This window comes from Ornithorhynchus anatinus, chromosome 10 (assembly GCF_004115215.2).
Source record: "Ornithorhynchus anatinus isolate Pmale09 chromosome 10, mOrnAna1.pri.v4, whole genome shotgun sequence".
Taxonomy (NCBI): Eukaryota; Metazoa; Chordata; class Mammalia; order Monotremata; family Ornithorhynchidae; genus Ornithorhynchus; species Ornithorhynchus anatinus.
Window position 1 is genome coordinate 29413854 of NC_041737.1, and position 72089 is coordinate 29485942.

The 72089-nt window shown below is 42.1% G+C and overlaps 1 non-coding gene across 1 annotated transcript; it reads right to left on the minus strand.

Moving 5' to 3' along the window:
- Positions 1-30377: 30377 nt before the first annotated feature.
- LOC114814817 lies at positions 30378-30479 on the minus strand. Its single transcript, XR_003762614.1, has one exon. It is a non-coding gene; the product is annotated as a U6 spliceosomal RNA (small nuclear RNA).
- Between the last annotated feature and the right edge of the window lie 41610 nt (positions 30480-72089).

Below are 72089 nucleotides of genomic sequence, written 5' to 3' on the forward strand. Positions count from 1 at the left end.
GGAAATATGATCTAAGTATGTCTAATTTATTAACACTGACCTGTGATCACTTTATTGCTTTGATGAACTTTGTGATAACTCCAGAGGGAAAGAAAACTCTGTCTCCACCAATTTGCTTTAAACTTGTATTATCTTTGATTATGATTGCTTGAGAGAGATCCTCAAAAGCAGGTCCATTAGAAATCGGTCAAATGAGTAGACAGAAATTGTGTGGGCTATTGGACAGAGCATGGGCCTGTAAATCAGAAGGACCTGGGTTCTAATTCCTGCTTGGGGAAGTCACTTTACTTCTCTGTGCCTCGGTTACCTCATTTGTAAATGGGGATTAGTAAGCCCCATGTGGGACAGGGACTGTATCCAATTTGATTAGTTTGAATATACTCAAGTACAGCGTCTGGCTCATAGTAGGCACTTAATAAATGCCATAAAACACATAGGGCCACAGGCTGGACCAGTGAGGTGGCATCCAGCTGGGGGGAACTGGTCTAGGGAAATTGAGAGATAGGAAAGCTACAGGGGCTGACTGGACATACTTCAAGTGGATTCAGATGAGTAATTCCTGTTGGTTCTTGGCCCTAGGGAGCAGGCTGGCCTAGTAGATAGAGCACAGGGCTGGGAGTCAAAAGGACCTGGATTCTAATCCTAGCTCCACCACTTTTGCTGTGTGACCTTGGGCAAATAATTTTACTTCTCTGTGCCTCAGTTACCTCATTTTAAAAATAGGGATTAGGACTATGAGTCCCATGTGGGACAGGGATTGTGTCTAACCTGATTAGCATGTATCTACTCCAGTGCTCAGGACAGTACTTGGCATATAGTAAGCACTTAAATACTATTTTAAAAAAATGAGGCTGTGGCAAGGGCAGGGGAGTGAGGGTATCAGGAGAATCATGTAGAAGGGCCCAGAACAGATGGAAAGAGAAAAATGTTCACAACAATTCATTTTGTCCACAGCAGGGTAAGTGCCCTTTCTAGGGCTAGATGATATCTAAGACTGGAAAAAGAAACTTGGCATGATGGATGCAAGTTGTGGAACTTCTACCCACAGAGGCTGAGAGGAAGCAGGAGTGGAGCAAACAATACTGTTGGTTCTACTTTCACATCTCTAAAATCAGCATTTCCTTTCCTTCCAAACTGCTACTTTGTTGATCCGAACACTTATCCAATCCGGCTTGACTACTGAATCAGCCTCCTTGCTTACCTCACTGCATTCTGTCTCACCCAACTCCAGTCCATACTTCACTCTGCTGCCCAGATCATTTTTCTACCAAAAAGTCTATATTTCCCCACTCCTCAAGAACCTCCAGTGGTTTCCCATCCACCTCCACATCAAACAGAAACTCTTTATCTTCAGCTTTAAAGCACTGTCACCTTGCCCCCATCCTACTTTACCTCACAGATTTCCCACTACAGCTCAGCCTTACTTTACTCCTCTAGCTCCAACCTGATCACTCTACCTTGATCTTGTCTATCTAGCTGCTGATCCTCACCCACATCCTGTCTCTGACCTAGAATTCCCTCCCCCTTCATATCTGACAGACCATCATTCTCCCCACTTTCAAATCCTTATTCAAATCACATCTCCTCCAAGAAGCATTCCCTAAGCCCTCATTTCCCCTACCCCCCTCCCTTCTGCATCATCCTTGCCCTTGGATTCACACCCCTTGCCTCAACCTCACAGACTTATGCATGTATTCATACATGTACATAGTCATATATGTATGTGTTCATATTTTAATGTCTGTCTCCCCTTCTAGACAATAAGGTCTTTGTGGATAGGGAACCTGTCTACCAACTCTTCCGTATTGTACTCTCCCTAGTGCTTAGTACAGTGCTCTACCCACCTTTCCAGTTCACCCAGGGTGACTTTGTGTGTCCATACAGTCATGAAGGGGATTCCTGTTCCCTTTTTTCCTGGCCTCCTTCCTTTCCTCCTACCAGGGAAGAAAGTAATTGTCTCAGACTCCTCCTCCAAGAAGCCTTCCCTGACTAAGCCCTCCTGTTCTCTTTTCCCATTCCCTTCTGCATCACCCTGACTTGCTCCCTTTATTCATCCCCCCTCTCAGCCCCACAGCACTTTGGTACATATCTGTAATTTAATTTATTTATATTAATGTCTTATGTCCCCCTCTAGACTGTAAGCTTATTGTTGGCAGGGAATGTATCTGTTTATTGTTATACTGTACTCTCCCAAGCACTTAGTACAGTGCTCTGTACACAATAAGCACTCAATAAATATGCCTGACTGACTGACTAGTCCTTCTGCACATGATGATGATGATGATGATTTATTAAGTGCTTACTATGTGCCAAGCACTGTTCTAAGCACTGGGGTAAATACAAGGTAATCAAATTGTCCCACGTGGGGTTCCCAGTCTCAATCCCCATTTTACAGATGAGGCAACTGAGGCACAGGGAAGTTAAGGGACTTGCTCAAGGTCACACAGTTGACAAGTGGCAGAGTCAGGATTAGAACCCCGGACCTCTGATTCTCAAGCCGATGCTCTTGCCACTAGGCCATGGTGCTCCTCTTACACATCCTTGGGGTTCAGCAGGACAAATATTTATTAATCAGATTCTTGAGAATGACAGGGTTTTCTTTTATGCAAGCAGCATCCTTGTCCCATTGACAAAATAGAGTCCTTTCAAGAATTCTTGGATTTCCACATCTTGCCCTAAATGTATAGTTCATGGTTTTAGATCCTAGACAATTATTTAAAGAGCTTTTCCTGTGAATGCAAAGAAAGGGAATTTTCAAATCCCTGTAAATGAGGGAGGGGGAAAACTACAGTGACAGCTAACTATATGTGTATGATTTTAGCAGACTGTAAGCTCCTAGAGGGCAGCCACCCCATCTTTTGCTTCTGGGGCTCTCTCTTCAAAAGTAGTACTGGCAGAAGTAGCATGGATTGAGTGCCCAATTAGTAAAGGTCACTGTACTAGGCAGCTGGGAAGTGTAGAATTAAGAAGTGACACATTCCCTGCCCAAAAGGAGCTTTCCCTTTAAGGGAACAGACAAAAATAAAAATATTTACAACTAGAGAACTCAAAAGTAACTAAGAAAAGTAAACACCTAGACATGAGTGCTAAGGAGATGTAAACAGGTTCCTAAGTGTGCTTAGTGCACTAAAGCGCTCTGCACATATAAGGAAGGAACTCAATTAATAAGCTGATTGATTGCGGGGAACCCTTACATTAAGAGAAAGGAGAAGAGGGGATAAGGTTTCCAAAGTGACCCCTTTCCTTGCTTCTGACACCCCCAAATCAACAAGCTCCTCTACAGGCCAATGGGAAGGTAAATTCTTAGCTCCGCCTCCCCCACCCACCTGGTTTGCCCTGAACTCCCAGCCGGGCAGAGACTCATTTATTGCCATTCTGGAATTTTGTGGGGGTAGAAAAAAGCATTTCAGTCATTCCCATTAACAGCAACAATAGAGCAGCAGTTGCGAATGAAGTCATAGCTTTTGGATTAGTAGCAAAGACCCCCACAGCTCAGATTTCTCTGGGAAACTCTCCCTCTCGTCACATTCTCACTAACTCAGTTCGGTGACAATAAGGTGACTACTGAGAGTCTCTTATGATTTGCACCAAGTGACTCATGGGGCCATGCAACAAGTCAGTCTGGGAACGGCGTCAGTTGAGGAGTTGGTCTGGGAGCACACGCGTGTCTAATCACCATACAAAAGTGCCCTGAGATTACTCAGGAGGAGCCTCCTTGGAGGTGAAAAATTAAAAGCTCCCTGATCTTGATTTTTCAGTGTGGATACTGACCGTAACAGCAGAGTCCCAAAATCATTCTGACTGCAGGATATATTTATATACTTATAATATATATTATATATTTATATAGGACACATCAGAAGAGTGACCACAGAGATAACTGGTCACTTAAGTCCAGAACATTCTTGTTTCTGGATCTTTCGAAGTCAATTCTTTGTAGTGTTTTGAGGCAGAATTGAGGGTTAGATTGTTCACCCATTAGCAGGGAACATGAATGAGGAAGAGAGGTTTACACCCAGGCTCACACTTTTTTCACTTTTCCCAAGCTAACCTTCTCCCTGTGCCGGACTCTCAGCTCTCCCAACTCTGCTCCTTTCCATTAACCTTTCCCCTGCCTGGAACTCCCTCCACACCTCAAATCTGCCAATTTACTGCTCACCCCATCTTCAAAATTCTCCTGAAATTCCACTTCTTTAGAAGGTTTTGTCTCAATCTGTGTCCACTGACCTAGGTCATGCTGCCTCTAGCACTTGTGTATATATCAATTTACATATATACTGCTATTCATGCATTTAGTTATTCATTTTTCCATACTCTTGCCAGTACCAGTTATTCCTGCTTTTTCTTCTGCTCTCACTGTATTTGTACAATCTGTCCACCTGTGTCTCCCCATTAGATTGTCAACTTTTGCAAGGCTAAAAACATGTCTTTTGTTCTTATGGCACTCTCCCGCGTTCTGAGTTTAGTGTTCTCCATAGAGTAGGCAGTCGATATAATGAATAAATTTTAATTATGCCCTTTATTAAGTGCTTACCATGTGCTAAGTACTGGGGTAAATATGAGATCAGATGCAGTCCTTGACCTATGCAAAGCTTAGAGCCTGACATCCCCATTTTATAGATGAGCAAACTGGGGCTTAGAGAGGATAAGTGACTTATACTAAGTGTTAGAGTAGATACAGCATATCCAGTTTGGACACAGTCCCTATCCCACATAGCATTCGCAGTCAAAGGCGGTGGGAGGAAAGGTATTGAATAATAATAATAATAATGATAATGATGGCATTTGTTAAGCACTTGCTATGTGCAAAGCACTGTTCTAAGAGCTGGGGGAGGGGGGAGAAATACAAGATGATCAGGTTGTCCCACATGGGTCTCACAGTCTTAATCCCCATTTGACAGATGAGGTAACTAAGGCACAGAGAAGTGAAGTGACTTGTCCAAAGTCACACAGCTGACAAGTGGCAGAGTCGGAATTAGATCCCATGACCTCTGACTCCCAAGCCCAGGCTCTTTCCACTGAGCCACACTCTTCTCTAATTTCCATTTTAAAGATGGAGAAACTGAGGCACAGAGAGGTCAGGGTCAGAGCTTAGTCCTCTGACTTCCACGAACTTCCTCTCTCCACTCGTCCATGCTGCCTGCTTGTCTTTTTTAATTTAAACAATGCAAAACACAAAGGTAATCCCCACTAAACTGTTCACTGACTTGAAACTGAATAATGCTTTTTTGAACACTTGCTAATATACTATATTTTAGTTTTCCACCAAAGTGCTTGTTCTCTGTCATTTTTCACTTTGCAAACATAGCCATCCTCCCTCCTCATCTCCTCTGCACTTTCCCACTCTTCCCATCCACTTCTCCCCTTCACTTCCCTTCCATTTTCCCTTCTCCCCTCACTCCTCTTCCCTTACTCTCCCTTCCCCCTCTTTTCCACTCTTTACCCTTCTCCCATCTTTTCCCCATTCCCTCATTGTACCTTCTGTTCCTTTTCTCTTTCCCTTCCCTTGGTCTTCTTTCCCTTTTCCTTCCCTTGTCCCTTCTCCCCTTATCTTCCCTTCCCTTTTCCTCTCCCCTCATTTGTTCTATTTCCACTAGCAGGAAAAGTCGTTGCTATGAGGTAACTATGAAGCACAATAACATCACCTCACTGAGCCTTTAGCAGCATGACCTAATGACATCACATGCCACATTGGGGACATAATTATCTAACTCTTTGGATGCCAACTGCTGAAAGGTCCCATCACTTATAGGCCTATCAGGAGGCAGACACTCTAAATCCATACCTTTCTCAACCAAACCCACTGATTGTGGCCCAATCAGGGGTGATTTTGATTACAAATGCTGTTCCTCATTGATGCCATTTTTCTAATCAATAAAAAATAGAGCAAAAAATGTTTCCACCAATGAATAATTTGTGTGATTAGGAAAATTTGGCCTATACAGGCAAGCTGGAAAAAGTCCCCGTCAAGAATGAAGACATTTCTCTTTAGGAGAGGTATAGTGTGTGACTATCGGATTATATCTAATGATCCTATTGTCTCTTAACCAGTGATGTCTGAACAATTCTCAATTGAATGGCAAGTGGCTAGAAAAGTTCCCACGGTGGAGAAGCAGCATGGTCCTGTGGAGTGAGCATGGGCCTGGGAGTCAGAAGGACCTGGGTTCTCTGTGCCTTGGTTACCTCATTTGTAAAATGGGGATAAAGGTGGTTAGCCCCTCACGGTTACAGGGACTGTGTCCAACCTGATTTGTCTGTATCTACCCCAGTGCTTAGAATAGTGTCTGAGGATTAGATACCCATTCTCCCTCTTAGAATGTGAATCCTATATAGGGATTCTACCCCATGTGCTACGTCCTTAACAAATAACATTATTATTATTATTGAAACACACAAGAATGGTCATGGCTCCTCTTTGGATTGTCCAGAAGGATAACTGGAAGCATAACTTTGAAAATATCCCAAATGTTCTCTGCCTATCTTGATGGTTCTAAAGTGCCTTTTTTATCGGTGCATGTTTCCTAGCTATTTATAGATTTAACACAATAAGGTGGATTGCACTGGTGATAGTTGCCATAGCTCCTATTACAAGACTATAGAATGAGAAGAAGGGTGTATTATATTCAAAGATTTCAAACATCCTTGAGTTTTCAATTTTACCTGCTCAAACTGTATGTTTTCCTGCTTGAGACTTCGGACTTTTGGCACAACCTGAGGTTTTTTTTTAAAATATTTGTTTATATTTAATGTTTTCTATCTGATTTTTCATTGTATTTCTGAGTAGGACAGGCAAAATAGCCAGAAAAATCAACAGGAAAAATGCAATATGATCCATCTGCAGATACCACCTTATTCTTGCATTCGTGAATCACTTTCTTGTCACTACTACTAGAAGGGAGAAAACAACTCTAACTTTTGGATTTGCATAAGTCTTTTATACTCAGATACCCCCAGCAAACATACAAATATATTCCAAGTCAGGAATATGCTAAAAAAATCCCATAATAGCACACATACATGTATATACACACACAGACACACACACAGTTGTATAGATGATACATAATTAGATGATAGGTAGTGTACTTTCCACTAGAAAAAAATCTCAACTAATGTTGGTATTTGTTAAGCGCTTACTATGTGCCGAGCACTGTTCTAAGCGCTGGGGTAGACATAGGGGAATCAGGTTGTCCCACGTGGGTCTCACAGTCTTAATCCCCATTTTACAGATGAGGGAACTGAGGCACAGAGAAGTTAAGTGACTTGCCCACAGTCACACAGCCGACAAGTGGCAGAGCTGGGATTCGAACTCATGAGCCCTGACTCCAAAGCCCGTGCTCTTTCCACTGAGCCACGCTGCTTCTCCAACGAAGAAATTCACCCATGATCATGTCTGTGTGACAGAAGAGACCAAGAAGGAACTCACAACCTGCTCCATATTATACTCTTAAACTCTTAAACTGGCTGTGCCTCATAGTGCCCTATTTGAAACTTACAACACCTGACTCTGTTTTTGCTTTTCCTTCCTTGTCTCTAGATCTCTACAAAGCTTCTGCTCAAAAAGGGCCACCCCTTTCTTGATTGCTGTGTGCCATGCCTGTAGTTTCATGGCAACTGACTCCCAGATTTCAGCAGGGATGCGGTATTGTCTGAGACTTTGGTTACTGTGTCTTTCAAATGTTTTCTCTGCCCTATTCCTTGTTCATAGTAACTAAACATGGGTTGTTCTGGCTTCTGGGTTGCTCTGGAGCTGAGCCCTAAATGCTGCTTCCTCTTGTATCCCTCATCTTTCCTGTCTTTTGAAAGATTATTAGGTTTACCAGAAAAAGAAAAATTAATTGCCACAATAAGAGATGAAGGTAAAATAAAGACCCACTCCAAAATACTCTACTGATAAATGGTATTTATTGAGTGCTTCCTGCATGCAAAGCACTGTACTAAGCAACTTGGAAGAGTACAACACAGTTTAATTCTAGTACTAACTCCTTCTCCTGCTCCATCTTGTAAGTATCCGGAGTGGAGGAAGCATGTCTTATAATCTATTGTGGTCTCCTAAGCTTTGCATGCAGTAGCTACACAGGAATGCTTCTGATTTGATTGATTGCTTAAAAATATAAAAGTATGCTCTCAGTATTTAACCATATTAAAAACTAAGTCTAAAACTGTGACTAGATTTAAACTAGCAAATAATATATTTGAGGCTAAAAAAACTTGTCTACTTGGATAATTAACACCAAAATATATATTTGTTTTGGCCTGATTAATCCATATAATAGGCTACAGCAGCACATTCAGACTAGTTTTCCTAATGGCCCCAGATCATTTACCTACTTAGTTCATTGTTGTTTCAATTGGTAAAATGAGGTTTCCTGCAGTATTACTACATGCTATTAATTAATTAATGATATTTACTGAGCACTGACTGTTTTCAGAGCACTGTACTAAGTGCTTGGGAGAGTACAATACATCAGAGTTGGCAGACATGTTCCCTGACCACAAGAAGCTTTAAGTTTAGAGGGTGAGACATTAATATGAATATAAAAATTACTGATTGTAATTTAAGTGCTTTGGGGCTGAGGGTTGGGTAAATATCAAGTGTTTTAAGGGTACAGTTAGAAGAACACAAGTGAGATAGAAAGGAGAGGGAGTAAAGGAAAGGACTAAACTGAGAAGACCTTTAGATGAGATGTGATTTTACTACACAGGATTTCTCTGAGGTTCAGCGAGGGAAATATTTGCAAAGTATTTTGGATTCTTTTGGCTTCTAAGTAGAATCAATAAATGAAACTGGAAATTGGCTTTAGAACATCCCTGCCTTTAAGGCCAGAAAGCTAGGTTTAGCAAATGTCATTCTATTTCTGCTCTTGATATAAATTATAATCTTCCCTCAGTCCCCAGTATTCCTGGAAGTGTTTCTGCACACTTTGTTGGGGTTTTTTTTCCAATTGGTTTATATTTGTCTTGGGCTGTTGTGTTTGCTGGACCACAGATGACTTGAAGACTGTGATCTGTCTTTGGCAGAATTGGTATTCTTGGCTGACATCAGTGTTAGCTATTTCTTTGTAGCATTATGACCTATAAAGATTTAGTAAGTAAAATAATAATGTTGGCATTTGTTAAGCGCTTACTGTGTGCAGAGCACTGTTCTAAGCGCTGGGGTAGATAAAGGGTAATCAGGTTGCCCCACATGAGGCTCACAGTCGTAATCCCCATTTTACAGATGAGGTAACTGAGGCACAGAGAAGTGAAGTGGCCTGCCCGCAGTCACACAGCTGACAAGCAGCAGATCCGGGATTTGAACCCATGACCTCTGACTCCCAAGCCCATGCTCTTTCCACTGAGCCACGCCGCTTCTCTGGAGACTCTCAATAATTTCAAAATAGCCAATTGAAATTAAATCTTAATGAGTCTTAAGGTGGGGGAAGGAATATGCTTCAGGTTTTCATCTCTAAAAACAGTCCAGCAAACAGACCCTGCCTTACATGGTTTAGCAAGCTTGGGCTCCTTAAGTGTGCTCTAGATTACTCAGCAAGGAACTTGAGTAAAGGACTCTTCATTTTGACCTTACTCTGGATGGATTCTATGGGTCTTTCAAAAAAAGGACTGGGAGAATGAACTCCAAGAGCATTCCCCAGCCCTTTGTAAATAGCAGCACTGCTGCTTACTGGATAGAGGTCAGACATGGGAGTCAGAGGATCTCGGTTCTAACCCTGACACTGCCATTTGTCTGCTGGATGACCTGAGGCAAGTCCCTTAATTTCTCTGTGCTTTAGTTCCCTCATCTATAAAATGGGGATTAGGACTCTGAGCCCCACGTGGGACATGGACTATGTCCACCCTGATTAGCTTGTATCTACCCTAGGACTAAAGACAGTGCCTAGCATATGGTAAGTGCTTAATAAATACCATTATAAAATGGCTGATAAATTAAATGAAATAGCACAAAAAACTTAAATGCAGTTATTTCCATAAATCAGGTGCTTCCTGTCTAAATTATGACATCAGTATTCACACACAGTTCTTTGCACTGTAGAATGCTTACTTCTAAACGTATCAGCAAAGAGTTATAGGCACACCTGCTTCTCAGGGTGAAAGGAAAGGGAATGTGGGAATACCATTAAGGCTCTATTAGCAAATCTCAGATCAAATTTCCCCAGACAAAGCTGAGCCCCAAGTATTCCCTCTCAGCTGTGGGTCATCAAACTGAACAACCAACACCCTACAAATAGTGGGAACGAAAGGTGAGGGTCGGCATGGGTGGAGGAGGGGGCATGATCATTCCCAGGAATGACATTAACTTGTTCAGACAGCCAGTGTCCTTTAGTTTTGTTAGAGTGAACAATCATTTGGTTTTGGACTTTGAAGTTTCAATAGGAACAGCTAATTCCCAGAGTGGATCTTTCTGACTGGGTTTATTTTCTGCCTCAAGGTGAGGTAGAAGGTCCTGAAATGGAGGTCCTTTATTTGTCCTCTTGTTTCACTGTCTGCTCTGGAAACTCTGTAAGCACCCTGACACACTGCCTCCAAGGATTTGTGTTCTGTCTTCTAAGAGTGAGGGACAAGAAGCAGGAGACCATTGCGTATTTCCACACTTTTTTTTCCTAGTTTGTGCTAATCTTAGTATTTTTCCAGTGGACTTATCTCTTGGGGAGAATCTCTGAAAACAACCTGAAAAATTATGTTTAAAGAGGTATGCAATGTCGCTATTCATTCTCCCAACCCTGAGTTCCCACCCCTGGTCATTGCTGTCTGGATGACAATTTGTCCTGGTTTCACCAGGAATAAAGGAGCAGTGGAGTTCTGAGATGATGATTTTGTTAAAATAAGGGAACATTGACATCACCAGGTTATCAAAGAACAAGTCTCTTAAGATACTAGAAAAATGCACTAGAGATTAAGTAGCAGCCAATGAGGGCTCAGGATGTGTCTCAAGTCCATTTGTTATTTTCCATCTAACAGGGATGTGAATTCTAATCCTGAGATTGCCACTAGTTTTTTGAGTGAACTCAGATAGTTCACCTCTGTATTCTCTGTTTCTTCTGAGAACCAAACCTAGCACTGGTTACATGAAGCACCAGGATGTAATAGCTAATAACGTGATTAAAAAATCCCAAATGAATGAGCTGTTATTCCTTAATGAAAAGCAGAGAGCATTAACACTGCTGGCCTCATTCTGTGGGACTCCTCTCGCCAAACTCTATTGAAATCTCTTTCTACCCTATTCTCATCGATGAATGCAATTAGTATGCTGTTTACTTCCTCTGCTCGGTCACAAGTGAATATATTAAGCCCAAACTTTATAGAACCCCAGTAAACACCCTCACCGTGATGCTACTACTAAAACAATGAGACTAAAAAAAATCTAGTTTCTAATGCCATAAAAACAGTTTTGTAGTCCATAAAATAAATTAGCATATCTAATTGTATAGAGAGAGAGTTCCAATTTGGAGCTAATTGCCCTGAGGCTGATTTGCAGAGAAGAGGAGATTATTGGGGGAATGTTTTAGGTCTGTTAAATCTGCTGCTTATTCTACATTTTGCATTTGAAATTGGGCTAATGGGTAGGTCCATTTTTCCTCAAAGGATCTGTGACTAGAATAAGCATATCAGAAAGTCCATATATTCATAAAGAAACTCTGGGCACACCATTGAGGAAAGTAAAAATATCAATCAATTGAATCAATCAATCAGTGGAATTTATCGGGCACTTAACTCTGTGCAGAGCACTGTACCTTGTACCTTAGGGCTTAGGAGGGGTACAAGACAACAGAGCTGGTAGACATTTTCCCAGCCCATAATGAATTTACAGTCCAGGGGTGTAAACAGACATTAAAATAAACTATGATACATACATAAGTGCTGAGGGGGAAAGAGTTTAAAGGGTACAGATCCAAACGCTTAGATGACACAGAAGGGAGAGGGAATAGGGAAGATGAGGGTTTAGTCAAGGCCTCTTGGAAGAGATGTTAATTTTATAAGGCTTTGAAGGTGGGGAGAGTGGTGGTTTGCTGTATATGAAGGTGTAGGGAGTGCCAGGCAAGAGGAGGCTGTGGGAGAAGAGTTAGGGGTAAGGCAGATGAGATTGAGTACAATAATCAGGTTGGCATTAGAAGAGCTGAGTGTGCAGGTTGGGCTATAGTAGTAAATCAGGGGGTAACTTGACAATAAATCTCCAGTGATGGCCTATGCACCTCCATATCAAAAAAAAGTCCTCATCATTGGCTTTAAAGCATTCAGTCACATTTCACTCTCTTACCTCACCTTGCTTCTCTCCTTCTACAACCCAGCTCTCATACTTCACTTTTCTGGTGCTAACTTTCTTACTGTGCCTCGAACTTGCTTGTCCCGCCTGGGACCTCTGACCCACATGCTCCCTCTGGCATGGAGTACCCTCCCTCCTCAAATCCGACAGACAATTACTCTCCCTCCCTTCAAAGCCTTTCTAAAGGCACATCTCCTCCAAGAGGCCTACCCTGACTAAGCTCCACTTTTCCTCACCTCGCAATCCCTTCACCATCTCCCTGACTTGCTTCCTTTTCTCTCCCCACCACCCCACACCAAAGCCCTACAGCACTTATGTATAGATCTGTAATTTATTTATACTGATGTCTGTCTCCCACCAGGCCCCTGCCAGACTATGTTCTCATTATGGGCAGGGATTGTCACTGTCTATTGTTCTTTTCCTAGCATTTAGTAAAGTGTTCTGCACAAGTAAGCACTTAATAAATATGATTAAATAAATGAATGAATGAATGCTTAAAAGCCTATGATAAGGAGTTTCTCTTTAATGCAGATGTGGTTGAGCAATCACTTTTTTTTTTTTTTTTTACTGATCTGGGCAGTAGAGTGAACTAAGGATTGGATAGGGGAGAGACAGGTGGTGGGGAGGGCAGTGAGGAGGCAGATGTAGTATTCAAGGTGGGATAGGATGAGTGCTTGGATCAGCAAAGTAGCAGTTTGGATGGAGAGGAAAGGGAAGATTTTAGCAACGTTGCAAAGGTTGAACCAACAGAATTTAGTGAGAGAATGAATAAGTGGATTGGATGGAAGAGGTGAGTGGAGGATAATGCCAAGATTACAGGTTTGGGTGACAGGAAAGAATGGGGTTGTCTACATTTATGGGAAAAAAAGGGGAGGACAGGGTTTATGTGGAAAGGTGAGGAGTTCTGTTTTGGATATGTTAAATTTGAGGTGTGGCAGGACTTCCAAATAGAGATGTCCTGAAGGCAAGAGGAAACATGAGACTGTAGAGGAGAGAGGTCAGGTCTGGAGCGGGAAATTTGGGAATCCTCCGTTTTGCTTCTGGTTTGTGGGACATAAAGAGGTTTACTTGCTCAGATGGGTAAAATACCACCCATGGAACTTCTTGCTGAGTCTAAAGGACATGTCTGCAAATTGATCCGCCCTCATTAATGGGCTCAACCTGTCTTTCCAGTGTTTGTTTGCATATGCATCATGGCCATACCTTCTAGCAACTCTATTTTTTCTCTTCATTCCAGCAAACAATTGTTTTCATAACTAAGGAAAAAGAAACAGGTTGAAAAACACTGATCTTCATGACATTAAAAAAAAAATTTCCTTTAACTATAAGATCTTTCTTTCTTAATGAAGTTGAATTCCTCCTCTCTATTGATTCTGGCTTATCAAATCTGTAATTTGAACATTGCTTCTCTGAGGTAAGTTCAAAGATAATTGCTTGCCTGTGATCCCTGTTAATGGAAACTTTCCCTTCCCTCATGTGTAGACTATAAATTCATTTCTGAAGTATAAGCTTGTTGTGGATAGGGAAGGTGTCTGTTTACTGTTATACTGTACTCTCCCAAGCACTTAATACAGTGCTTTGCACACAGTAAGCACTTAATAAATACTATGAGGTCATTAGGAATTTTTATCTGATTTTCTCTTGCTTTTCTCTGTTTAATTGACCAATCAAACCAATGAATAGTATTTTGTGCAGAGAAATGCACTTAGGGTTTGGGAGAGGACAATATAATTAGTAGATGTGATCTCTGACCTCAGAGAGTTTACAGTGTAGTGAGGGAGATGGGCATTAAAATAAATTTAATAGTCCTCTCTACTGTAAGCTCCTCGTGGGCAGGGAAAATGTCTACCAGCTCTGTAATATTGTAGTCTCCCAAGCACTTAGTGCAGTGCTCTGCATATAGTAAGTGCTCAATAAATACAGTTCTGGATTGATTAATAAAAATATGTACATAGGTATTATAAGAGTGTCCAAACCCAAGTGTTTAAGGTAGTGTGGAACTTCTGGAAAATTTAAACCTAATTAGGTGTTTTTCTCTCAAAGGAGGAGATCACTGATTACAGGTACAATTGGCTATTCTGTAAACTGGCGACTAGAATTTTCAAAAGGCACAGCCTCAAGTTTTTCCAAATAGGTCCCCAAAACATTCCATACATCAGTGGTCAGGGAACAGCATTTTGAATGCAGGAATTACAAGGTTAAACTGTAGAGCAAAAGGAATAAATGGTGGAGCCTGACAGCAGTAGAATGAAAAGGATTTTGCTATCTCCCTAATTTCCCACATATATATTCTATCTCAAATGACCATTTATCATCTAACTTACGTACCCTGCATGACCCTGGAGTACAATTCTGAAAAAAATGATCTTTGGAGAAATAAGTATAACTTTCTTTGTTTCTAGAATATAATTGTAGGTATTGTCACCATCACTAATGGCCACCTTGAGTGAAAGTCTCCTTTTGTGCAATACACAAATTTGAAAATTCCAGCTATGTCAGGAAAATAATCTTTCTTTAATTTTTTTTTTTCCATGTTAACTTGAAGAACAATATGTGTATTTCACTACTAATGAATCTAGTTTGGGTAAACAGAGAGGGACTCACAGATATAAGTAGTCAACTGTTTTCATTTTAAATAAGAAAAAATGACCTCGAATCCTGGTTTCATTATGCTTCCTCCCTCTATTTGTCCTCCTTCTGGTGATACCTGTGCACTTGGAACATTCATTCATTCTTTCTTCCAACTGCATTTACTGAGAGCTTACTGTGTGCAAAGCACTGTACTAAGCACTTGGGAGAGTACAATATAATAATAAATAGACACATTCCCTGCTGACAAGGAGCTTACAGTCAAGAGCACTCTGCTACCCACTCCACCCCCAGCCCCATAGCATTTATGTACAGATCCTTATACTCTGCTGCTTCCTTTTATCAGCATTTTTTTATGTGTGTCTCTCCTGCTAAACTGTAAACTCCTTGAGGGCAGGGATCATGTCTACTAATCTACTGTATTTTACTCTCCAAAGTGTTCAGTGCAGTGCCCTGCACACAGTAATCGCTCAGTGAATACTATTGATTGATTGGTTATGCTTTTTGTTCTAGCTAGGATTGTTGCCCTGTTTGATGCATTGCTCTCCAAATTTTATTCTAACTTCAAAATGTGACCTTTGAAAGAGACTCAGTTAATTAGCTTTTTTCATTAAAGATTTCTGATTAAACACATTCTAGTGAATAGTCATAATCATAATGCTCAGTAATTATTATTGATTGATAATAATGCTAGGTGTAAAGTGCTACTATGTGCCAAGCAATGTACTAAGCTCTGGGTAGATATGTCAGCCCATATGAAGCACAGAGTCTAATGGGGAGGGAGAACAGATCTCAAATCCCCATTTTATACAGATGAGGGAACTAAGGCACAGATGTATGTATTATTAGACCCAATATCTGTGATATACTGAATAAGTTAATGCAATCTAAATTTAAAAAGCATTCATTTGAATTGAACTGTAGTAGATTGAACGTTTTGGCCCATTTTCTTTTAAGACCACTATTGACAAAGCTGACTTCCCATCTGCTTAATTCCACTTAATTAATTATGGTACTTGGTAAGCACTTACTATGTGCCAAACACTGTTTTAAGATCCCACATGGGCTCACACTCTTAAACCTCACTTTACAGATGAGGCAATGGAGGACCAGAGAAGTTAAGTCACTTGTCCAAGGTCACACAACAGACATGTAGAGGAGTTGGAATTAGAACCCAGGTCCTTCTGACTCCCAGGCCAGTGGACTATCCACTAAGCCACGCTGCTTCCCAGCGTGAGATACTTCCGTCTCACCTAAACACTTGGGTACTTAATCTCCCCCCAGTACCTCATAGCACTAGTATACCTGTCTTTAAACCCTGATGCTTCCCTTACCTGTAATTTATTTTAATGTCTTTCTCCCCTGCTGGAGTGTAAGATGTTTGACTCTCCCAAGTGCTCAGTACAGTGCTCTCCACAGAGAAAAAGCTCAATAAATATTGTTGACGGACTGGAATGTAATTTAATAATTTATATAATGGAAGGGCTAGAAGGCACCTCGAGAGTTTCTCTAAGTATATACCCTCAACCTCTTTCCTAATTGTTTCTAGCCAGGGTGGCCTAAGGATCACAGGCTCAAATAAAAATCATAGACATAGCAATCATTTATTGAGCGCTTACTGTGTGCAGCACAATGTATTAAGTGCTTGGGAGAGTACGGTATAACACTAAAGCAGATACATCCCCTGCCCACAATGAACTTAAATAAAATCCCACTTCCTCCCTCTTCCTAATTACCATCTCAGCACTTTGGGGTCACCTCTGCCCTTGCCCCTTACTATCTCCCACAGCATGCTTTGCACATGTTAATTTACTGACTTGACTGCTTTATTATTTACTCATTCATATATCCATCTTTTTGTTCTCTTTTTACTCCTGTTTGCAAATTATTTTGCATCTGCTTCCCCCATAAGATTGTAAACTCTCTGAGGGCAGGGAGCAGATCTTCTAACCCTTGTGCTCTTCCAAGCACTTCCTTAGTACAGTGCTTTGCACATAGTAGAATGTGAGCTCCCTGTGGGATAGGGATGATGTCTGATCTGATTTGCATTGTAGGTACCCCAGCACTTAGCACAGTGCTTGGTACACAGGAAGGACTTAATAAATATTTGCACACCTTAGGTGCTCAAAAAATGCAACTGATGGATTGATGACCCAAGCCCACAATCTCACAGCCAGAAATCCTTGTCTGCTGAGGCTGAAACCAGCAGCTCTCATCAGTTCCCCTAAAGTTAACAACAAAAAGGACTAATTGCAGGCTGCCTTTCTTTGGATTGACAATAAGCCCCTTCACGGTTGCCCCATTAAGAACCATGTGGCATGGGGTGTTTGTCTTTTCAACAGGCCCTGGTTTTACCCTGGGAGGCTTGGCCTGGGTCTGAGTGATTTTGGAGCTAGGAGAAACTAGTTTTGTAAACGCACTAACTCGGGGACTAGGCAAAAAGGAAATCAGGCAGCAGGCTGAAAAGAAATTCAGTGCACTTTACCTCTTCTTTCTCTTACCTTATTTGTTTGGTTTCAGTGAGAGAAACACCTGGATACATTTTCTGGGGCAGCTACATGGTAGGTTCTTTCAGCCAAGGGAGCAAGAGAGCACTAGAAAGAGGTCAATCTGAGGAAAAGAGGAAGGAGAAAGGCTCATAAACAGGAATGTGGCCATTGCAGCTTTGGCAGGGCAAATAAAAAGAGTTGTTGGTCTAATGATTTGTCAATACTATTTGCCAAGTTAGAAAATTCAAGGCTGCATGTTTCCATTCATAGCTTACTCTCTCCAGTGACTCAAAGCCTATTTTGGCCTCTAAGAGCTCTGTGGGTTGAGAAGATAAGAACCTATTACAATGCCAAACACACTTAGGGTTAGTAAAATATTTTGGTTTATTTTTCAGAAGGGCCTTATAAAACAAAAATTCCAAACGTTTTATGCTGGCTACTCCTTACTAGGAAGATCTGCTAGGTTAGAAGCTCTATGAATCCAGAAAATTCCTTCTCATCAATTACAATACTGATAACAAGAATTTTGGAATTTATTAAGTGCTTACTATGTGTCAAGGACTAAGTGCAGGGGTAGATACAAGATAATCAGATAAGATAATAAATCAATTGATCAACAGTATTTACGGAATGCCTATTCTGTGTAGAGCATTGTACTCGGTGCTCTAAATGCAGAGAAGCAGCATGGTCTAGTGGACAGACGGACCTGAGAATCAAAAGGACCTGGGTTCTAATTCCGATACTGGAACACACTGGCACTTGCCTGCTGTGTGACCTTGGGCAAGTCACTTTATTTCTCTGTACCTCAGTTACCTCATCTGTCAAATGGGGATTAAGGCTGAGCCCCATTTGGGACAGGGACTGTATCCAACCCTATTTGCTTAGCAAATGTCTGGCACATAGTAAGAGCTTAACAAATACCATTATTATTATTATAATTATTATAACCTTTAGGAGAGCTGAATAGAAGAAAGCAAGATCTTGGCCTACATTCTACACTTAAACAGTAGTTTGACTTATCACTAAAAACTCTGATATCAATCAATCAATTGAACGATGGTCATTATTGAGCCCTTTCTGTATGCAGAGCACTGCTCTAAACTCTTGGGAAAGTACATAATAGAGTTGGTAGCGTGATTCCTACCGCAGAGAGTTTACAGTCTACTGGGGGAGACAGTAAATTGAAGTACGGATTGGGGAAAGAAGTCCTAAATCAGTAATGTGAATAATAATAATAAATATGGTATTTGTTAAACCCTATGTGCCAGGCACTGTACTAACTGCTGGACCCAAATTGAAATTTTGGTACCATGCACTACATCTTTTTCGCTTATTTATATTCAAGCATCTATTTATACATCAAGGAAATAAGAACGTCCTGGGGTCTAATTAATAAGCCATTTCAATTCTGTTAATTTTTGGAATGTGTTTTCATAAATTAAAACAGCAACAACAGCACATTATTACTCAAAGGGGTCAGTCTTAAATCAACATGACTGTTATATTATTCTGATTTCTAACAGCAGGCTTTCTTTGTGCTTGCCATGTTATGGCTGCACTAAAATAATGCAGATTAAGAATAACTAAGACACTGGCTTCTTGTCCAAAGCGTTACTGACAGAAAGTAGCAATTGTTCTTTTGTGGTAGTGGTCACCCTCTAAAGAGTTAAAGGAGGGTGATCCAAAGGGGTTAGGCAATCTTGAAAGGGAATAATAAATGTGACACTCTCCCACTATCAGTAGCAAATATTTGAGCTTATCAAATAACGGAGGAAGTAGTTTAGTTACAAATAAACCAATCTCTCATAAAACAAGTCTTCACCCAGGGTAATTTCAATGAACTGGAGACAGCTAGAGGCCACTCACAAGCAAGACTCCCACTCTATGTATACTTTATATCAGTCTCTCAGTGATTAATGGAGAGCTAGGAGGGAGGTTGGGTCTGGAACTCTGCTGAAAAATGGAGCTAAGCTTCATATCAGCAAAAGAGTAATAAATTGCATTTCAGGATTATTGCTAGGAAGTGACTCACCCTCTGGGAACACAACAAGATTCCTGCTCTCCCTCACCAGCCCTATCTGTCTGTCTTTCTCTCTGTCTGCCTATCAGTCTCTCTCTTTCTCTCTCCCTCTCTCTCCATCGTGTCCTAGAAACTGTAGTAGTTGTCACCACTTGGCACTTGCTGTGTAAAGAGGACAGCTATGCCCGTGTAAGGGGGAACTGGAATAGAACTCTTAAATCAACAAAGAGCTCATGAGCGAAGATACAAGATAGACTTGCTTTTTAATGCCTGTGGAATTTATTAGATGATTAGAAAATTTTTTTTAGAAAGTCAGAAAAAAGGAAAAGCATTAGTGATTTTTTTTCAAATGCCAATAGTATTAAGTGTCTCCAACTCTCTCTTTCAAAGATGCCCATTGATATCAGTGAAATGCAGATGATTTAATAACTTTTTGGGAGGCAGGGTTCTAACATTTATATAACTCCCAATGTATGAGTACTGTATGTACCTGCATAAAAAACCAGTCAGAAACAAGTGTTAATGGATAACTATTGCCCTCCTCTGCAATAAGAATAAGTCTATTTCCCAATTATAAGCACACACTGTATATCATATTTGTTGAAATGTATAATTTGGCCTAAAGTTGAACCATTTTCAAACTTGATTTTTTTTTTGGTATTTGTTCAGCACTTATTATGTGCCAGGCACTGTACTAAACACTGGGGTAGATACAAGCTAATCAGGTTGGACCCAGTCCTTGTCTCACTTGGAGCTCAAAGTCTTAATCCCCATTTTGCAGATAATGTAACTGAGGTGCAGAGAAGAGATGTGACATGCTCAAGGCCATGCAGCAGATATGTAGAAAATAACTAAGTTCTAGGATAAAGGGTCATCTGAACTGTTCTGTGAAGTGAATTTTCCACAGATCCAGTACAATACAGGTGGAATATATCCAGCTTCACCATCCCACAAATGTGCCCAATACTATTCATTTTCATTCTAAATATCTAAATCAAACCATCCACATTGGTTATTAGCCCCCACTGTCCATTCTGTGTGGTTACAGTGACATTCAGCCTACTTTCTTCATTCTCACTCTATTTCTCTTCTCTTTCATCTTTTAGTACAAACAATGAGAACCTCTGGGGGGGGGGAGCAGGATTTTGATAATTAAATACGATGTTGAGTTCTTTACAGGGCTCCAAAATCTAATGTAAAGGGAAAGAATCACTCTGCTTCCCAACTCCTATGTAAATAAGCAGTAGAAATAATACTTCTGTATTTTGCTTGCATGGTTGAGAAAAAAAAATGAATGAGTTGAGCGAGTAAAATAATCATAATGATGGTATTTGTTAAGTGCTTACTATGTGCCAAGTACTGTTCTAAGGACTGAGGTAGATAGAAGGTAATCAGGTTTTTCCATGTGGGGCTCACATTTTAATCCCCATTTTTTCAGATGAGGTAACTGAGGCATAGAGAAGTTAAGTGGCTTGCCCAAGGTCACACAGCAGACAAATGGAGTCCATATTAGAACCTTTTGTCCTCTGACTTCCAAGCTCATGCTCTTTCCACTAAGCCACACCACTTCTCAGTACAGACAGCTATGGCCCTGAAAGCAAATTGAGAAGATCATACATTTTTGGTGTGTGGCAGCTCTGTCTTCAAGGACAATGCAGTGCATGGGTTAAAAATCCACAGCAACTCTCAGTTCGCTGTAGCTGGGGGTGGGGGAAGAGAGCAGAGAAGGGGTGACTGTCTGGAGACAGGGCAGCAGAACACTAGAGTCTGTACTGCTTGCTCAGGAAGCATTTAGATTAGCTTGTTTCCAGATATATTTCCTCTAAATTGAATTTATTTTTGGCCCCTATCAAACTCATTTTATGAAGGGAGAAAACAGCTGCCACTTGGAATATGATCTAGACCGGCCAAGAGAAATAATGACTTTCAAGAAAAGAGTTTAAAATCATTCAAAAGGATTTTTCGAACTTTAAGGTTTGTTACCCTTAAAGTTGAATTTTTTTCTCACTAGCTGCTTATTTCTGATAACCTAAATGTGACTGGAGTTCAAATAGTTGCTTGCCTGCTCTGGTCCTAGGTAAGGATATTTAGCAAGCTAGAGAGTTTGAAACTGGAAAGAGAAGGTAACACCAATGTTTGAATTTCTCTCTTTACACTGTAGAATTTCTTTTTCTTTCTTTTTTTTCTTTTTCAATTTAGCAGTAGCTCCAGGCCCAGAAAGAATCTTGGGATAAAAGAGGCCAGATATTTGGTCTGATCGAGAAGAACTAAATGACCATTTTTCTCCACTGTTCCTTCAAAAAGATGGATGGAAGTATAGATGTCAAAAGTCCATATGCTTAACTAGAACTCAGTCAAGGCTTAGGAAATAGGGAAATCAAAAATTAAGCCCCTTACTGACCTTGTCTTCTTGATGTTTACATTTAGAAACCTTCTCCAACAACTAACTGTTGAATTGTACTTTTCCAAGCACTAGTACAGAGCACTGCACACAGTAAGAGCTCAATAAACATAATTGATGGATTGATTCAGTGGGAGCTTTTAGAAAAAACATTCAGACCAACTTGGGAAACAAATAAATCTAAAGAGTGAGATTGAATAAAATGAAATCTTGTCAAGTTTTATGGCAATTTTTCCCTCCCTCCCCCACAGTGTACCAGCATTATCTTTTGCAATTTGAGCAGGAATGTAGGAGGTAATTAGTAAAACTACTCAACTCAACTATTTCAATTTGTTATTCTGCCTCTCCGAGAAACCTTCTCAGAGTGACTCCTTACCCCTCCCTAATATACCTTCTCTACTGTGGACACATCAATCATCAGTCATTCAATCAATGGCATTTATTAAGCACTTACTGTGAGCAGAGGAATGTATTAAGCCCTTACAAGAGTACAGCAGTAAAAAAGTTTGTGGACACATTTCCTGCCCACAAGGACCTTAGAGTCTAGAGGGGGAGACAGACGTTAAAATAAATTACAGACATGTGTTGAGCTGTGGAGCTGGGGGTGAAGGGTATATCAAGTGCCTGTTATATTGTTGTGTTGTACTTTCTCGAGCACTTGGTACAGTGCCCTGCACACAGTAAGTGCTCAATAAATATGACTGATTGATTGCTTAAAGGGTACCAATCCAAATGTGTAGGCAAATTGCCCCCTCTAGACTGTAAGCTCATTGTGGGCAGGGAACGTATAGTATTTGTTAAGTCCTTACTATGTGCCAGGCACTGTACTAAATGCTGGGGTGGATACAAGCAAATAGGGTTGGACACAGTCCCTGTCCCTTGTGGGGCTTACAGTCTCAAATCACCATTTTACAGATAAGGTAGCTTAGGCCCAGAGAAGTGAAGTGGCTTGGCCTAGGTCACACAGACAAGTGGCAGAGCCTGGATTAGAACCCATGAGCTTCTAACTCCCAGGCCTGTACTCTATCCACTACACCATGCTGCTTCTCTGCTTCTTATAAAATAGGAACCAAAATTGAACCTTCAGTGGCAAACATGATTTTGGTTGTTAATCAGCAAATGATAACTGCTACTGTACCAGTTTTATTTCTTACTAACGGGGTCCTCTAACCCCCGAGTTCTGCAGTGCCCAGCTATTCCCCATCCCTTCCCTGGGACCTTACCCAGTCAATAAAATTTCAGCACATACACAAAGCATGCATACGTGCATCAGGTGACCTGCTTTTCTAAGCAAGGTTTTGATGTCACAGAAGAAAACAACAAATATTGACATCAGAACAGTATTTTGCCTAAGCCCAAATTCAGAGTAAGACGTGTGGTCTAGTGGATAGTGCATGGCCTGGGAGTCAGAAAGAGCTGGGTTCTAATCCTGGCTCTCCTCCTTGTCTTCTGTGTGACCTGGGGCAAGTCATTTCACTTGTCTGTGCCTCAGTTACCTCATCTGTCAAATGGGATTAAGACTGTGAGCTGCCCCATGCAGGACAGGCACCGTGTCCAATCCGGTTTGCTGGCATCCATCTCAGTGCTTAATACAGTGCCTGGCACATAGTAAGCACTTAAATCTTACAATTATTATTATTACATGCTTACTTTGTGCAGAACACTGCACTAAAGGCTGGGGGAAATACGCAGGTGAAAATGAGGCCTAGTTCCTATTCCTGGTTCTGAGGGGAAGTGGGGAGGGAAATGGGGGTTTCACAATCAGAATCACAAAGGAAATAAGCATAATGCAAATACATTATCATAAACTATTTATGTAATCGTTACATTGCTGTTTTTAATTTTTCCGGTTCATCATACACTGCTTCCATTGTATATCCTGATTGTGTGCTTCTAGCTTTATGTCTTATGACTAAAACTCAAATTAAAGTGAAAATACACTGTGGGAGTTCGATATCACTAAATTGCACCTGATTTCCATTACAAATCATCTGTTGAACCACATGAACCTGCTCATAAATTCACACCTTTAAATCTGGTACTTGCAAGCATAATTACCTCTTCTTAGTGCTCATATTAAAAAAAGGTGATTTCTCTGAGGCAGTTTGGTGATAAATGCAGGATTTTCACATATAAAATGTAGTATGAGAAGCAGTGTTGCCTAATGGTTAGAGCACCGGCCTGAGAGTCAGAAGGACCTGGGTTCTAATCCTGTCTCACCATTTGTCTGCAGTGTGATCCTGGGCAAATCATTTCAGTTCTCCAGGCCTCAGTTACCTCATCTGTAAAATGGGGATTAAGACTGTGAGTTCCATGTGCCACAGGGACTGTGTCCAATCTGATCAGTTTGTATGTACCCCACTGCTTAGAACAGTGTCTGGCACATAGTAAGCTTTTAATGAATGCCATAAAAAAGAAAGAAAGAAAGAAAAGAACATCATGAAACTATATATTTGACCTTGGTAACCTATTTATGGGCCATGCTACTTTGATTAGAGTATGCCAACAATAATGATCATTGTGCTACTTGTTAAGCAACACTTACTATGTGTCAAACACTATATTAAGCACTGGGGTAGATACAATAAAATCAGGCTGGAAGTAGTCCATGTCCCTCATGGAGCTCAGAGTCCAAGAAGGATGGGGAACAGGCATTTAGCTCCCATTTTGCAGATGGGGAAACTGAGACCACAAGAACTTAAGTGATTGACTGAAGGTCATATTGCCAGCAAGTGCCAGAGTGAGGAGTAGAACTCAGGTCCTCTGACTCCCGGACCCTGCTCTTTCCATTAGTCCTTCTCTTAGTATATGCACATTCTTTTTTTTAAAAAAAGTATTTGTTTAGCACTTACTATGCACCAGGTACTAATTTGAGAGCAAGGGTAGATTAAAAGTAGTCATGTCTCTCATGTGGCTCACAGTCTTAATTCCCATTTTACAGATGAGGTAACTGAGGCACAGAGAAGTTAAGTGACTTGGCCGAGGTGACACAGCATACAAGTGGTGGAACAAGATGATTACTCTGTTTAGTTTTCTCATTTGAAAATGGGCATTAAATACCTATTCTACCTACTATTTAGACTGTGAGCTCCATGTGGGAAAGGAACTTTGTCTGACCTGATTCTCCTAAATTTACCCTAGCGCTTAGTACAGTGCTTCCAAGGTAAGTTCTTATCAAATACAATTATTATTATGTGCTCTGCACACAGTAAATGCTCAGTGATACCACTGATGATAATGACACTTCTAATCAGCATCAGGACTACCAAAAACAATGTTCTGAAGTGTAGTCAACTCAGATACTGTGTGTATATATATGCATGTGTGTGTGAAGGCAGGAAGATAAGATATTTATTAAGCACCTACTCTGTGCAGAGCACAGTACCAAACGCTTGGAAGAGTGCAGTAAACAAAAACAGTAGACACATTCCCAGCCCACAGTGAGCTTTACAGTCCAAAGGGATACAGAACTGACTTCTCTAAGTCCTCATAAAAATAAAGCAAAGTTAAATAGTGGTTAAAATTTTGAAATTCTGCATATGCTCTCATGTCTCTTTCAACTCCTGATGGAGTTAGCTTTACAGTGGGTAAGGAATCCATTAGGAGACAGCAATGAGTTTGATTTTCCTTTGTTGATCTTATCATGCTAACTCTTTGGGGGAAAGGGCCATCACCTTGACCTTGTTTTGCCATAAAATGCCACAAGAATCATGCTCTTTGGCAGCATTAATCTTCCTGAATTGCTTCATGTCAGTTCTCATGTGATATGTCATTCACAACTGCCTTGATGGAACACAGATCTCTGGCTTTTTCTGGAATGAATTCTGAGAATGTAATTAAAGCTCACGAGTTTGACGAGACTTATATATTAAAAATTGGGATCCCTTGTCAGGTGTATTTCCTAGATTCTCTAACTCAAAGCCTAAATAATCGGCCTTAAGGTTCCAAGTAAGGTTTTACTGTTGCGTAGGTTTGTATGTTTAGCCAATTACACCTTGCACATCATGTGCTTCAATTGATGGTATTTACCGAGTACTTACTTTGTGCAGAGCACTCTGCTAAACACTTTGGAGAGTACAATAGTGTAAGAAGACTTGATCCTGCCCTCAAGGATCTTATAATCTAGCAGAGGACAGACATTATAGTACAGGTAGGGGAGGCAATACCAACCAGTGGCAGAAGAGGCACTAGAACCCAGGTGTCCTGATACCCAGGCAACATTTCTACAACACTTCCTGATCCTGTCTTCTCTTACACTCCTTCAGCAGGCCTACCCTACCCTGGGAGCTGGGGGTGGGAGAGGGTATGGAGGAGGGGAAAGAGAGTGCTTCATTTGCCAAGAGGAAAGGGATTTAATTTCAGGATGAGTCAACAAAAATGTGTCTCTGAAAGAGAGGAAATGAAGTGAATAACCTCAATGCGTCTACCTTCACTCAGAATCAACTGAGTGAAGTTGATTGTAACAACTGTCAGTCTAACGCTAATCTACATAACATGACTTTTCTGTCCTTAAGTATTTGGTGTTTAGAAATACTTTTCCTCCATTGTTCTAATTTCTCCATTCCTCCTATTTCAGAGCACTTTTAGATGGCCATTGTTGCCTATGACCAAAACTCTTTCTTACCTGGCTGAAGCTATTAAGCAGTATTCAGATACAAAACCATCTTTTGGAAAATTAGTTAAAGAAAATCCAAATGCCCTTGGATCACTCAAAAAGCAATGGCATTTATTAAGCACTTATTATACTCCAAGCACAATACTTAAGCACTTGGGAGAGAACAGTACAACAGAAAGAGTAGACATGTTCCCTGCCCATAGTGATCTTACAGTCTGGAGGGAAAATATGCAACTCCACATATCCATCCAATAGTATTTATTGAGCGCTTACTATATGCAGAGCACTGTACTAAGCGCTTGGAACGAACAAGTCGGCAACAGATAGAGACAGTCCCTACCGTTTGATGGGCTTACAGTCTAATCGGGGGAGGCAGACAGATAAGTACAATGGCAATAGAGTCAAGGGGACAAACATCTCGTAAAAACAATGGCAACTAAATAGAATCTAGGCGATGTACATTTCATTAACAAAATAAATAGGGTAATGAAAATATATACAGTTGAGCAGACGAGTACAGTGCTGAGGGGATGGGAAGGGAGAGGGGGAGGAGCAGAGGGAAATTGGGGGAAAAGAGAGTTAAGCTGTGGAGAGGTGAAGGGGGGGCAGTAGAGGGAGTAGAGGGAGAAGAGGAGCTCAGTCTGGGAAGGCCTCTTGGAGGAGGTGAGTTTAAAGTAGGGTTTTGAAGAGGGGAAGAGAATCAGTTTGGCGGAGGTGAGGAGGGAGGGCATTCCAGGACCGCGGGAGGACGTGGCCCAGGGGTCGACAGCGGGATAGGCGAGACCGAGGGACGGTGAGGAGGTGGGCGGCGGAGGAGCGGAGCGTGCGGGGTGGGCAGTAGAAAGAGAGAAGGGAGGAGAGGTAGGAAGGGGCAAGGTGATGGAGAGCCTTGAAGCCTAGAGTGAGGAGTTTTTGTTTGGAGCGGAGGTTGATAGGCAACCACTGGAGGTGTTTAAGAAGGGGAGTGACATGCCCAGATCATTTCTGCAGGAAGATGAGCCGGGCAGCGGAGTGAAAAATAGACTGGAGCGGGGCGAGAGAGGAGGAAGGGAGATCAGAGAGAAGGCTGACATAGTAGTCTAGCTGGGATATAACGAGAGCCCGTAGCAGTAAGGTAGCCGTTTGGGTGGAGAGGAAAGGGCGGATCTTAGCGATACTGTAAAGGTGAAACCGGCAGGTCTTGATAACGGATAGGATGTGTGGGGTGAATGAGAGAGACGAGTCAAGGATGACACCGAGATTGAGGACCTGAGAGACGGGAAGGATGGTTGTGCCATCCACGGTGATAGGGAAGTCTGGGAGAGGACCGGGCTTGGGAGGGAAGATGAGGAGCTCAGTCTTGCTCATGTTGAGTTTTAGGTGGCGGGCCGACATCCAGGTGGAGACATCCTGGAGGCAGGAGGAGATGCGAGCCTGAAGGGAGGGGGAGAGGACAGGGGTGGAGATGTAGATCTGCGTGTCATCTGCGTAGAGATGGTAGTCAAAGCCGTGAAAGCGAATGAGTTCACCAAGGGAGTGAGTGTAAATGGAGAACAGAAGAGGACCAAGAACTGACCCTTGAGGAGCTCCAACAGCTAAAGGATTGGAGGAAGGAGGAGGCGCCTGTGAAAGAGACCGAGAATGACTGGCCAGAGAGATAAGAGGAGAACCAGGAGAGGACAGAGTCCATGAAGCCAAGGTGAGATAAGGTATGGAGGAGGAGGGGATGGTCGACAGTGTCAAAGGCAGCAGAGAGGTCAAGGAGGATTAGAATGAAGTAGGAGCCACTGGATTTGGCAAGAAGGAGGTCATGGGTGACCTTAGAGAGAGCAGTCTCAGTAGAGTGGAGGGGACAGAAGCCAGATTGGAGGGGGTCCAGGAGAGAATGGGAGTTAAGGAATTCTAAGCATCGATTGTAGACGACTCGTTCTAGGATTTTGGAAAGGAAGGGTAGTAGTGAGAAAGGGCGATAACTGGAAGGGGAAGTGGGGTCAAGAGCGGGTTTTTTTAGGATGGGGGAGATGTGGGCATGTTTGAAGGCAGAGGGGAAAGAGCCATTGGAGATTGAGTGGTTAAAAATAGAAGTTAAGGAAGGGAGGAGGGCAGGGGCGATGGTTTTAATAAGGTGAGAGGGAATGGGGTCCGAGGTGCAGGTGTAGGGGGTGACACTTGCGAGGAGGGAGGAGATCTCCTCTGAGGATACTGCAGGGAAGGATGGAAAAGTAGGGGAGAGGGTTGGTGGGGGGGAGGGGAGAGGCGGAGGGGTGACGTTGGGGAGCTCAGACCTGATTGTGTTGATTTTTGTGATGAAGTAGGTGGCCAGATCATTGGGGGTGAGAGATGGGGGAGGGGGAGGAACAGGGGCCTAAGGAGAGAGTTAAAGGTCCGGAACAATTGGCAGGGGTGACGGGCATGGGTGTCGATGAGGGAGGAGAAGAGGTTTTGCCTGGCGGAGGAGAGAGCAGAGTTAAGGCAGGAAAGGATAAATTTGAAGTGTGTGAGGTCGGCTTGGTGCTTGGACTTTCGCCAGTAGCGCTCGTCAGCTTGAGCACAGGAGCGTAGGAGGCGGACAGAGGAGGTGATCCAGGGCTGTGGGTTAGTGGAGTGAGAGCGGCAGAGGGAAAGGGGGGTGAGAGAGTTGAGATGAGTAGAGAGGGTGGAGTTGAGAGCGGAGACCTGACCATCGAGAGTGGGAAGTGAAGACAGGGTGGCAAGGTGAGGAGAGATGCTTTTGGAAAGACGGATGGGATCAAGAGAGCGGAGGTCTCTGTGGGCAGTAGCAAAGATTTGCAGGGGGAGGGAGTGTGAGAGATGAGGCAGGTGAGAAGTTTATGGTCAGAGAGAGGGATTTCAGAGTTGGTGAGGCAGGAGATAGTGCAGCGGTAGGAGATGACGAGATCAAGGGTGTGACCGAGTCGGTGAGTGGGCGCGGTATGGTGGAGCAGGAGGTCGGCAGAGTCGAGGAGGGATAGCAGGCGGGCGGCAGAGGAGTCATTGGGTACATCCATATGGATGTTGAAGTCTCTGAGGATCACAGTGGGCAGAGAGAAGGAGAGAAGGAAGGTGAGAAAGGGGTCTAGGTGGTTGAAGAAGTCGGAGATGGGACCAGGAGGGTAGTAGATGACAGCAACAAGCATCTGGAGGGGGTGGTAGAGGCGAATGATATGGGTTTCGAAGGAGGGGAAGGGGGGGGGAGGAGGGATAGTGCGGAAGCTGCAATGGGGTGAGAGGAGGAAGCCGACGCCTCCTCCCTTACCGGTGAGTCTGGGGGAGTGGGAGAAGGAGAGGCCTCCGCTGGAGAGAGCAGCGGCGGAGACTGTGTCATAGGGAGTGAGCCACTTTTCTGAAAGGGCGAGGAGGAGGAGAGAGAGGGAAAGGAAAAGGTCATGGACGAAAGGTAGTTTACCTGTAATGGAGCGGGGGTTCCAGAGGCCACACTTGAAAGTAGCTGTGGGTGCAAGGGGGGGGTTGGGGGGAAAGCGGGGAGAGGGGAGGGTTTGGATGGGAAGGAGGTGGCGGGGCCCTGGACGGGGAGAGGGGGATGAGGGGTAGCGGTGGGACAGGAGGACTGGGATGGGGCGTGGGTGGGGAAGAGAGAAGGGGGGAGGGGGTGAGGAGGGGGTTTGGTGGAGGGGAGAGTAGGGGGAGGGGGAAGAGGGGTAGCGCTGGTAAAGTGGGGTTCTAGGGCGGGGGAGGGACGGGGGGAGGAGGCAGAGGAGAGAGCGGGAAAGAGCTGAGCAAGAGAGGGGAAGGGGAAGAGGAGGATAAGAAGGGGCGGGAGGGAGGAGGGGGGGAGGAGGGACATGGTGAGGCCAGAGAGGTGGGTGGCAGCACTAACAACAATAAACAGTAACCAACAAAATCGGTAATATAGCAACATGATACAGTATGATACAATACAGTAGTGTTAATAAGCGGGCGATGACCAGCGTCGGGGGTGGGCTCGATTAAGGGCCGACCTGATCAAACTCAAAGTCAGGCGGCTGGTGAGGCCAGAGAGGTGGGTGGAAGCACTGACAACAATAAACAATAAACACATATCTGCAGGTCATCCTTGAACAAAGGCCATGCTAATCTTCTCTGTATCGTTCCAATGTGAGTATTGGTCCTGTCTAAGGGAGTACCATATTGCACAATAGAACTGGTTCACATCACCTCAAGTAAACACTTCTGTCATCCTTCAAGCATGAATATATCCCAAGACAAACTTGGAATGATTAAGGTTACATCTCCTCCCAAAGGCCTTTCCAGATTAAGCTCTCTTTTCCCCAGCTCACTCTCCCTTCTGCATCATCTACACACTTGAATATGTCACCTTTTGACTTCTATTTGCTCCACCCCCAACACCACAACAAGTGTCTTATTTTTAATATATTCATATATAGTATATTATCCATTATATAACGTAATATCCATATGAATGTTTGCCCCTGTAGGCTGTCAGCTTGTATGGAAATGTGTCTGCTAATTCCATTGTGTTGTACTTGCCCAAGTGCTTAGTACAGTGCTCTTCACATAGTAAGCACTCAAGAAATACTCTTGATTGGATTAAGATGGAAGTGGTAACATTTCCATGCAGTAAAATACATAATGTCTGCAGGGAAAGATGGGTGCTCGAAATATTCTCACACGGTCACATGAAGCTTGGCCATTAGAGCATTGGCTTGAGAATCAGAAGGACTTGGGTTCTAATTCTGGCTCTGCCACATTCCTGCTGTGTGATCTTGGGCAAGTCACTTTACTTCTCTATACCTCAGTTATCTTATCTTTAAAATAAGGATTAAGCCCCATGTGGGACAGGGACTGTGTCCAACCTGCTTAATGTATCTATTCCATCGCTTAGAACAGTGCCTGTAAATGCTTAACAAATACCATTAAAAAAAGAACTTTGCCATATGATTTCTTTAACGTGATCCATCTCTATCTTCCACCCTGGAAGTGATTCTTGCTAACCCCCACCTTCACTGAAATATAAATAGGCAGATCCCTTCGGAAAAGCCCTAAGTATGCTTGGTATATTAGAGAGAGGAGAGACCCTTTATCCCTCTTTGTTTCTCTGGAGTAGCACAATAATCCAGACATCTGTTCTAGGGGGGTGGAGAGGGCAGGCAAGAACTAATCCTAGGGGTTAACCCATACAAATACAACCACTGTCATGATAAGTCAAATTTAGAGTCTAGCCATCTTGACAGCTGCTTCCTTTGGAAAGTCTTTTCTCTCTGGTCATGACAGTCATTGGTTTTAAGGAATGTAACTGTCTGTAACTCAAGAAGGTGATGTGTCAGATCAGTGATTGTTAGGACCTGGGGAATTGGTTAAGGGGAAAATACTGAGCCATGCTAGCATTAACAGGAGCTTTTGCTCTCCTTACAAGAACTTGCTTTCTTCATTGCTTTTCAACTAATAGAAATACTGTGAGCAGAATTGGGGGGTGGGGGCGCATGTGTGTGTGTGTTTGTGTGTTGGGGGAGGAGATGGATGAGAGCTGAACTTGAACTTGTGGAGAGAGGTTGGGACCATCCACATTTGACAGTTATATTTGATTAAATTCAGAGTACATGGAATTCATCAGCAATTCAGTGCATATATATTCCCTTCCTATAACAAAATCTATGCAAAATGTGATGTCAAAATAACGTTTTTTGCAATTTTCAACTTTTTGGGCAAAGCACTGCATTTAAATTCTAGTACTGAAATGTTAGTATGAAGCCCTTTTTCAGAATTTCCTCACAAACAGTTTCAGTGTACGTATAGAATCACAGAAGCAAAACTACCCAATCCAGCAGGCTCTGCATATTTCCACAACTCCAAACCATTTGGAAGAGCATTTAGAAAGCCAGATATCTTATGGGGAATACTCTTCTAAAGCAGAACTTCCAGAATTTCCAGGGATTGGAACTCTGAGAGCTCAGGACACTCCACATCTGTCCAAAAGAAATCATTATTAACCTGAAGCCACTGCTTAAATGCATGCATGTTGTTCTCTTGGGATTTTTTTGATCTGTAGATTGTAAGCTCTTTTTTATTTTTATTTTTTTGTGAAGTGATTTCTTATGTATTTGCTATGTGCCAGGCACTGTACTAAGTGCTGGGGTAGAGATAAGCTAATCAGGTTGGACACGTCTCACATGGGGCTCACAGTCTTAATCCCCATTTACAGAAGAGGGAGCTGAGACAACAGAGAAGTTAAGTTACTTGCCCAAGGTCAGACAGCAGACAAAGCAATCAATCAATCATATTTATTGAGTCCTTACTGTGTGCAGCACACTGTACTAAGAACTTGAAAGAGTACCATAAAACAATATAACCAAATTGGTAGACACATTCCCTGCCCACAGTGAGCTTACAGTATACAGGGGGAGGCAGATATGAATATAAATTATGGATATGTACATAGGTGTTGTGGAGCTGGGGGCGGGGGGGTGAATAAAGAGTAAATCTAAGTGAAAGGGTGACATAGAAGGGAGTGGAAGACAAGGAAATGAGGGCTTAGTCAGGGAAGTCCTCTTGGTGGAGATGTGCCCTCAGTAAGACTTTCTAGTTGGGGACAGTAATTATCTGTCAAGTGGAGGAGTTGGGATTAGAACCCAGATCCTTGTGGGCAGGGAACAAGTTCATTATGTTATACTCTCCCAAGCATTAGTACGGTGTGTTGCACACAATAAGCACTCAATAAATACCATTGATTGATTGACTGAAGCAGAACTGTATATGCATTGCCCTCGATAGAAAGAATCTAATTTTATCCCTCCCATTTTTCAGGATTACATTTGTGCTTTCCCAAATATGAATGCAGAGGGAGTTGAGAACAGAGGGAGAACATGGGCAAAGGATCAGTGGTGAGACAGATGAGGCTGAGATACAGTGTGTAAGTTAATGTTGAGTAGTGAAGTTTATGGGCAGGGTTGTAGTAGGAAATCAAGGAGGTGAAGTAGGAGGGAGCATGGTGATTGCGTACTTTAAAATTCATGGTAAGAAATTTTTATTTGATTGCAGAGGTGGATGGGAAAAAACACTTGAGCTTCTTGAGAAAGGGACTGAGCTTTTTGTTTGTTTTTGATTTTTGTTTTTAAAATGATCCTGTCAGCAGAGTGAAGAGTGGAGAGACACAGGAAGCCGGAAGATCAGCGTGGAAACTGAGGCAGTAGTCAAAGTGGCAGATGATAAGCTCTCAGATCACCTTGGTAGCAGTTTGGATAAACTCTAACAATTACAGTGCTTGGTACAAAGTAAGTGCTTAAATACCATCATTATTAATTATCATCTACCTCTTTAAGTACCATGTCAAAAGAGTCAGCCTGGCCTAATCAAACAGTTGATCAATCAGTGGAATTTTTTGAGCACTTATTCTGTTCAGAGCATCTGGGAGAGTACAAAAGAGTAAGAAGACATGGTTCCTGTTCCCAAGGAGCTTACAGTCTACTGAGGGGTGAGAGACATTAAAACCAACTACTGATAAGGGAACCAGTTGAGTACATCATCATCAATGGTATTTATTGAGTTCTAATTGTGTGCAGAGCACTGTATTAAATGCTTTGGAGAGAAGCAGTGTGGCTCAATGGAAAGAGCAAGGGCTTGTGAGTCAGAGCTCATGGGTTCTAATCCCTTCTCCACTTGTTAGCTGGGTGTCTTTGGGCAAGTCACTGAACTTCTCTGTGCCTCATTTACCTCCTCTGTAATATGGGGATTAAGATTGTGAGCCCCACATGGGACTATCTGATTACCTTGTATCCCCCCCAGTGCTTAGAACAGTGCTTGACACATAGTAAATGCTTAAAAATACCATTTTTTTTTTACAGCGCCACCGAGGTGGACAATAAAAAAGTTGTATAAGGATATGTACATGAATGCTGTGGGGGTGGAAGTGGGGGTGAGTCTTAAGTTGTTAGTGGGTTGAACAAGGAACATGGGGGAGGTAGTGGGAGGGAATTAGAGATCAGTCATGGAAAGCTTCTTGGAGGAGATATGATTTTAATAAGGCCTTCAGGATGGGAAGAGTGGTGATTTACTGTATATGAAAGTGGTAGGGTCTTTTGGGTATGAAGAGGGTTAGAGTGTTGTACGTTAATAATAATAATGTTGGTATTTGTTAAGCGCTTACTATGTGCCGAGCACTGTTCTAAGCGCTGGGGTAGACATAGGGGAATCAGGTTGTCCCATGTGGGGCTCACAGTCTTAATCCCCATTTTACAGATGAGGGAACTGAGGCACAGAGAAGTTAAGTGACTTGCCCACAGTCACACAGCCGACAAGTGGCAGAGCTGGGATTCGAACTCATGAGCCCTGACTCCAAAGCCCGTGCTCTTTCCACTGAGCCACGCTACTTTCCCAAGCGCTCAGTACAGTGCTCTGCATAGAGTAAGTACTTAATAAATATGACAATGAATGAATGGAGAGGGAGTGAGTAAGGGGTCTATATGGTGGGATGGCAACACGGTGAGTAGCTTGGAATTTAAGAGCAAAGTGTGTGGGGTGGGTTGTAATGGGAGGAGTGGCAAGGAAATGTAGTAGAGAGAGAGTGGATTGACCCATTAAATCTGAGACTTGTGTGAGAGCTCTTAGACTACAGATACTATGGAAAAGTGCAGTTGTTTGAGTTGGTCTAAGGTGTCGTTCTTGGATAGAGGTCTTCGAAGAGGACGCATTCTTCCACCATGACAAAGAGGAACAGAGAGGGAGATTTTTGCTGTTGCTGACTGGGAAGACCCAGTCTTCTAGGGGTGGCTAATTGAAATGGCTGTGTATTCAAGAAAAGTGTAATCAGCCAAGAATAGTGTTTTTCCTGAGAAACTGGGAGCATTGTGTGCCTGTCCACTGGAATGGCTCGTGTAACCAAGAATGGTAGCCATACTCCTCAGGGGAGTACTGGGAATTGTTCATTCCTCACGGGATGGGAGCCAAAATGCATTGCACAAAAGAAAACAAAAATCTAACCAGGAATGACTCTTGGAAGGAAACAGAGATCATCGAGATTTAAGGGGACATGCTATGCTTTGAGTGGCTTGTTTCTTCAACAGAAAAATAATATTCAGTAGGAATATTCTAGAATAATAACCCAACTCAAAGGGATCTTGCTCTAAGCCTTACGAGCAGTTGAGATACCATTATTTGGTCTACCTCGGCCAAGATTCAGCTTTCAACAGGGACTGCAGCATGCTTGCCCTCCATGGGCTGCATGTTTACGGAAGCATGATAGAACAGTTCTAGCCATTCCTTCTGCATTTCTAGCTCTCCTTCCACTGACCCATTATGCAATCTGATCGCCCAAGGATTGCACCAGGTTAATAAGGTATAATTTCCCTTTACAGAAGTGATGTTGTTGTTCTGCAAAGCTCACTGGTCCTAAACTTAATTATAAATTAGAGTAATTGCCATGTAGAGACGTGACAATCACCGGTTTGTAAGTGCCGGGATTTTACTAGATGGGAGATAGTTAAACTGGTGATCAGCTAGTCTTCTGACACAGTGGCCATTTATCCTGAGGGTTTACGGAATTCAAGTCACCTTCTACATGTACTTCCTACACCAGATCCTTCCAAATTCTAGAAATAAATCCAACCTATTATCTCGCTTTTGAACTGCAGCATTAGCTGTTCCAGAAACAGTATTTATTCTGTCAGAACCCCTCCTCCCCTTCTTCTCCTGATTAGGTGTTCAGTCAATTATGCAGTAAATGCTATTCTGAGTTTTAAAATTCTGTCAGCCACTTACCGGAATGAGAAGCAGCGTGGCCTAGTGGAAAGAGCATGGGCCGGGAGGGGTGGGAGTCAGTGGTTCAAAGGACTGCGTTCTAATCCTGCTCTGCCACTTCCGCTATGTGACCTTGGGTGAGTCACCTAACTTCTCTGTACCTCAGTTCCCTCACCTGAAAAATGGGGATTCGATACCTGTCCTCCCTTCTGCTTAGACTGAGGGATCTGATTATCTCGTATCTACTCCTGGACTTACTACACCACTTGGAATGTAGTAAGCACTTAACAAACACTATTATTATTATTGAAGTCAGAATGATTTCAGGATGTTCTTAAGTGACTTTCATATTCCCAACAACATCCCAAGGATAGATAGGAAGGATAGTTTGTTTTTTTTTTTTTCACCTAGACTGACTGAGAGCCCTATATGACACAGGGACTGTATTCAACCTGATCATCTGTTATTTATTTTAGTACTTAAAAGAGTCATTGGCACATAGTAAGCACTTAGCAGAAATAATAATTTTTTATTACGATGGGCATATTTGAAAGTGGGGGGGAAGGAGATATAATATATTATTAATGTCATCAGTCTTTAAAGGATAATTCAACCTGTTAATGTATATGTAACTATGTTTCAAGTATTTCATAGTTCTTTTTAGTAATTCATCTGTATCCAAAAATAGATTCAAATTGGACATCTATAACGGGTTTTAATTTCCTTCTTAAGCAGATCAAATTTGCCAAAAGTAATAAACCCATACCATTATACTCAATGGTATTTAAGTCCTATGTGTCAAGCACTGTTCTGATCACTGGGGTAGATAGAAGGCTATCAGGTTGGACACAGTCCCTGTCCCACATGGCCTCATAGTCTAGGTAGGAGGAAGTAGGATTTAGCCCCCAGTTTACAGATGAGGAAACTGAGACACAGAAGTTAAGTGACTTGCCCAAAGTCACAGAGCAGACAAGTGGCAGAGCTGGAATTAGAAGCTAAGTCCTCTGAATCCCAGGCCCATGTTTATTCCACAAGGCCATACTGCTTCTTCCTTACAAGCAGAGAACCTTCAAAACAATGGACTAATCAGTGGAATGGAAAGGTTTGTAGGAAACAGTTGGCTACTGTCCTGCCTAATTTACATGCATGTCCATCCCTTTTCCAAGCCACTCTCTACTTGGATAGTATACTTTTAAGAAGACTAATTCCAGAAGGAGAAATATAATGAACAGAAGGAGAAATATAATGAACAGTCCATATGTTCTTAAACCAAACATGCGATCAAGGCTTTTCAATGGCAACATGGAGCTCAATGCAGTCACTAAATTATGTTTAGCTAGGCAGCACACTAACCATCAAGTGAAAAAAAACACAAAACAGAAGATCTGTCTTTCCTTTGGGTAATTGGCAGACGGTAGATGGCTGCAATAAGATCTCATCATTAATGACAACAATATAATAATTCATTAAGCTCACCACAAGTATCACTGTCTTTCATTCTCCAAGATGTTGCTATTGACACTAAGATCCTAACCATGCATGTCGGGGTGATATAAAGCATATAGAGCCCACATTCCTACATGTGATGTATATAATGGTTATCCTTTGACGAGCCGATGAATTTGCCATTTGTAATGCCAATTTCATTAGTATCTCCTCTCCTGATAAGCCCATCTTAGGTTGCCTTTTCTATTACTGATGTCTCCTAGCAATCTACCACACACCACATTTTGCCCTCTAGACTGTAAGCTCATTGAGGGCAGGGAATGTGTCTACCAACTCGGTTGTACTGTACTCTTCCAAGTGCTTAATACAATGTTCTGTGCACAATAAGCACTCAATAAATACAAATGATTGACTTTTCAAGCTTGAGCTTCCCTATATCTATCCTTACCACTTGTTCAGGTAGATCCCTATCTGTTCAGCATAAAGCAACTATTTGGGTTATGGCTACTCGTCTATTCTTCTCACTGCCCTGCTCAACTGAACTAGATTGAAATTAAGCATTGCCTCAGTGATGGTTTTAATTCATCAATATTGGTCTTTACTGTAATAATAATGGTATTTGTTAAGCACTTACTATATGCCAAGCCTTGCACTAAGTTCTGGGATAAATACAAGATAAAATCAGGTCAGACACAGATTCCATCCCATGGGAGTCTCACAGCCTAGGAAGGAATACAGGTATTTCACCCCCATCGTACAGATGAGGAAACTGCGGCATAGAGAAGTTAAGAGATTTGCCAAAGCAGAAATAGCTCATGAGTACATAAAGACAAAGCAACAGATGACAAGGATACTGCTTCCTTTTCTCCTTTTTACTCTTGCCAAAGGAAGGCATGGTTTGATCTAAATTAGGAAGTGTTTAAACTACCCCTTGGTTAACCACTAGTGGGAGGCAGTGGATATTCAATGACAGAATTGATCAATCATTCGATCATTGGTATTTGTTGAGTGCTTGTTTGGTGTAGATCACTGTGTTAAATGCTTGGGAAAATTTGTGAGCCCCTTGAGAGGCAGGGACTGGGTGTGACCTGATTAAATTTTATCCATCTCAGGGCTTAGAGCAGTACTTGGCACATAGAAAGCACTTAACCAGTACAATTATTATTATTAGACCATAACAGAGTTGGTAGGTGTTTCCTGTCCACAAGGAGCTTACAGTCTAGAGGGGAAGACCCAGCTACTACTGAAGATCAACCTTCAACAAGAGAGAAAGAGGAGCTACACAGATTCATATCACATCCATAAACAGCAATATTATAAGAAAACTATATTAAGAATTAAACTTCTTCCACTCGGGTTTCTCGCACCTTCAGATGGAAATTCCCTGGTTTATCATCTCTCCTATAATGCCTCTTGCCTTGTGACATTAGGTAAAGACCCAGGGCCTATAGGTTGTCAATTAATATCAGTTGAATCAAATAGAATTAAATGGAATGTACATACCAACTGGGATCTCCCTTTTACATTCTAGTGAATTCTTTCAAGTTTAAATTTATGCACTTTCCCATTACATGTTGAGTAGTTAAACGGTTTTGTCTTTAGGAAAATGGTTAAAATGAAGAGATAATCATTTGGTTTAATGATGTAGAGAATCAAAGTGCAACACTTATATGTGAGAGATTTATAACAAAGAACTTTACGATGAGGTTGACATTAAACCTCTTCAGCAATGTGTTAGTTTTCTTTAGGCCAGACCAACTCGCATTCACTCAATGTTTTTCAAGCATAAATTCATATTCACTTCTTCCTCTGGTTAAATAGAAACTTGGCAGTGCAATTGTTTCTGAAGAACAGATTAGTTAACCTGCTTCTGGAAGGGTTTGCAAAATGGAAGTGCTACTGAGATTAGGAAACGCCCACATTTGCACAGAGAATGGGCTTGCTTGTGGCTCAGACCTCAAGTATTTTAGAGATTTGTAGCCTCAGAATTACTTGCCCCAAGGGCTCATGTGAAACGGAAGTCCCAGTTCTCTTGCTAATTATGACTTGAGAGGCAGGTAAAGGAATGATTTGACACAATTATTCCCACAGTTTAATCCTCCAAAACCCACTATTGAGGAAGAATCATTTTTAGACTGCATCTTCTAGTTTGGATCATCTACAGTGACCCAATTCACTCTCTCTTTTCACTTTGCCTAAGAGGGCAAAGTCACAGGCAAGACTTTAAAATCCCAGAAAGTTCTGAGTTTCTTTGCAAAAGCCTGGCACCTCCTGCCCTGGCAGCGTCTTTGGGGTTGGCTGGAAGGGAATAACCTTGGAAAGCCTTTTGGATAACACTGTTATATTTTTCACTCAGGAATGTTGAAAAGCCTTTCAAAGAGCACTTAAAATAATCTGGGGTGATATGATGATATGTCGCTAAAGTTACTCGACTCTATTGATAGCAACGGTGGACGGGACCTAGAATTTCACCTCACTCCCCTGTTGATAGGGAGAAAAATAAAAGCACAGAAAAATGTTGTTCTGGCAGAGTTATTAGAATTAATAATCCATCATCTTTAATTAAAAGCTCTTATTGAGAAACAAGCCACTTCTAAAGTTCAGGAACTAGAAATAAGCCGGGTTATACAGAGCTGCAATTATATAGGCAATTCGGGAAAACCCCTTCTTTTTCTTAGTTAACCAAACATCTGTAAATGGGGTGACTGGGATGTAGTTGGCAGGTCCTTAGCCCAGTGGAGGATGGGGCATGACAAAAATGATCAACAGGCTTTTCTCCAAAACCTGACTTTAGATGACCTCTAAATTCAACTCCTAAAATTGGCAATGACCACTCTCTAAAATTCACTAAAGTGACACTTTCAGAATTCATTGCAGGATTATAATTATTACTATGAATTATTTTGAGACCTGCAGGACATACAATTTGTGTTACTTGTTAAGCATTTACTGTGTGCCCAATGCTGGGGTAGATACAAGATAATCAGGGCTCACAGTCAATGGGAGAACAGGTATTGCAAATGCCCATTTTGCCGATGAGGGAACCGAGGCACTGAGAAGCTGAGTGATGTACATTAGGACAAACATCAGATAAAAGGAAGAACTGGGATTAGAACCCAGGTCCTCTGACTCCTAAATATATGTTCTTTCCACTAGGCCATGCTTTTCTCTGAGGCACCAACATCTGAGACTTTCTAAATTCTCCCACTCTTAGTGACAGCGAGAAGCGGTGCAACCTAGTGTCAAGGGAGTCAGAGGACCTGGGTTCTAATTCCAGTTCTGTCCCTTGCCTGTTGTATGACTTTAGGCAAGTCACTTAACTTCTCAGAACCTCAGTTTCATCATCTGTGAAATGGGAATTACATAATTTTCTTCCTCCTAAGAGTCTGAGTCCCAAGTGGTGCAGTGATCTGTGTGATCTGATTGTACTCTTTCTGCCCCAGTGCTCAGTACAGTGCTTGACACTTAGTAAGCACTTAAATACTACAAACATGATTATTCTTTTGCTATGCTTTCATTACATTTTCCCTGAACGTACAGCCTCTGCCCCTTGGGTGTCTCCTTCCCGGCCCCCCAAAAAGGGAAAACGATGCCTTTTGTCTGATTTTTTTTTCAAATTAATTTGTCTGCAAAAATCTTTGTCATGTCATTTTCTGTACAGGTTAGAAGCATTTGCATTTGGGGTTTGGTATTTGCTTCATTCAGAACAGAAATTTTAATGGGGCAGGCTCTCTGAGAGTGTAAATTTACTTTGGCATGCTGAATTAATTCTTTCACAACAGAAAGGTACAATTAACTTACATTTATATTTAAAGGCCCAATAAATCATGCCATAAAGATTATTTTCAATATGTATTTTGAGTACAAGGCAACAGAATTGGGGAATTTTCTTCCCCAAATCTGTCTAGATATAACATGAGATGGTTTGGCAACAATTAGCTGTGCTAGTTCATTCTTTCATACAATTCATTCAATTGTATTTACTGAGTGCTTACTATATGCAGAACACTTTACTAAGTACTTGGGAAAGTACAATACAGCAATAAACAGTGACATTCCCTACCCACAACAAGCTTACAGTCTAAAAAGGAGGGTGAAGAGGGCCGAGACAGATATCAATACAAATAAATAAAAATTACAGATATGAACATAAGTGCTGAGGGGCTGGAATGGGGAAGAACAAAGGGAGCAAGTCAGGGTGATGCAGATGGGAGTGGGAGATGAGGAAAAGTGCTAGTGTGTGTATCATAGGATACATACTGTAATACGTTGGGGAAGCAGCATGGCCTAGTGGATAGAACACGGACCTGGGATTCAGAAGATCATGGATTCTAATTCCAGCTCTGCCACTTATCTGCTGCTTGGCCTTGGGCAAGTCACTTTATTTCTCTGTGCCTCAGTTACCTCATCTGTAAAACAGGGATTAAGATTTTGAGCCCCATGTGGACATGGACTCTGTCCAACCCGATTATCTTTTTAGTAAAGTGCTTGGCACAGAGTAAGTACTAAAATACCACAATTATTATTACTATTCCTTTACATAGGGTTCCTCAAGAATAGAATTCCCACCTTAGAGAAGTGATTATTCTAAATAATCTGGTAGTAGTAGTAGTATTTAAACTCACACTGCATTCAGAGCACTGTATTAAGCACTGGGAGAGAGTATACTGAGCAGGATTAGACATGATCCTTGGGCCTTCCTTGGCTTGCAATCTAAGAATAAAAGTGGGGAGAAGGAACTGGAGACAGACATCAGGACTGAAAGCTTGTTATGGGCAGGGAACGTGCCTGCCAGTTCATTCATTCAATAGTATTTATTGAGCGCTTACTATGTGCAGAGCACTGTACTAAGCGCTTGGAATGAACAAGTCGGCAACAAGTTCTGTTGTATTGAGCTCTCCCAAGCGCTTAGGACAGTGTTCTACACATAATAAGTGCTCCATAAATACTATTGTTTGATAAAACATTAAAAAAACAAGAAAACACACAAAATAGAAACAAAATCAACAGGGTGCTGTGACTAGAGGAGCGGAATTTCAGGTTCTTCAGAGCTCAGAGCACACCAGGAGCCACAGCAACAGCTACAGTAGCCAGTTTTCCTGGGGATTTTTGGAGACCTCATGCTGCAGGTTTTTTTTTCCTCTTTCCTGCCAAGGTGTTGGAAGGCGGGATGGGATGGACTTTCCTCAATGGCGGGGCATGGGTGCTGGGGGTATATGTGTGTGTATGAGGGCGGGGGTGGAAAGCCGATGTCCGGGGGGAGAGGTGGATGGCCTACTTTAACTAGCTATTCCCAGGAGATCAAAGAATCCCACAATTCAGCAAAATCTGATATTTCCTCCTACCTTTAATATCATTATAATAATAATAATAATAATGGCATTTGTTAAGTGCTTACTATGTGCGAAGCACTGTTCTAAATGTTGGGGGGATACAAGGTGATCAGGTTGTCTCACGTGGAGTTCACGGTCTTGATCCCCATTTTACAGATGAGGTAACTGAGGCCCAGAGAAGTTAAGTGGCCTGCCCAAAGTCACACAGCTGACAAGTGGCAGATCTGGGATTAGAACTCATGACTTCTGACTCTCAAGCCTGTGCTCTTTCCACTGAGCCATGCTGCTTCTCTGCTTTTTATGAAATCTGAAAACTGAGTTGGCTCTGAAGAAATTTTTGTCACTACTGTGATTAGGTTCCATTTTCCAACTGATTTTACAGTGGTCATGAATCACTCCCACGTTTCTGTTTTGTTGTTGTTCATGGTATTTGTTAAGTGTTTAGCTGTGTGCCAGGCACTGTAGTAAGCCCTAGGGCAGATACAAGATAATTTATTCAATCGTATTTATTGAACACTTACTGTGTGCAGAGCACTGTACTAAGCACTTGGGAGAGTACAATATAACAATTGGGTTATAGTCCCTGTCCCACAAAAGGCTCACAGTCTTAGTCCCCATTTTACCTGTAAGGTAACCAAGGCAGAGGGAAGTTAAGTGACTTGCCCAAATTGAGAGCAATGGGCAGAGCCAGAATTAGAAGCCAGGTCCTCTGTCATTTGCCTAATCTAATTTTTCCAGTCATATCTAACCAAATACCATTGATCAATTGACAGATTCCAGAACTAGGAGGTTAGTGAGGGATCCAGACAGAGAAAAGCTCTAGGTTTGGGTGACACGTATGCTGTCATCACATTATGCCAGGTGCCCAATGAAACATGTATGACATCACACACATCTCCTTGCCTAGAACCCATGAGGATCATCAGTGGCCATCCTACGCAACACATGTGAACCTCAAGATGGTTTTCAAAAATGTGTAGCTCAGTTAATCAATGGCATTTATTGAGTACTTCCTGCACGCAGAGAATTCTACTAAACTCTTGAGAGAATAGAATACAACAGAGATGGAAGAAGCGTTCCCTTCCCACAGCGAGCTTACAGTCTAGAGGAGGAGGTCAGTGAGATGAACTTTGTATGGCAAAAGTTTTGATAGGAGAGAAAATTCTTTGTTATTGGTGGAATAGGCAGAATGTTACCCAAGATGGCTGCCTACTCTATATTCAGATGGGGCTTTATGGTTTTGGTGGAATCAGGAGCAGACCATGAACAGGACCTCCAAAATGATAACATCAGTATCATTCCTGAGTCAAATTCTCCTACCCTCATCTCTCGGCCACCCATATTTTCAAGTGAAACTGAAAACTGAATCATGGCAATTTATGATCTACAATAATCATGAAGGTCTGTTTACTTCCATCCAACTCCCTTTTGTCATCTCATTAACAGAATCTAAGAGGACAATGGAGTTTTTGTTCCAACAGGAATCAAGGCCCTTGCTCTCCACCTTGACTATGTGACATCCATGGGCCAAAATGATAAGGAACATTTGGAACCTTTTCCAAAGTCTGTCAGCAGTATTTATTGAGCACTTACTGTGTGCAGGGTACTGTACTAAATGCTTGGGAGAATACAATATAACAATAAACAGACACATTCCCTGTTCAGAATGACCTTATAGCCTGAGACAAATGGAAGCTTGAGACTGACAACATACCAAAGGATACTTCCCTCCTTCTCTTCTCTTTCATCCTGAAGTCACTCTTACCTCCTTGCCCTTTCCCTTTGACATCTCATCGCTTCTCTCAATAATAACTGTGGTATTTGTTAATCGCTAACTACATGCTAAGCACTGTACTAAGTGCTGGTATAGATACAAGATAATCAGTTCCCACTTGGGGCTCATAGTCTAAAAAGGAGGGAGAATAGGCACTGAATCCTCCTTCTGCAGCTGAGGGAACTGAGACCCAGAGTTCTGAAGATCTCTGAAGATCCTCTGACTCACAGGCTCTTGCTCTTTCCACTAGGCCAGACTGTTTCTCAGGTCATATTGCTATTTCCAGAATTTGATGCAATTTCATCAGGTGCTGGGATCCCAAAGCTATTCATCAGTCTAGTGTTCCTAACTAGGTGCTTTCCTAAGGGATTAGTGCACTAGAAGCCCATGGATTTGACTTGCATTCCTGGCTCCATCATCAAAGGACTATTGATCTAACTTCTATGATGTCATTTGTTAAGGACTACTATGTGTGAAGTACTGTATTAAGCTCTGGGGTAGATACGAGCTAATCAGGCTGGACCCAGTGCCTGTCCTATATGGGGCTCACAGTCTTAATCTCCATTTTACAGATGAGGTAACTGAGGATCAGAGAAGTTAAGTGACTTGCTCAAGGTCACACAACACACAAGTGATGGCTGTGGGATTAGAACCCAGGTCCTTCTCCCTCCCAGACCCATGTGCTATCCACTAGAGCAGGCTGTTTCCCTATGCTTCATCTCTAAGATATCACTAGGGAGGGTGTAATGTAATAAATACATCTTTCTCTGCTGTTTTTTAAAAAAATAGACATCCTAGTTATTATAACTTTCCTCTTTCATAATGACTGTTCAGAATCGATGCATAATTTTGGCATAACTCATTCATTCGTCACATTTTTTTTTTGTATGTGCTCTCTTTTTTTAAAGGTATTAAATGCTTCCTTCCTTTTTTTTTTTGGCTACTTCTAGAGTTATGTTTGATATCCATTTGGCTTTTTCTTCTTCCTGACCTTTTGCAATATTGTGACACTTTCTTCCTTTATGACATTTTTAATCTCCATCCACATTTCCTCTGCTTCCTTGTCTGTGAGATTAAGCTCCTCAAATCTATTTTTTACATGATCCTTAAATACAGGGGGAATATTCATCAGTTCATATTTGGGCAGCTGTAAAGCATGATTGATCTTTCTAAGTTCTAGCCTGAGTTTACACATTAACAGCTCATGATCTGCTCCACAGTCAGCTGCAGGCCATGTTTTTGCTGCCAAAATAGAACTCCTCCATCTCTTTCTACAGATATTATAGCCTATTTGATTTCTATATAGTCCATCTGGTGTAGTCCACGTGTACAGTGGTCATTTAGGTTGGATAAAGAAGGTGTTGGCAATAAAAAAAGTCATTTGATTCACAGAAATCAATGTCGGTCCCCGGCTTGATTCCGAATTCCAAGGCCACATTTTCCAACAACCTTCATTTCCATTCCATTACCAACTTTTGCATTCCAATCCCTAGGGTTTATCAACACATCTTGTTTGCAGCTTTTATCAATCTCTCTCTGTACTTCATCATCAAACCTATTTCTTCTTGCTCTGCATCTGTTGTTGGGTCTGAAGTACTGTTATATTGAATGATGATACAACCCTACTAGCAGAAAGTGAAGGGCTATTATTAAGAGTTAAGGAACAGAGGAAAAAGATGGGCCTTTACCTGAATGTAAAGAAAACAAAGATCATGACAACTGGAAGTTTTAAAACATTTGTAGTGGATGGAGAGAAGACTGAAAGAGTTGACAATTTTTCTTCCCTGGGATTGATAATCAATAATAAAAGATCTAGGGACCAAGAAATACACCAAAGATTAATGTTAGGAAGACTTGCTATGAAGAGTCTGGAAAAAGTCATGAAATGTGTTGATCTAACAATTGCCAGAAAAAGACAAAGTCAACTCTATGGGGTTTCCAGAGACAATGTATGGATCTGAAAGCTGGACAGTGAAAAAACAGGATAGAAAGAGCTTTGATTCATTTGAAATGTGGTGTTGGAGAAAGCTTTCACAAATACCATGGACTGCCCGAAAAACAAACAAATGGATTTTGGAGCAAATTAAACCAAAGTGGTCTTTGGAAGATCAAATGACTTGAGTTAGATATTTTAGACACATAATCAGGAGAACTAATGCTCTGGAGAAGACACTAATGCTAGGAAAAGTTGGAAGAGGCAGACCGGCAGCCTAGATGGATAGAGACCATAACAACGATAATGGAAGAACCATTAGAAAGGTTGCAGATTATGGCAAAAGATAGGACATTCTGGAGAAAGTATATCCATGGAGTCACTGTGAATAGGAAATAACTCAATTGCCCTTAGTATATCCATGGAGTCACTGTGAATAGGAAATGACTCGATTGCCCTTAATAATAATTAAATGCTTACTCTGTGTCAACCACAGTTCTACATGCTAGGCTAGATACAGGTTAATCAGGTTGAAAACAGTCCCTGTCCCACATGGGCTTAAAATCTGAGTCAGAGGGAGGAGGATTTAACCCCCATTTTCAGTTGAGATAACTGGGGCACAGAGAAGTTGTCACTTACCCAGAGTCACACAGCAGACAAATGGTGGAACCTAGTGGAAAAAGCATGAACCTTGGAGTCAGAGGTTGTGAGTTCTAATGAAGACTCTGTCACATGTTTGCTGTGTAACTTGGGAAAGTCACTTAACTGCTCTGTGCCTCAGTTACCTCATCTGTAAAATGGGGATTAAGACTGTGAGCCCCATGTGGGGCAGGAACTGTTTCAAAGCTGATTACCTTGTATATGCCACAGTGCTTAACAAATACCACAATTATTACTTAGAACCCAAGTACTCTGACTCCCAGGCCCATGCTATTTCCACTAAGGCTATGCTGCTCATTTAGGGGAAAATGATTCCTCTATTTTTTTGGATCTGCAGCTGTTGTGAGCCCTCACAGATGGACCATTTAACTGCCCTGTGCATGATGCTTCACTTGTTCATTCGATTAGTCAGGATGATGAGTAATGTTACATATGAAAGTCATAAAACTGAAATAAACAACGCTAGATTAAGGAGCTTTGAGCTAAAATTTACAGGAAAAAAAATGAATGTTCTGTTTGTCCTGCAAATTTACTGAGAACCAGACCAAAAAAGGAAAAGAAACAGGAGAAATCTTTAAAACCTCAGAGTAACAATAATTAAAGCACCTTATTAAGCACTTTGTAGTGTTGCATTTGATAAAAGGCTAATAGATCAGACACAGTCAATCAATCTGTGGTTTTTACTGAGCGCTTACTATGTGCAGCACACTGTACTAAATGCTTGGGAGAGTACAATACAACCTACTTAGCAGACACGTTCCCTACCCACAGTGAGCTTATAGTCTAGAAGGGGAGACAGACATTAATGTAAACAAATCATTTCAAATATATAATTCAGAGATATGTATATATATGCTGTGAGGTTGAGGGTGGGGTAAATATCAAGTGCCCAGAAGTCACAGATCAAAATGCAGTCCTTGTCCCACAGTCAATTTTACCCCCACTGTAAATTTGAGACAGCTAAAGCTGAGAGAAGTTAAATGACTTGTCCAAGGTTCCCACAATGGGTTTGGTGGATCTAGAACCCAGGTCCCCTTATATCCCAATTCCATGCTCTTTCCATTAGGTTATGCTGACTACAAAACAATTTGAACTTTCTTTATTCCTGGAGATTTAAAGCATCAATAAGGGATTGTATTGTTCCCCTTTCTATTTCCAAAACATATTATCCAAGGGTGTGGTCCACAGCTAATGTTACTGGTGATTGGCCAGTGATCCTTTCCCCACTGTAGATCCACAGGTTAGCCTTTGGATTGCCTAGGATATACACTGAAAAGTCAAATATCCCCAGTACCTACATCTCCCGAGAAACCCAATCCCAAGTACTTTATAATTTGAATAAGCCTCCATCCTTTCAAATGGCAGAGCAGAAATATGAAGAAAAATGTTGTGGAATACAGGGAGCACACCATAAGCATCTCAGTAGCACAGTCTCACTTTGTGGGATGGAGGAGTTGAATTGATGGCTGTAAGATGTCCAAGCATCAACATGCCAGTCAACTGAAATGGACATACAAGTCAGTGGAGTCTAAACAATTTAAAAAGACATAATGAAATATAGAATCAAATCATGCAACATAGTTGTGAAGCCATGGAAGCCATATCAGCATGATAATTAGCAATCCTTTCTGCTGGTCCTCATTCTCAGCAGGACACAAGACTGACAGTCAGTGCCTCAGTTCCCTCATCTGTAAAATGGGGATTAAGACTGTGAGCCCCACGTGGGACAACCTGATTCCCCTATGTCTACCCCAGCGCTTAGAACAGTGCTCGGCACATAGCGCTTAACAAATACCAACATTATTATTATTATTAGTACTCATTGGGCACTTACTATGTGCAGGACACTCTACTGAGTGCTTGAGAGAGTACAATTTAACAGACACATTCCCTGTACAGTCTAGAGGGGAAGATGGATATTAATATAAATAAAATCACAGATATGTACATAAGTACTGTGGGGCTGGGAGGGGGGAATGAATAAAGAGAACAAGTCAGCATGATGCAAAAGGAAGTGGGAGAAGAGGAAAGGAGGTGAAATGCAGTTTGACATGGAGCAGAAAATATTGTAAATCTCACCAGAAAAAAATGTGTTTTAGTTGGGTTTTGACCAGAGCTTGGAAGGCTCAAGTGATTAGATTGGATTTGATACGAGCTGAACTAGCATCCCAGCTTTGAGATGGTTGTGAAAACCTAAACTCTACTCAGCTCTCTGATTCATCTCCAGAGGATACACTTCTTGTCCCAGACAAGTGTGCAAAAGTTCTTACTTCAAGACTGTGAGTCCTTGAAGGAACAAGGTCAGTGTCTAGTTAATAATAATAATGATGATGATGGTATTTGTTGTGACTTAGTGGAAAGAGCATGGGCTTTGGAGTCAGAGGTCATGGGTTCAAATTCCGGCTCAGCCATTTGTCAGCTGTGTGACTTTGGGCAAGTCACTTAACTTCTCGGTGCCTCAGTTACCTCATCTGTAAAATCGGGATTAAGACTGTGAGCCCCACGTGGGACAACCTGATTCCCTTGTGTCTAACCCAGCGTTTAGAACAGTGCTCGGCACATAGTAAGCGCTTAACAAATACCAACTTTATTTATGCACCAAGCACTGTTCTAAGCACTGGGGTAGATACAAGGTAATCAGATTGTCCCATGTGGGGATCATAGTCTTAATCCCCATTTTACAGATGAGATAACTGAGGTACAGAGAAGCAAAGTGACTTGTCCAAAATCACACAGCTAAGTGGCAAAGCTGGGATTAGAACCCACTACCTCTGACTCCCAAGCCTGTGCTCTTGCATGTCACTTCCCTCCTCAAAAACCTCCAGTGGTTGCCTATCAACCTTCACATGAAACAAAAACTCCTTATTCTTGGCTTCAAAGCTCTCCATCACCTTGCCCCCTCCTACCTTACACCTCCTTTCTCTCCTTCTACAGCCCAGCCCGTACACTTTGCTCCTCAGATGCTAACCTCCTCACGGTCCCTTGTTCGCGCCTGTCCCACCGTCGATCCCTGGTCCACATCCTACCACTGACCTGGAATGCTCTCCCTCCCCACATCTGCCAAACTAGCTCTCTTCCTCTCTTCAAAGCCCTACTGAGAGCTCACCTCCTCCAGGAGGCCTTCCCAGATGGAACCCTCCCTTTTCCTCTGCTCCTCCTCCCCTACCCATTCCCTCTTCTCCTGCCCTCTGCTCTTCCCCCTTCCCCTTCCCACAGCACTTGTGCATATTTGAATATATTATTTCTCTATTTATTTTGTTAATGATGTGTATACATCTATGATTCTATTTATCTTGATGATACTGACGCCAGACTACTTTTTTTGTTCTATTCTGTTTTGTTCTGTTGTCTGTCTCCCCCATTTAGACTGTGAGCCTGTTGTTGGGCAGGGATTGTCTCTATCTGTTGCCTAATTGTACATTCCAAGCGCTTAGTACAATGCTCTACAAATAGTAAGTACTTAGTAAATACGATTGGAATGAATGAATGAATTAAGCCACTCTACTTGTAAACCCTTTCCAAGAGCTTGTTACAGAGCTCTGCACAAAGTGCTTAATCAATAATATTACTACAAGGAGACTGGTGCTTCTATGAAATGCAGTACTGACTGTATATGAGAAAGGTCATTGTTCAAGTTCATGCTTTTATCCTTTCTTTCTTAAAAATAAGGACTAAAATCAAAGAAACATGTTTCCGGTTGTTAACCATGTAGAATTTGTCTTTCAGCATTTTTGGTTGTTTGTTTGGGGGCTTATTTTACTCTTCAGCATTTTTGCTATTCCTTATTTGCATGTTTCTCAGTAATGGGAGTTTGACCCAGCTGTAAGAAATAGTCATCCTTTGAAGAAAAATACATATGTTTTCCTTTTTGCTTTCTTTGTAAACATGTTTTCAAGAATTAATCAAAGAAGGGTTGTGTTGGGTTGGGGAAATGCCATTTAACTCAATCCCACAATGCACCTCCCACATTGGAAGCTATTCTTTGGAGTCCATCAGTGAACCCCAAGGTCAATTGAAGAATTTCTCTTTTCTCGCTATAGTACCTGGAAATCCACAGACTGATTTAGATAGGCTTAGTAAGCAGGCATCTTTGTGTGAAATCTTTCAACAGAAATTCATTCTACGACCCTTTAGACCAGTCAGGGTTAAAGAGACAACAAAGGAACTGCAGTTCCCAAGTCTGCATCCAAGAAGCAGGAGAACTATCTTTTTCTATCTTAACTTCCATAATTTATGTTCCAAAACAATAAAAATATGAATTTTCCTATAATAGGTTACATTTGTGTTTCATGTTTTGTTTTGTTCTTTAAATCTTTAGGGAGAATACATTTGAAGTTGTCCAAAAGCAAAATCCAGGCATTTTTTCCAGAGGCTATGCTTTTTCTGTTATGATATGGGGAGTATCCATCTCTTCCAACAAATTGAAAATCACACAATTTTCCAGTCCATCACTGGTATTTACTGAGTGCTTGCTGAGTGCTAAGCACTGTATTGAATGTTGGGGAGAGTACAAATTAAGCAAGTCACATAGTCCCTGACCCCAAGGAGCTTACAACCTAATGCAGGGATAGACAAAAAGTATCGTGAAATAGTGAATCAGACTGACTTGTATCTACCTCTCATTGCTTAGTACAGTGCTTGGCCCATAAGAATCACATAAATATCACAGTTATTATTAGTGGTAGCAGGAGAAAGCACAATGTTATCACAGAAGGAAGTAAACACATATCAGGGTGAAATGGAATCAATAATTGAATACATAAATATGCCCCAAATTAAAATATATTCCTACTCCAGAGCTTAATTTATAGCTTGATACATGGTAGGGGCGTAATAATAATAATGGTATTTGTTAAGTACTTACTATGTGCCAAGCACTGTTCTATGCACTATATCATCATCTCTGGTATTATTTGGAAGTCATTGTCAAAAATTTCCCAGCGGGTAAAAATACATTTACCTCTAGAATCTTCAGAGAAATTAGGGTAATTTTGGTCAAGCCTTCTTATTGACATCACATCCAGTACCTGGAGAAGCAGCGTGGCTCAGTGGAAAGAGCACGGGCTTGGGAGTCAGGGCTCATGAGTTCGAATCCCAGCTCTGCCACTTGTCGGCTGTGTGACTGTGGGCAAGTCACTTCACTTCTCTGCGCCTCAGTTCCCTCATCTGTAAAATGGGGATTAAGACTGTGAGCCCCACGTGGGACAACCTGATTCCCCTATGTCTACCCCAGCGCTTAGAACAGTGCTCGGCACATAGTAAGCATTTAACAAATACCAACATTATTATTATTACCTCCACCTCCATTAAAATTATCATGATCATGATTTTCTTTTCTCATCCTCAGCATCTTTTTCATCATGCTTTCTTTTTAGGCACAAGACCCAATAAGTGCACCAACTGTTTCTGGTATTTTTGAGCTTATGTCTAAATAAATTATGATTTTCATAAGGTGAGTTTGAATTGGTGGTTGGGGAAAGAGTCAGAGTGAATTTATGGGCCTTTTTTGTCTATTGCTTTTAAAGTTGCTTCAGCTTTTATTACTGGTTCATTTTAAAATGTGTTCATTGGAGAAATTCAGCACTAGTGAACCATCTGGTTTTTGGTGAGGTATTTTTTTTTTTATTATTCAGTTTTCCAGCTGGGTTCAATAAGACCAAAAAAGGTTAAGTGACAATTTAAATTTACTCAGTCATCTGCCTTCAGGCTGGATTATATAAAGTTGAATATTTTTCAAGGTTTTTTCCACCATCCTAATTCTTAGCCTACTCTACTTCCACTATGTCATGCTCTGAAGAACCCAGTGGCAAATGTCAAACCTTTCGGGAGTCATTAATTCAAATATGTCTTCAGTATAGCATGAGATAATTTACCATCCTCAACCAGAAAAGCCAGAAACACATCCAAATATCTTCATGTGTTCCTGGAATTATTTTCAAAGTTCAACGGACAGGGAAGGAAATAGAAAACTGAAATGAGAAGACCAATATATACTTTAGTAATTCATTTATATTAATGTCTGTCTCCCCTTTTAGACTGTAAGCTTATTGTGGGCAGGGAATGTGTCTGTTTATTGTAATATTGTACTCTCCCAAGCAGTTAGTATAGTGCTCTGCACAATGTAAGTGCTCAATAAATATGACTGACTGATTTTAGTCTACTGGATTGTTCTCCCAAGCTCCTAGTACGGTGCTAGGCACACAGTAAGTGTTCAATAAATGTAATTGATTGATTGAGAGACTATATGCATAAATGGCAACAAGTTGTCATCAAACTGAAGGTCATTATGCTGCTGTACCATCCACAGCTAACCTACTTGAAAATGTTGACTTTCCTCATACCTCCAGAACATTTCTACCTAGCTGATCAATAGGACCCAAACTGGCTAGTCCTTCTCTTCCCAATATTCCATTCTTCGCCAATAAAAATGACCATCCTCCCCATCTTAGAAATCTTCAAACTCGGAGTCATCTTTCACACTTCTGAGGTATTTTATAACATTCTTATTTGAGAGAAATAGCATGGCCTAATGGGTATGGGTGTTGGAGAGGGAGAGTGTGCGTTTGTGTATGTAGGTATGCGTCTAACCCTAAAAGAAGCAACGTGGTTTAGGGGAAGGAGCACGGGTGGGAGTCAGAGGATGTGGGTTTTAATTCCGCCTCCGCCACTTGTCTCCTATGTGACCTTGGGGAAGTAACTTAACTTTTCTGTGCCTCAGTTACCTCATCTGTAAACTGGAGATTGAGACAGTGAGTCCATGTGGGACAACCGGATTACCCTTTATCTACCCCAACACTTAGAACAGTGCTGAGCACATAGTAAGCACTTAACAAATACCACAATAATAATAATAATAGACCATAAGCCGAGTCAGAAGGACTTGGGTTCTAACCCTGGCTCTGGCACTTATCTGCTGTGTGACCTTGGGCAAGTCATTTCACTTCTCTGTACCTCAGTTACCTAATCTGTAAAATAGGGATTAAGACTGAGAGCCCCATGTGGGACATGGACTGTGTCCAACCTGATTAGCTTGTATCTACCTCAGTGCTTAGTACAGTGCCTGGCACATAGTAAACATTTAACTCACACCATAAATATTATTACCTTGAAATTGAAACTGTTTTTCTTCCCCTCTAGACTGTAAACTCATTTTGGGCAGGGAATATGTGCACTGCTCAGTACAGTGCCTAGCACATGGTGAGTGATTAACAAATAACATAATTACTATTACAGTGATCTGCACACAGTAAGTGCTTGAAAAATATCATTAATTGATTTCTAGGTTTTGATAAGCTTATCAATATATAATTGCTAGGTCATTCTTCCTCATTTATAGAGGAGAAAATATTTGCCCAAGTTCAAAGCTCAGGTCTTCCTTCTGGCTTCTATGAGTTCTCAAAAGGAATAACTTAAGCACCAGAATTTCACCTGTTGATTATTTGTGTTTATCGCCAATCTCCCTTGATTTAACTTGTGCTTAACAAATATCATTTAAAAAAATATGACCTATAAGTAACACTGACAAAACTATTCAGAGAATCAGACGTGTTAATTGTTGTAAGCGTAGAGAGAAATATGGGCTCCCAGAGCTTCCTCAGTATCCCAGATGTTGAGCAAAAGCCCTTGCAAGCATGTGATCAGTATACTAATTACATATTCATAAAAATAATTATGGCATTTGTTAAGTGTTTATTATGTGTCAAGCACTGTACAAGATAATCAGGTCTCACATGGGGCTCACAGTTTAAGGAGGAAGGAGAACAGGATTGAATCCCCATTTTCCAGTTAAGATAACTGGGGCACAGGGAAATTGAGTTGCCCAAGGTCACACAGCAGTTAAGTGGTAGAGCTGGCCACTTATTAGTCAAACACTTCTTGAAAGTTTTTAAAGTTCGCTCTCTAATCTGACCAAATGCACAAAGCATTGATGAATTGGAAGTCAGCACTGCCAAGTGAAAGAGTCACAATCATTTGAAATGCTAAAGCACAGGAAAAGTGAATTATGTATAATATAGTACAGAGTACAGTAGGGCCATCACAGAGGTTTTTGTTGTGGTTTCATGGAATTTGTTAATTCAATTCAATCGTGTTTATTGAGCACTTACTGTGTGCAGAGCACTGAACTAAACACTTGGAGAGTACCATTAACCAAGAGATAAACCCTACCCACAAGGGACACACAGTCTAGAAGGGGTAAAAATGTTTACTATGTTCCAGGGACTGTTCTGACCAGCACAGACCCTTTTGAGGGGCTTCATATCCCCACTTAAAAGTTTCTCTACCATGGCAAGGGCCATGTATCAAAAGACCTCATCAGATTAGAAACTCTCCACTGGATCCTAAACTCAAGAGGGCTGGGATATTTTTGCTTCTGCGCCTATCTCCCAAGTGCCTATTTAATTCAGTGCTCTGCACACAGAGTATAGTTGACCTTTGTATTCAAACACATCACATATGGTACAATTCACCTATGAGGGCATGCATGTCTGAATAGGTCAATGTGGGACAAGTTTTGGCCACATTGTGCAAACAAAGTCAGTCCCTTGTATTGTCTTGTATAATGTTCACTTTGCCTGATGCAGTTTTCCCTTTTACTTCCTTGTCTCTTGTCCCTTATAAAACTTTGCTTCAAGAGAGTTAGTTCTTTTCTCATAGCTATACACCCTGCTGGTCTACACTCAGCAACTAACTCTCAGTTTTCAGCTGAAATACAGCATTGTCAGAGGTTTTATTCCATGGTTTTGTTGAAGTCTTTCTTCTGCCCTCCTTGTTTTCGGTCCAACTTCAACTCACCCTATAGCAATTGTTTGGGTATCTTGCTGTCCCTCATTCTCCTCTCATGTCTCATCAAGTATAACTGTACTTAGATGAGTCGCATAACTCCGATGATTGGATATTATGTTCTAGATCTTCATTTCATTGTGATCTTGCCATTTGAAATGGAGAATGACTCACAAATCCCTCTAGACTATAAGCTCGTTGTGGGCAGGTTATATGTCTGTAATACTGTACTCTCCCAGGAGCTTAGCCCAGAGTAAGCACTCAATAAATTCTATTGGATTCATGAATAAACAAATGACCCTGGTGGAACTGCTCAAGGATCTGGTTGGGCTTTGTGTCTCAGCCATAGAGAGGGTTGGACATCACTGCAACCCTGCAGCCTTTGAGTTAGGTCTTGAGCTTGATTCCACCCTCCTACCACAGTTCTTTTTGAGAGTGAACATGCTGCCTTCTCAATTGGTTTTTCTAACTTCCTCTATCATTGTGCAGTGGAACCGTGTGCTATTTTACAAAATTCCATCACTAGGCCTGCACACAGTAGGTAATTCAATAAATAATATTGCTGTTCCTGCTGCTGCTGCTTGCGATTGTGGGAGAGAGCTCTGCTTTTGTGGCCCTGGGCCACCACTCCTAACACTTCTGGGCCATCAACAAGGATTCCTTGGGTCTCGCCTCTGTTCTGCATTCTCTAACTGTCCTGGATAAATGACTGTAAGCACAATAGATACTGACATTTAGCCTGAATAATTGAACCCAAAACATCAATTTTTCTTTGATAGGACTTTTTTCTTATTCTTGCTTGCACTAACTAGATAAACACCAGGCTTTCTCAATTTTACTCTGCCCAATTAGAAACAACTTTAGAGGCAAATTAAAGTGCCAAATATTTCAGTGTTCAATTCACAATTTTCAATTGATAATATTCTGCCTTCTGGAGATTACGGAAGTACAATTTACATTCATTTTCAAAGTAAAATGTATGGCTGTAGCTGATTTCACATTTTCACTCTTCCAGTTTACCCCAAATGAAATGCCATTGAAGGTGTGAGATCGCATGTCTTCAACAGCTGCATAATTCACAAGGCCCATTCTGCACAGAGTAAAGTGACATTTGTAATGGAGAATTTCATCTGTGTGTAATCAGGGCTCAAACCCAGCAGTGAATTTAGCAAGAATTCGTCCTCAGAATCAGGACTATTAAATCTGAAGAAATTACCAGAGTCTGTGTAATTCTGTTGATGGAGGCCTAGCTACAGCATGGTCTCCAACCTCCAAAACATATTTATTCTTTTTGTTACATTCATCAGAGACATGTCAATCAATATCTACTGAGATTTCTGCAACCATATTCTCAGAACCATTTTTGCTTTCTTAGAATTCAAGTGGGCCCATGTAACAATGTGGCTGATGGAAAGAGCACAGTCCTAGGAGTCAGAAGGACCTGGGCTCTAATCCCAACTCTGGCACTTTGCTGGATTATCCTGGGCAAGGCATTATACTTCTTTGTGCCTCACTTACCTCATCTGTAAAATGATGATTAAGACCATGAGCCCCATGTGGGACGGGGACTGTGTCTAACCTGGCTATCTTGCATCTACTCCAGCTCTTAGTAAATGCTTAACAAATACCATATGTAAACAGGACAATAACAACAAAAATCCTTCTACCTTCAAAATAATTCTAGACCTCAAACAGCCTTTGGCTGTTATATCTTACTTATGGGGTACTATTTGTAACATTTTTCATAAACTTTATGCCTTCTCAAACATTCAATCCAGTGGACTGAAGTGGCCAGAGGAATGGTTTAACAATTTGCTCTTCAGAAACGCGTGGTGCGGTTCTTAGGTAGCTGAATACCAGCTCCTTTTAAAACACATAGAACATGTAGGGGCAGGACGATACCTGTCATGCCTGTCAAAATAATAGTGTGGATCTTTTATTATCACCGAGGAACCAAGGCCATTTAGATATTGACAAAGCCTTAACTGTGTTTTGGCATGCTAAATTTCTACTTTTGTAGGTATTTGTGCTAAAACCCCATTCATTTTAATTCCAACCACAACCTCTCTGAGGGTTGAAAAAATATATATAAAGTATGGAAGGACCTCACTGATCACTGGCTAAATATTTCTTCCCACCACAGACCTTTCAAATTCATTTTGAAAGATATGCGTGTATGGAAGAAAGATATGCGTGTGTGGAACAGTCAGTTTATCTCCCTCACACTCCTTTTAAAATGGAAAGCCTTTTATGCAATGAAATGATGCATTAGGGTAAAGAGTCAGGTATTATGCCTGTCCACTGTATATCAGCCATAAATCTAAATGTCATTCATTCCATTTTGCTAGTGGCATTAAACTGGCTTAAGTCTGGGTGACTTCCCAGAAGTTCTAACCACAATTCTTACCATGATTCTTTTTTTAAATCAGATAAAAATCTTCCTAATCTCTTAGTTCTATCAAGATCCATGTTTCCTAGGTCAAAGTATCATTTCTCCAGATTTGTCAGTATGAGATTTGGGATGATTAACCCAAAGTAAGCATATGCCATAAAAAACAAGATAAATTAAACAGGCTGAACCTGGGAATTTAACGGGTGCTCGGATAGTGAGTTTGTATGAAAAGTGTTTCTCCCCAGAGTATTCATTCATTCAATCCTATTTATTGAGCGCTTACTGTGTGCAGAGCACTCTAAGTGCTCGGAAAGTACAATTCAGCAATAAAGAGAGACAATTCCTGACCACACCAGGTTTACATCTAAAAAGGGAGACACAGACATCAAAACAAGTAAACAGGTATCAATATAAATAAATAGACTTATAGATGTATATACAACAAAGGACTTCCTTGGACTTTTATCTACTTTAATGCTCTTGATCCCAGTTGTAGTGAGTGGTTTGCTTGTGCTTTTCAAGCTACCTTCCTTTCTGCCATCTTCCAGTTATGCTGGTGTGTTGAAGGCTTTTTTCACACCTCTCAGTCTGGTGTTTTTTGTTTTTTTAAAATGATTTTTGTTAAGGGATTACTTTGTGCAAGACTCTGTACTAAGCTCTGGCTTAGATATAAATTAATCAAGTTACACAGTCCCTGTCCCTCAAAGGGTTTACAGTCTTAATCCCCATTTTACAGATGAGGTAAAAGATGGATCTTGATAGAACTAAGAGATTAGGATTAGGAAGATTTTATATGTTTCTTTTTTTTTTTAATCAAGGCAAGAATTGTGGTTAGAACTTCTGGGAAGTGACCCGGACCTAAGCCTGTTTAATGCCACTGAGGCACAAAGAAGTTCTGTAACTTGCCTAAGGTCACACAGCAGACAAGTGGCAGAGCCAGAAATAGAATCCAGATCCTTCTGACTCCTAAACACAAGCTCTATCCACTAGGCCTCTCTGCTTCTCCATAAAACTTAACCTAAAATCCATCCTTAAGGGGGATCCAGGAAAAAAAAAATCACACAGGAACAATTTAATTCCAGGTTATGCGGTTTTCCCATAATCTTCCTTTTGTCTATACATCTGACTATGATAGTCAATTAAAAAAAGTTTATGGATTGCTTTTGTCAACTGAGCAAAATCTTTTTCATCTCAGGGTCTGAGATGGCACCAACACTACTAAACTCATCCTCTTTGATGGATTCAGAAAAATCAAATCTCACTCTAAAATATTAAAAATATTTAAGTAAAAATTTTCAATGTTTAATACAAAAATAAGAAAAAGCCCTCTTATGATGTTGGATTTTAGAGTAGCTCTCCCTTAATGTAAATAAAATAAAAACTACTTATATTATGAGCAGCATGAGGGACTGTAACTGTCCCTCATGAGAAGCAGCATTGCCTAGTGGAAAGAGCATTGGACTGGGAGTCAGAGGTTGTGGGTTCTAATCCTGCCTCCACCACTTGTCTGCTGTGTGACCTTGGGCAGGTCACTTACTATTTTTTGACTCAGTTACCTCATCTGTAAAATGGGGAATAAGACTGTGGGACAGGGACTGTGTCCAACCTGATTTGTATCTACCCAAACACTTAGAACAGTGCTTGGCACAGGAGTAAGCGCTTAAATATCATAAAAACAAAATGAAACAAAGAGACAACTCCCTTTCATGAACTGGTTCATCAGCAGGGCCCAAAAGTGAATAATCTGAAATTAAACACTGAACGATAAAGTTGACAGATGAATTAAATTGATATCAAGTCATTGTCAGTCAGTAATAGAATCAATCAATACATTTATAAAGCACTTACTGGGCACAGAGGACTGTACTAAGTACTTGGGAGAGTATAATGCAATCGAGTTGGTAGACATGATCTGTACCCTCAAGGAACATAAACTCTAGTGGGAGAGACAGAGATTAAAATAAATTACAGCTAGAGGAAATAACAGAGTGTAAGAAGTGTAATCACTTGGAACAGTGCTTGACACAGAGTAAGCACTTTAAAAACTTGACAAAAAAATACATAAATAAGTGCTGTGGAACTGGGCATGGAGTGAACATCCAGGAGTTCCGGGATTACAGTCCAAGTGGATAGATGACCCAGAAGGGAGAGGGAACAGGCAAGGGAAATGAGAGATTTAGAAAAGGCCTCTTAGAGGAAATAAGATTTTAGTAGGTATTTGAAGACAGGGAGAGTGGTGGTCTGTTGGATATGAAGGGGAAGGCAGGAAGGCATCATCTCTTAATAATGAGAAGGATGAGATTAAAATACAGTAAGTAGGTTGGTATTAGAAGAGCAAATGTCTGGACTGGGTTGTAATGCGCGAGTAGTGAGGTGAAGTAGGAGGGGGAGAGTTGACCATGACCCTTTAGCCAAAGTCAAGAAGCTTCTGTTTGATTCAGAGGTGGATGGGCAACCATTGGAGGATTTTGAGGAATGGGAAGATAAACACAGAACAATTGTTTAGAAAAATGATCCGGGCAGCAGAATGATGTACGAGCTGGAGTAGGGGAGAGACTGGAGACAGAAACATCTGCAAGGAGGCTGAAACAGTATTCGAGGCAAGATATGACAAGAGCATCGATCAGTGAAGTACCACTTTGGATCGAGAGGAAGGAGAGGCTTCTAGAAATGTCGTGAAGATGGAACCTACAGGATTTGTTCACCAACTGAATATCCCAGTTGAATGAGAGAGATGATTCAAGGATAAGGTCAAAGATGTGGGCTCATCATGAATCAGACAGTATAGTGGTGGTGTATATAGTGATGGGAAAAATAAGGAGGAAATGTTGGGTGGGTGGGGAGATGAGTTCTGTTTAGGACACACGTTATGAGATGTTGGCGGGACCTCGAAGTAGAGCGGTCCTGGAGACAGGAGGAAATGCAGGACTGAAGAGAAGTCATGACTAGAGAGGTCCAATCAATGACCAACACAGAAAATGCCCACAGATGAGAAGTCTTCGGGTGCTAGCAGAGAAAACCATATTGAGAGAAAAACAGATCTGAAGTGGCTCTCCCTACTGTTCACAGGCAACTCCTGTGCCCCAGAGTGAAGGAAAGCTGCTCTGACTGATGCGAGTCACTTTCCTGGAACTGGCAAATCATTTCTCCCTTAAAGGCAAACAAGGTTACCATTAGACCAATGAAATCCTCATATCCAAATCCTGACATGAAATATAGCAGACTGCACGGCAAACAACAAATAACCCCAAACAGATGTTTTATTTGGCAATGATAAAGGAATACTTGCACTCCAAGTTTCAAGTAATAGTGCCAAAAAATGTTTCAGTCATCCACAAAGCAATTATAAGCCATGCAAAAATTACAATAAAGACATAAGCTAAGAAGAAATAATAATAAGTTTATTGTTCAGTTCAGTTCATAGCTCACACCTCTTTGAAAGACTAGCCAACTTCAAATCCATTATCTTATAATAAAAGTATTTTCATTTCTACAGTACCCTTCCTTGAACTATGGATTACTCTTGCATTAAATAAATTATCTCACTGACTAACCAGTACATTATAGAGTAAGGAGAGTTATAGTCCTCTCTTGGCAGGTCGGAGAATGGAGTTACAGAAAGGTTAAGTGTTGGGTTTTTGTTCTTTTTTGCAACATTCCACAAGGTCATGTCTACTCCAAAGAGTCCAGATTTTTGATGCTGAAATTTGGGGAGATCTTTGGCCTCCGTTCCACATACCCCAAGAGTTATGTAGGTTCAGCAAACAGTAACATGAAGTACATCCCCATTCACCCAGCATACATCTCCCATTTCCTCAAAATTCACCTTCCACATCAAGTAAAGACTCATTATTGGCTTTGAGGTTCTCCATCAGAGAACCTCCATCTCTCCCATGCCCCATCCCAATCCTCTTGTCCCACCGCCACCCCTCATCCCCCTCTCCCCGTCTAGGGCCCCGCCACCTCCTTCCCATCCAAACCCTCCCCTCCCCCCGCCCTTCCCCCCCTCCTCCCCTTGCACCCACAGCTACTTTCAAGTGTGGCCTCTGGAACCCCCGCTCTATTACAGGCAAGCTACCTTTCATCCATGACCTTTTCCTCTCCCGCTCTCTCCTCCTCCTCGCCCTTTCGGAAACGTGGCTCTCTCCCGAAGACACGGTCTCCGCCGCCGCTCTCTCCAGCGGAGGCCTCTCCTTCTCCCACTCCCCCAGACTCACCGGTAAGGGAGGAGGCGTTGGCTTCCTCCTCTCGCCCCGTTGCCGCTTCCGCACTATCCCTCCTCCCCCCTCCCTCTCCTTCCCCTCCTTCGAAGCCCATATCATTCGCTTCTACCACCCACTCCAGTTACTTGTCGCCGTCATCTACCGCCCTCCTGGTCCCACCTCCGACTTCTTCAACCACCTTGACCCCTTTCTCACCTTCCTTCTCTCCTTCTCTCTGCCCACTCTGATCCTTGGAGACTTCAACATCCATACAGATGTACCCGACGACTCCTCTGCCGCCCGCCTGCTATCCCTCCTCGACTCTGCCGACCTCCTCCTCCACCATACCGCGCCCACTCACCGACTCGGTCACACCCTCGATCTCGTCATCTCCTACCGCTGCACTATCTCCTCCCTCACCAACTCTGAAATCCCTCTCTCTGACCATAACCTTCTCACCTGCCTCATCTCTCACACTCCCTCCCCCTGCAAATCTTCGCTACTGCCCCACAGAGACCTCCGCTCTCTCGATCCCATCCGTCTTTCCAATAGCATCTCTCCTCACCTTGCCGCCCTGTCCTCTCTTCCCACTCTCGATCAGGTCTCCGCTCTCAACTCCACCCTCTCTACTCATCTCAACTCTCTCACCCCCCTTTCCCTCTGCCGCTCTCACTCCACTAACCCACAGCCCTGGATCACCTCCTCTGTCCGCCTCCTACGCTCCTGTGCTCGAGCTGACAAGCGCTACTGGCGAAAGTCCAAGCACCAAGCCGACCTCACACACTTCAAATTTATCCTTTCCTGCCTTAACTCTGCTCTCTCCTCCGCCAGGCAAAACCTCTTCTCCTCCCTCATCGACACCCATGCCCGTCACCCCTGCCAATTGTTCCGGACCTTTAACTCTCTCCTTAGGCCCCTGTTCCTCCCCCTCCCCCATCTCTCACCCCCAATGATCTGGCCACCTACTTCATCACAAAAATCAACACAATCAGGTCTGAGCTCCCCAACGTCACCCCTCCGCCTCTCCCCTCCCCCCCACCAACCCCCTCCCCTACTTTTCCATCCTTCCTTGCAGTATCCTCAGAGGAGATCTCCTCCCTCCTCGCAAGTGCCACCCCCTCCACCTGCGCCTCGGACCCCATTCCCGCTCACCTTCTTAAAACCATCGCCCCTGCCCTCCTCCCTTCCTTAACTTCTATTTTTAACCACTCAATCTCCAAGGGCTCCTTCCCCTCTGCCTTCAAACATGCCCATGTCTCCCCCATCCTAAAAAAACCCGCTCTTGACCCCACTTCCCCCTCCAGTTATCGTCCTATCTCCCTACTACCCTTCCTTTCCAAAATCCTAGAACGAGTCGTCTACAATCGATGCCTAGAATTCCTTAACTCCCATTCTCTCCTAGACCCCCTCCAATCTGGCTTCCGTCCCCTCCACTCTACCGAGACTGCTCTCTCTAAGGTCACCCATGACCTCCTTCTTGCCAAATCCAATGGCTCCTACTCCATTCTGATCCTCCTTGACCTCTCTGCTGCCTTTGACACTGTCGACCATCCCCTCCTCCTCCATACCTTATCTCACCTTGGCTTCACGGACTCTGTCCTCTCCTGGTTCTCCTCTTACCTCTCTGGCCAATCTTTCTCGGTCTCCTTCGCTGGAGCCTCCTCCCCCTCCCATCCTTTAACTGTTGGAGTTCCTCAAGGGTCAGTTCTTGGCCCTCTTCTGTTCTCCATTTACATTCACTCCCTCGGTGAACTCATCCGCTCTCACGGCTTTGACTACCATCTCTACGCAGATGACACGCAGATCTACATCTCCGCCCCTGTCCTCTCCCCCTCCCTTCAGGCTCGCATCTCCTCCTGCCTCCGGGACGTCTCCACCTGGATGTCGGCCCGCCACCTAAAACTCAACATGAGCAAGACTGAGCTCCTCATCTTCCCTCCCAAACCCGGTCCTCTCCCAGACATCTCTATCACCGTGGATGGCACGACCATCCTTCCCGTCCCTCAGGCCCGCAATCTCGGTGTCATCCTTGACTCGTCCCTCTCGTTCACCCCACACATCCTATCCGTTACCAAGACCTGCCGGTTTCACCTCTACAATATCGCCAAGATCTGCCCTTTCCTCTCCACCCAAACGGCTACCTTACTATTACGGGCTCTCGTTATATCCCGGCTAGACTACTGTGTCAGCCTTCTCTCTGTCCTCCCTTCCTCCTCTCTCGCCCCGCTCCGGTCTATTCTTCACTCCGCTGCCCGGCTCATCTTCCTGCAGAAACGATCTGGGCATGTCACTCCCCTTCTTAAACAACTCCAGTGGTTGCCTATCGACCTCCGCTCCAAACAAAAACTCCTCACTCTAGGCTTCAAGGATCTCCATCACCTTGCCCCTTCCTACCTCTCCTCCCTTCTCTCTTTCCACCGCTCACCCCGCACACTCCGCTCCTCTGCCGCCCACCTCCTCACCCTCCCTCGGTCTCGCCTATCCCGCCGTCGACCCCTGGGTCACGTCCTCCCGCGGTCCTGGAACGCCCTCCCTCCTCACCTCCGCCAAACTGATTCTCTTTCCCTCTTCAAAACCCTACTTAAAAATCACCTCCTCCAAGAGGCGTTCCCAGACTGAGCTCCTCTTCTCCCTCTACTCCCTCTGCCATCCCCCCTTTACCTCTCCACAGCTAAAGCCTCATTTTCCCCTTTTCCCTCTGCTCCTCCACCTCTCCCTTCCCATCCCCACAGCACTGTACTCGTCCGCTCAACTGTATATATTTTCGTTACCCTATTTATTTTGTTAATGAATTGTACATCGCCTTGATTCTATTTAGTTGCCATTGTTTTTACGAGATGTTCTTCCCCTCAACGCTGTTTATTGCCATTGTTCTTGTCTGTCCGTCTCCCCTGATTAGACTGTAAGCCCGTCAAACGGCAGGGACTGTCTCTATCTGTTGCCGACTTGTTCATCCCAAGCGCTTAGTACAGTGCTCTGCACATAGTAAGCGCTCAATAAATACTATTGAATGAATTGAATGAATCTCTCAGATTTATAATTCTAATTATTTTGGTATTCGTTAAGCGCTTACCTTTTTCTCACTGATTTAAGTGCTCAGGTTAATCAACTAGGACAAAGTCTCTGTCTTTCATGGGACTCACAGTATAAGTAGAGGGAAGAACTGGTATTGATTCTCTACTCTACAGATGAGGAAACCAAGACACAGAGAAGTTAAGTATTTTGCCCAAGGCCACAAAGCTGGCAAGTGGCAGAGTGGGGATTAGAACTCAGACTCTCCGACTGTCAGGCCCGTGCTCTTTCCACTAGGGAATACTGGTTTATTGGCATCCTCCCAACCATTTACTCCTCATTTCACTCCTTCACTCCATATCAAGTGAAGTATCCTTACTACAGACTTCAAGGTTCTCCATCAACTCTCTCCACCTTGTCCTTAATCTCCATTTTACAGATGAGGTAACTGAGGCCCAGGGAAGTTAAACCATATGCCCAAGGTCAGACAGCAAACACATGGCAGAGCCAGGATTATAACCCAGATCCTTCTGACTCCCAGGCCCATGGTCTACACATTAAGCCATGCTGCTTCTCAATATAAATATATGCATACATACATTTAAATTGACTATTCAACTGTATTTATTCTGATTCCCTGGCTTATGAATGTGTGTGCTGGGCTCCCTTGTTAGAGTATAAGCTCCTTAAGGGCAAGGAACATGGCTGTTTCTGTTGTACTTTCCGAACACTTAGTACAGTGTACTGCAGTCAGTAAATACACATTCTAAATAGGGCTGAAGGTCAACATAGTTTTTTACGGGAATCTTGCTGGTGACATTGAGTGGCATGGTGAGCAAGCACTATGCAGGGGAAGGGAAGTCAACGGATCATGTGGACAACAGGCTTCTGAGGGAAGGACCCCAATCGCTCCCATGAGTCTTAGGCTTGGGGCAGCATCTTGGAGGATGAGGAAAGAATTCACCATCTTGGCCCCACTTGGTTGCAGCCTAGGTGAGGATGGGTGGAAATCAAGCCAGCTCCTTCTGCTTGTCCAACTCATTTTTTTAATGGTATTTGTTAAGCACTTACTATGTGACAGATACTGTACTATGTGCTGGGGTGGATACAAGATAATCGGGTTGGACAGAGTCCACATCCCACATGAGGCTCACAGTTTTAATCCCCCTTTTTGCAGGTCAGGTAACAGGTACAGAGAAGTCAAGTAATTTGCCCAAGGTCACACAGCAGACAAGTAGCAGAACTGGGCTTAACATCCAGGACTTGATGATTCCCAGGCCCATGCTCTATCCACTAGGCTATGTTGCTAAGCAGCGTGACTCAGTGGAAAGAGCAGGGGCTTTGGAGTCAGAGGTCATGAGTTCGAATTCCGGCTCTGCCACTTGTCAGCTGTGTGACTGTGGGCGAGTCACTTAACTTCTCTGTGCCTCAGTTCCCTCATCTGGAAAATGGGGATTAAGACTGTGAGCCCCACGTGGGACAACCCGATTCCCCTGTGTCTACCCCAGCGCTTAGAACAGTGCTCTGCACATAGTAAGCGCTTAACAAATACCAACATTATTATTATTATTCTCTGTGCCTCAGTTACCTCATCTGTGGAATGGGGATTACAACTTTGAGCCCCACATAGGACAGGGACTGTGTCAACCTGATTATCCTGATTAGGAAGTCCTTAAATACCATAAAAAAATTTTTTCTCTGCTGAATCTATTAGACCACAGCACTCCCCATCTTCAAAGCCCTCTTAAAATCTCATCTCCTTCAACAATCCTTTTTCCACTAATTCCCAACATCCTTCCATTCATTCAATCATATTTATTGAGTATATACTGTGTGCAGAGCACTGTACTAAGCACTTGGAAAATACAATTCAACAATAAAGAGAGACATTCCCTGCCCACACTGGGCTTTATCGTATCCACCTAATAGCTACCTCTAACAAATAAATCCTTCTCTACCCATCCTCCGAACTTGTATATATATACACATTCACTTTTTTATTCTACTTCCATTATGTTTAAATATTTGCACTGTTGTTTCTTCTACTAGACTGTAAGCTCCTTATGGTTTCCATGTAGTAAACTGGAACATAATTTTCCACAAGGTTATTTCCATTCAGTTCATAATGCCATGCCAACTTGCAAAGCAATTTATTAGCATTACATATATGGTGCCTAATAAATACATAAGGGAAAAGGGGAAAATGAGGCTTTAGCTGCGGAGAGGTAAAGGGGGGATGGCAGAGGGAGTAGAGGGGGAAGAGGAGCTCAGTCTGGGAAGGCCTCTTGGAGGAGGTGATTTTTAAGTAAGGTTTTGAAGAGGGAAAGAGAATCCTCTCCCTTCCCATCCCCACAGCACTGTACCCGTCCGCTCAACTGTATATATTTTCGTTACCCTATTTATTTTGTTAATGAATTGTACATCGCCTTGATTCTATTAAGTTGCCATTGTTTTTACGAGATGTTCTTCCCCTTGACGCTGTTTAGTGCCATTGTTCTTGTCTGTCCGTCTCCCCCGATTAGACTGTAAGCCCGTCAAACGGCAGGGACTGTCTCTATCTGTTGCCGACTTGTTCATCCCAAGCGCTTAGTACAGTGCTCTGCACATAGTAAGCGCTCAATAAATACTATTGAATGAATGAATGAATAAGAGCATGTAAATTTATTCAATTCATAGATGGTGTGTCAAGCAGTGGTAAATCATTAAACATTCTGTATTTAATATTATGGCTTGCATTTATAGGCAACACTTATATGCTTAAATATCTAAGCACATTAAGTTGCTGACCTAAACGTCTACCTCCAAACACCTGCAGTAAAGCATATATTTATAAAAACAGCTTACTCGTGTCATCCTGTAATTATAAATACCAGGTAGTTGTTTACAGCTTATATGACCCATCGATGCCAGTTTCTAGCTAAAATGTTTTTTCCCTTCGGCATTAATAATGTCCTATAAGTCTTGGGCTTGGTTATATGGTTATGCATTTTAATAATGATCTGTTGATCCAATAGCCTTTAGGAGTGTAATAGATGATGAGTCTGATTTCCCCATCACATTCCCTCCAACTGTTTTTCCCCACTCCCTCTCCTTCCCTCCTCTTCTCTTCCCCTTTTCCCTCAGCCATCCCCTGGGGATGAAAAGAATAGCTCAATACTGTTTAGCCAGCTATTTCCTGTTCTCATTTAAACCCAGCCCAACTCCCTTGTACACATACAAGGGCTCCTAGTTAGGATATGTGGAAGGGCAAAGAAGCATTCATTATATTTCAGTAGGTGAAAATAGCTGGTTCCGGTCCTCTAGCAAGACTTGTGGGAACTTGGGCTTCTCAATATTACTTATTCTACACAGAATTAGATAACTTGAAAACCCCAGCCCGGTCCATATGATAGGGCCTGAATCCCAGCATTATTCAATACTAATAATGGCATTTGTAAAGTGCTTACTATGTGCCATCACTAAGTTAGATATGAGATAATCAAGTCCAGTTGCAGTCCCTGTTGCTCCTACAGCTCACAGTCAAAGGGGGAGGGAGAACAGATATTTAGTCCTCATTTTACATTTGAGGAAACTGAGGACTGACTGATCCCTGTCAAGTCAGTATGCAACTTCCCTGGGATATTTGTATTCATTTTCTAATATTCCAATTAGCAAACAGCTTCAGCTCAGTGTCATTTAGTGAGGTTCATTCTCTCTGCTGAGAGCTATAGAGAAGCAGGATGGCCCAGTGGAATCAATACAGACCTGGGAGTCAGAGGACCTGGATTCTAATAATAGCTCCACTACTTGTCTAGGTGAGACCTGGGGCAAGTCACTTCACTTCTCTGTGCCTCAGTTACCTCATTTAAAAAAATGAGGATAAAATCCTACTCTCTCCAATTTAGATTGTGAGCCCCATTTGGAATAAGCAGCAGTGTGGCTTAGTGGAAAGAGCATGGGTTTAGGAGTCAGAGGTAGCGGGTTCTATTCCCAGCTCCACCATTTGTCAACTGTGTGACTTTGGGCAAGTAACTTAACTTCTCCGTGCTTCACTTAACTCATCTGTAAAATGAGGATTAAGACTGTGAATCCCACGTGGGACAACCTCATTACCTTGTATCTACCCCAGCACTTAGAAGAGTGCTTGGCCCATAGTAAGCACTTATTCCATCATCATCACTTTGTCCAAACTGATTATCTCAGTACAGTCCTTGGCACATAATAATCGCTTAACAAGTACTATTACTGTAGATGCTTCAGCAGTAACATCTTTTTCCTAATCTGATTAGCAAGCAATTTTCCTCTTTTATCTATCTGAATATAAGCATGACCAGAATTCACTGAAATTTTTTTGTAATGGTATTTGTTAAGCACTTACTATGCACCAGACAGTGTACTAAGCACAGGGTTACATACAAACTACTTAGGTTAAACAAAGTCCATGTCCCATGTAGGGCTCCCAGTCTTAATTCCTATTATATGGATAAGGTCACACAGCAGACAAGTGGCAAAGCCGGCATTAGAACCCAGGTCCTTCAGATTCCCAGTTTCTATCCACTAGGCTACACAGCTTCTCATGCTGGTTCTTTGCAGATCTTGGTACTTTAGAGAGAATTTACTAGATCCCACTCAGTAATCATGCAATCTTCCCTGCCAGCTACCCTTGACTTTTAAATAACAAACATTTGATTAACCGACACCTTCCACTCCCTTAATGTGCCATTTATTCAAAGCTTGGATGGTATGAAGTTTTATAAATACTGAACTCTGACAATAAAGCAGAGTAGCAGATCTTGGAAATGTACTTGGGGTCACCCCCTGTGCAGACTTTTAAGCCTCTGTAAATATCACCATCTCTGAAGTCCCCCAATCTATTTTTGCAAGGAGTAAGGGAGAATGCTTGCACTAGACTCAGTCACACCACTAAAACTGCACACTTTTAAGTCAGTGAAATATATGGCTAGAAAGTGAATTGCCCCCCAAAACTGTGATACATGTAATTTGATTAAAATCATTTCCATGACAAAAGTTAAAATATGGAATTATCAAAATTCCTCTTTAGAAACACATATGGAGCTTTGAAAATTTGTAAAGAATAAGAAACAACACATAGGGGAGACTAAAAGAAGTGTTAAATGGTCGGTCTGCCTATTGGTGGGTTTTGGTTTGAAAATATAGAACAGCTTCTACCAACAAGAAAATAAAATAAGGATCTGGAGGGGGAAAGCACAGCCTCCTGCATAGAGGACATCACAAGAGATAATCACACTATATTTACTTTGCTTCCTTTTGATGTTTGACTTTTTCAGCCTTTAACTTTGCTTTCTGAATGACTACTCAACATCGACATTAATTATGAAAGAAGGTTGGAGCTGGAAGAGGAAAAACATGAGTTTTTAACTCTAAATGGGTGAAATTGAAAAAAATATTTCAAAGTATTTCTATTTACAAATTCCAGTTCAATTCTTGAAGAGGCAATAAATGTTATTTACGCAGCATCTACTGAATACAGAGCACATTGCCCATCCACTGTGCTGCCTCTCCCTTTCTTTACCCTACTTTCCCTTTACTTCCCTCCGCTTCCATTCTCAGTTTTCCTTCCTCATTTCCTCTTCCTTCCCTCATTATTTTCTCTCCTGGACAAGTGTGGCTATAAAGAAGCTGTGCTGTATAGTGACATCATCATCATATTTTGACATATGCAGTGGGACAATGTCACTGTCATTGTGGGGGTCAGTCAGACACAGTCCCTGGCCACAATGAGCTTACAGTCTAGAGGGGAGAGACAGACATCAATATAAATAAATAAAATCTGTACTCAAGTGCTGTGGGGCTGGTAGTTGGGGAGGATTAAAGGGAGCAAGTCAGCAAGTCAGCAAGTCAGAGTAGGAGAAAATGAAGAGTCAGGGAAGGCCTCTTGGAGAAGATGTGCCTTCAGTAAGGCTTTCAAGATGGGGAGAGTAATTGTCTGCCAGATATGAAGAAGGAGGGCATTCCAGGACAGAGGCAGGATGTGGGAGCAAGGCAAGCTGTGAGATGGATGATATCAAAGTAAAGTGAGTAGGTTGCCATTAGAGGAGTAAAGTGTATGGGTTGGGTTGGAGTAAGAGAGTAGTAAGGTGAGGTAGGATAGGGCAAGGTAATTGAGTGCTTTAAAGCCGACAGTAAGGAGTTTGATGCGGAGGTGGATGGGTAACCACTGGAGGTTTTTGAGGTGTAGGGAAACATGTCATCAATGTTTTGTAGAAAATTGATCTAGTCAGCAGAGTGAAATATGGACTGTAGTGTGGGGGATATAGGTGGGCTGAGAGGTCAGCAAGGAGGCTGATACAAAAATCAAGGCAGGATAGTAGAAGAGTTTGGACTAATGTAGTAGCAGTTTGGCTGGAGGGGACAGGGTGGATTTTAGCGAAGTTGTGAAGATTGAAGCAACAGGGTTTAGTAATGGATTGGCTATGTGGGTTGAATGAGAGAGAAGATCGAGGATAACACCAATGTTATGGGTTCGTGAGACAGGAAGGCTGGTGGTGCT